Source organism: Dermochelys coriacea, chromosome 10 (genome assembly GCF_009764565.3).
Source record: "Dermochelys coriacea isolate rDerCor1 chromosome 10, rDerCor1.pri.v4, whole genome shotgun sequence".
In the NCBI taxonomy this organism is placed as follows: domain Eukaryota; kingdom Metazoa; phylum Chordata; order Testudines; family Dermochelyidae; genus Dermochelys; species Dermochelys coriacea.
Window position 1 is genome coordinate 32785890 of NC_050077.1, and position 52993 is coordinate 32838882.

At 50.7% G+C, this 52993-nt stretch overlaps 2 protein-coding genes across 2 annotated transcripts; one reads left to right on the forward strand and one right to left on the reverse strand.

Moving 5' to 3' along the window:
- Positions 1-1938: 1938 nt before the first annotated feature.
- On the forward strand, positions 1939-12569 carry ECI1 (enoyl-CoA delta isomerase 1). The gene is made up of 8 exons (XM_038419922.2): positions 1939-1956; positions 2010-2096; positions 2221-2325; positions 5178-5305; positions 5931-6077; positions 8274-8395; positions 8881-9059; positions 12011-12569. The coding sequence occupies exons 2-8, from the start codon at positions 2051-2053 to the stop codon at positions 12175-12177; spliced, it is 894 nt and encodes a 297-aa protein (XP_038275850.1). The 5' UTR covers positions 1939-1956; positions 2010-2050; the 3' UTR covers positions 12178-12569.
- Positions 12570-12660: 91 nt separating this feature from the next.
- On the reverse strand, positions 12661-30922 carry LOC119862473 (deoxyribonuclease-1-like 2). The gene is made up of 8 exons (XM_043493942.1): positions 30860-30922; positions 26020-26238; positions 24684-24879; positions 19567-19583; positions 16380-16502; positions 14882-15038; positions 14052-14169; positions 12661-13278 (listed from the first exon to the last, which is right to left on the reverse strand). The coding sequence occupies exons 2-8, from the start codon at positions 26210-26212 to the stop codon at positions 13225-13227; spliced, it is 858 nt and encodes a 285-aa protein (XP_043349877.1). The 5' UTR covers positions 26213-26238; positions 30860-30922; the 3' UTR covers positions 12661-13224.
- Between the last annotated feature and the right edge of the window lie 22071 nt (positions 30923-52993).

The window sequence follows — 52993 nt, forward strand, 5'->3', positions numbered from 1 at the left end:
CCCAGCTCCTCCCAACTCCCCTCCTCCCCCATCGCCTGCCCACCCCACCCAGAGATGCTCCTGCAGCCCCACTCACTGAGCCTGGACACCAGCGCCTGCTCTTTCGCCTACATGGCCACTCACCCTATCCCTGAGCTGCTGCCAGCTGGTAGAGGATGGAGCATGTAGGGCTGTGGACACGCTGTGTCCCGCAGCCAGCCCCAGCCACCCACCCCCTGCTGGAGAGGCCCTGCTCCACATGGCTCCGTGTGTGTGTCAGTGGACTGTGTGTCAGTGTGGGTGTCTGTGGATGTGTGTGTGAACCTATGCATGCGTGTGTGCCTATGAAGGGTGTATGTGTGTCTGTGCACGTGTGAGTGTAAATATGTGTATGTGTGTATGTGCATCGGTGAATGTGTTTCAGTGTGTGTGTGTGAGAGAGTCTGTGAACATACGAGTGCCTGTGCAGATGTGTGCGTCAATGGAGTGTCTGTATGTGACTGTGCACTTGTGTGTCAATGGAGTGAGTGTGTCAGTGTGTGTGAGACAGTGTGTATATGAGTCCGTGCATGTGTGTGTGTGTATCAACAGGGTGTGTGTGTCTGTGCACATGTGAATGTGTGTCTCTATGTGTGTCAGTGTCTGTATGTCAGTATGTTAGTATATGTGTGCTAATACTTCTGTGTGTGTGTCAGTGTCTCTGTGTATCTCTGGGTGCCAGTATCTGTAGGTGTCAGTGTCTAGGTGTCAGTCACTGTCTCTGGGTGTCAATGTTTCTGGGTGTGTCACTGTCTCTGGGTATCAGTGTCTGGGCGTGTCTCTGGGTGTCAGTCACTGTCTGGGTGTTTTGGGGTGCCTGGGTTTGTGTCAGTGTCTCTGGGTGTCAGTCACTGTCTGGGTGTTTTGGGGTGTCTGGGTTTGTGTCAGTGTCTCTGGGTGTCAGTCACTGTCTGGGTGTTTTGGGGTGCCTGGGTTTGTGTCAGTGTCTCTGGGTGTCAGTCACTGTCTGGGTGTTTTGGGGTGTCTGGGTTTGTGTCAGTGTCTCTGGGTGTCAGTCACTGTCTGGGTGTTTTGGGGTGTCTGGGTTTGTGTCAGTGTCTCTGGGTGTCAGTCACTGTCTGGGTGTTTTGGGGTGTCTGGGTTTGTGTCAGTGTCTCTGGGTGTCAGTCACTGTCTGGGTGTTTTGGGGTGCCTGGGTTTGTGTCAGTGTCTCTGGGTGTCAGTCACTGTCTGGGTGTTTTGGGGTGTCTGGGTTTGTGTCAGTGTCTCTGGGTGTCAGTCACTGTCTGGGTGTTTTGGGGTGTCTGGGTTTGTGTCAGTGTCTCTGGGTGTCAGTCACTGTCTGGGTGTTTTGGGGTGCCTGGGTTTGTGTCAGTGTCTCTGGGTGTCAGTCACTGTCTGGGTGTTTTGGGGTGTCTGGGTTTGTGTCAGTGTCTCTGGGTGTCAGTCACTGTCTGGGTGTTTTGGGGTGCCTGGGTTTGTGTCAGTGTCTCTGGGTGTCAGTCACTGTCTGGGTGTTTTGGGGTGTCTGGGTTTGTGTCAGTGTCTCTGGGTGTCAGTCACTGTCTGGGTGTTTTGGGGTGTCTGGGTTTGTGTCAGTGTCTCTGGGTGTCAGTCACTGTCTGGGTGTTTTGGGGTGCCTGGGTTTGTGTCAGTGTCTCTGGGTGTCAGTCACTGTCTGGGTGGTGTGGGGTGTCTGGGTTTGTGTCAGTGTCTCTGGGTGTCAGTCACTGTCTGGGTGTTTTGGGGTGTCTGGGTTTGTGTCAGTGTCTCTGGGTGTCAGTCACTGTCTGGGTGTTTTGGGGTGTCTGGGTTTGTGTCAGTGTCTCTGGGTGTCAGTCACTGTCTGGGTGTTTTGGGGTGCCTGGGTTTGTGTCAGTGTCTCTGGGTGTCAGTCACTGTCTGGGTGTTTTGGGGTGCCTGGGTTTGTGTCAGTGTCTCTGGGTGTCAGTCAGCGTCTCTGGGCGCGTCAGTTCGCCCAACCCCGGCTCCGCCCCGCCCCGCTCCGCTCTCCCGGCCCCGGCCCCGGCCCCGGCGCTAGGCGGCGGCGTAGCGGGCCGGCAGGCGGAAGATGGCGGCGGTGGGGGTGACCTTTGTCCGGCGACTGCTTCGCTCAGGTGCGCCCCGGCCCCGGCCCCGGCCCCGCGCGTGGGGAGCCAACTGGGGCCGTTCCCGGCGTGAGCTGGCCCCGGCCCTCCGCGCCCGGCCGGGCCCCGCCGCTGACTCGTGTGTGTCTTGCAGGGCCGCGTCCGGGGCGGGGCGGAGCCGGAGGCCGGGAGCCGGGGGCCGCCCCGCGCAGAGCGATCGGCCATGGCCGGGTGGCGGTGGAGCTGGACAGCAGCGCCGGTGAGGGGCGCCCTCTGTGTGTGTGTGTGTGTGTACAGTGTGCCGGTGGGGGTGTACGTGTACAGCCTGCCGGCGTGTGTGTGTGTGTGTGTGTGTACAGTGTGCCGGTGGGGGTGTACGTGTACAGCCTGCCGGCGTGTGTGTGTGTGTGTGTGTGTGTACAGTGTGCCGGTGGGGGTGTACGTGTACAGCCTGCCGGCGTGTGTGTGTGTGTGTGTGTGTGTGTGTGTACAGTGTGCCGGTGGGGGTGTACGTGTACAGCCTGCCGGCGTGTGTGTGTGTGTGTGTGTGTACAGTGTGCCGGTGGGGGTGTACGTGTACAGCCTGCCGGCGTGTGTGTGTGTGTGTGTGTGTACAGTGTGCCGGTGGGGGTGTACGTGTACAGCCTGCCGGCGTGTGTGTGTGTGTGTGTGTGTACAGTGTGCCGGTGGGGGTGTACGTGTACAGCCTGCCGGCGTGTGTGTGTGTGTGTGTGTGTGTGTGTGTGTACAGTGTGCCGGTGGGGGTGTACGTGTACAGCCTGCCGGCGTGTGTGTGTGTGTGTGTGTGTACAGTGTGCCGGTGGGGGTGTACGTGTACAGCCTGCCGGCGTGTGTGTGTGTGTGTGTGTGTACAGTGTGCCGGTGGGGGTGTACGTGTACAGCCTGCCGGCGTGTGTGTGTGTGTGTGTGTGTACAGTGTGCTGGTGGGGGTGTACATGTACAGCCTGCCGGCATGTGTGTGTGTGTGTACAGTGTGCCGGTGGGGGTGTACATGTACAGCCTGCCGGCGCGCGCACGTGTGTGTGTACAGTGTGCAGGTGGGGGTGTACGTGTACAGCCTGCCGGCGTGTGTGTGTGTGTGTGTGTGTGTGTGTGTACAGTGTGCCGGTGGGGGTGTACGTGTACAGCCTGCCGGCGTGTGTGTGTGTGTGTGTGTGTGTGTGTGTGTGTACAGTGTGCCGGTGGGGGTGTACATGTACAGCCTGCCGGCGCGCGCACGTGTGTGTGTACAGTGTGCAGGTGGGGGTGTACGTGTACAGCCTGCCGGCGTGCGCGCGCGTGTGTGTGTACAGTGTGCCGGTGGGGGTGTACATGTACAGCCTGCTGGTGTGTGTGTGTGTGTTTGTGTGTGTGTGTACAGTGTGCCGGTGGGGGTGTACATGTACAGCCTGCCAGCGTGTGTGTGTGTGTGTACAGTGTGCCAGTGGGGGTGTACGTGTACAGCCTGCCGGCGTGTGTGTGTGTGTACAGTGTGCCGGTGGGGGTGTACGTGTACAGCCTGCCGGCGTGTGTGTTTGCGCTGGGTGCTCTGTGTGTGTATGTGTGTACATGTACAACCTGCCGGTGTGTGTACAGTGCACTAGGCTGTGTGTCTGTACATGTATAGTGTGCTGTCTGTCTGTATGTACAGCATGCTGTACATGTATGTATGTGTACAGCCTGTTGGGGTGTGTGGGTGTTTGTACAGTGCATGGGAGGGGTATATGGCATGCCGGGGTGTGTGGGTGTATGTGTACGGCATGCTGGGGTGGGTTCTTTTACAGGTACAGTGCTCTAGGGTCTGTCTGTGTGTGTGTACAGTGCACTAGGCGCTCTCTAACCGTGCTATGCGTGATGCCTGCGGTACAAAGTGCTGACACTTGGTAATGGATCCGGAAAGCAGCTGTGATTGTTTTAACATGCCTGTGACTTGTCTCTTGCAGTGACTTAGGCCTATGAGCTTCTGCACGTACACGCATTTGGATGAAGGAATAGGCCTTCAGCCCAACAACAGCTTGCCATGCTGATCTTCACAAGCACACCTCAAATAACCTATATCTAAAGTACACAGTGCCTGTCAGTTCCCTATGTAAGCACTGCCAGTCCCATTTGGATGCCTGTCAGTGGAACGCAACCAAGGGAACAATATTTACAAGAAAAATGTAGCCTCTCCACTGCAGCTCCTGTCCAATCTGTGTTAGCCCTCTTGAATACAATCCAATCTTGGTGATTAAAGGGCCAGATCCTGCTGCCCAGACTGCACTGAAGTCCGTGGGAAGCTGCTAGTGGTACAGGTGGAATGTTGAGTAGATATTTTGGAGAAAGCCATTGCTAGCTTCACCTACTAGAAACAGTGGGACATACTGCTTACTCCTTTTGATGGTAGCTGCTAGAGCTTGAAACGCGCTATTTCTCGTTAGTGTAATTCATGTAGAGCTGCATTTCAAGGGGTTCTTCCACAAGATGTGCAGTCAGGAGGACTGGGTTCTGCCACACTGTGATTGTGGCTTTATATCTTTCTGTGTCTCCGCTTCCCCATCTGCAGGCAGAAAACAATGTTTCACAGGGTGTTGGGAAGCTAAAATGATATTAGTGGAGTGCACAGATCTTTGCATGGGAGGAGTTAGAGAGATGCCAGATACCCTAACAGGCATGATGCAGGTGGAGAAAATCCAGCAATTTAGTTATGTAAAGTGGCATGGCCAGTTACCCGTAGACTTTAAGGTCGGAAGGGATCGTTGTGATCATCTAGTCTGACCTCCTGCACATTGCAGGTCACAGAACCTCACCCAGCCTCTCCTGAATATACTCCTAACTTCCGGCTAAATTACTGCAGTCCTTAAATCATGATTTAAAGACTTTAAGTTACAGAGAATTCACCACTAGTTTAAACCTGTAAGTGACCTGTCCCCCATTGTGCAGAGGAAGGCAAAAAAAACCCAGTGTCTCTGCCAATCTGACTGGAGGAAAATTCCTACGCTAGCATCCAGGCCTGATCCAGTCTGGCCTTGGGAACGTTCAGAGATCTAGAGTGTGGTAATTAGTGGCCTGGCAGACATTGCTACGGTCATCTCCAGTGGGTTCTAATTCCTCTTATTTGCTGTGGTGCAGGGGTAGCTGTGATGAAGATGGAGAACCTTCCTGTGAACAGCCTGAGCTTGGACTTTCTAACAGAGTTTCTAATAAGCCTGGAGAAACTGGAGAATGACCGAGGCTGCAGAGGGGTCATCTTGACGTCAGTACGTGTTGCACCGAAATGAAGATACTCTTTACAGGGCCGGTTTCAGCTGGCCAATAGTGCCACGTGGTGTTATATGCAGGGTGTGAGTTCCGGACCCTGGTTTGTTCCTTTGCTTCATGGGTAGCCATATTGCTCTCTAGCAACCAGTTCAGGCGATATCAAAGCATGGCATTGGTAGGCTCTGAAGGCTGCCGCATTGAGCCATCTCTGCCTGAGGGAGGTCATTGCTACAGGGGCCTTCAAGGATGGAAGGAAATAAAGTGGGCTACAAAAGAGGCTGATTTGGGAGGGAAATACTCTGTCCTCTCTTTTTTAAATTCACCTGGCATTTTCTGGCATCAAATTAGAAATTAACCATAAGCTTTGCTAAGTAAAAATAATTATTGCAAAGAAATGAATTTCCCCTTTATTTGTATGTATCGTTGTTATTTTTCTTGCTGGTAAGATCCCTTGAGTTATCCATTAATATAACTCTAAGGAAATTTGCAAAATATTAAAGATACCTGTTTGCACAGTTTTGTACACGCGTGATCAGGTCAGGTTCTACCAGAATATGTTGCTAACAAGTTGAAAGGTCAGTCGCTATATATTATCCATTTGATGTTTTTCTTACATTATTTTAGGGTGCCCCCAAAATCTTCTCAGCTGGCCTGGATATTATGGAGATGTACGGGAAGAGCGCAGAGCACTATGCAGGGTTCTGGAAAGCCGTTCAGGAGATGTGGCTCAGGCTCTACCAATCCAACATGGTGACAATAGCTGCTATCAATGCAAGTCATCTTTATACCTGACTTCATAGGAGGCTCTCAATTGTCAGTCACTTGCCTTGCTATATTGGTACCGTGGGGGCAGGGGCAGGAAAGGAAGAAGGCTTTATGTACGAACCCTAGAATGTATAAGGGGTCTGTGTGTGCGTGCGTGTGTGTGTAAAATATACACATGTTTGTTTCACATGCACCTCCACACAGAAATATACAGGGTCCCTACTGTTGGAGGTTGGTTCTGGTCCTGATTCTCAGATACAGGGATGAATGAGAGAGATTTAGACTGTCAGTTGCTCCAAGATGGTTTTGTGTATTGCAGTGGGTGGACGGCTTCCATAATGCACTGCCAGCCATACGTTGCACCTGGGAGGTGCTGAGCACCTCCCGCTCCCTCTGGTTGCAGTGAGACTTGCTCAGCATGGCACAGGAAGCCCGAGCTCCACAGTGCCTTGCACAATTGCAGCTCTTAAAGTGACAGGTCACAACAGAATCTCCTGCAGGATGCTGGCTCTGATTGAATTCTTTGTTTCTGCTGCACAGACATAGCAAAGAGTGCGCCCAGCCCCAAGAAGCCCTGTCTTAGAGCGGCTTTATCCCAGATGCTGTGTGTGCGGGAGGGCTTGATGGCTAGCTGGGAAGGGCACGGTGGAAAAAGTGGCTACTTGTGGCGTTGTCATGATTTTCTCCCCCATCCTGAGACCCTCCTTTCTTGGAGTCTATGAGTCCAAGGACTGTAGGGATTGGAGAAGCTGGAGCACCATTCTTGCTACTTTTTGCATTATTGTCCCCAATGCAGCCCACACTTGCAAGTGGCAATCTGGTTTGGAATTCACGCTGCTTGGACTAGCATTAGCTCTGGGGAAGCCTCTCTGTGGCTACCGCTGCCCAGCCACTAGGGGACATGGTCAGAGGTGGTGTCACACATGAAGAAGCCATGTTGCCAGGCTAGGGAGAAGCTACCAGAGCAGTGCTGAGGGGCAACCCCTACAAGATGACAGCTCCTTAGATCCTGGGTTCTCCCTCCTTTCCAGCTTCCCTCCATCCCCCTCAGCTCCCCCAAAGCCCTCCCACTGGAGGAGACGGTTGCTCAGAAACTCCACCAAATGAGCTCAGATTTGTTTCCTGGCTCCTTTGGCTCCTTGCTAGTGTTTCTTTGCAGGAGGGGAGAAGCTATTCCTATGTTACAAAGGGATGGTAGGTTACCACATTAAGAATTCTTGAAATGTGCTTGTGTCTCATGCACAACTTCCTAGTTCCTACTTGATGAATTGAATAAATGATTCTAGCTAACAACTGTGCTTTATTAGTTAACGTGTTACCTTGAGAGTTTGAGGGAATGAAATCCAAGGGCAGGTGTCATGGAAGGAAGAGGTGATTGCACTCTGCTGTTAGATCCACAGCAAGGGCAGTTCAGATGTCTTCTGGCATAAGTTAATATGCAGTAATTGTTTATTGTTTCTTGGCTTACACTGGCCCATCTGGTGATTTCTGTGTATTGGTTGGTTACTCGCTTTTATTTTTCCACAAAATAACTGCTGGCATTGGCCATATCTCTGCAACTAGCAAGAGCTCTCGACTTTCTCTCTGAGGCTGAATGTATGAGGAAAAGAGGCAGCTAGGACTTCTTAAAAGGGACACCATCGGGTCACATATGGTCTCAAGTGTAGGTTTCCCAAAGCCCAAGGCCAATGGCAATGTTTCCTTGGAGTTTTTAAATATAAATTCCCCTAGGAAATATATTTTTGGTTTAAAAAAAAAACAAAAAACCCCTCAGCAAAACCCTACTCCACTGCCGAGTTTGCAACCCAAACAAGGCAGCCTCCTGCTAGAGCTGGAGAACCTGGCAGTGACACTGATGAGGAATAGAGGTGAAATTGACTAGTTCATTTCCCAGGCTGGGAAAGTTCAAACAGTTAACAGCATAAATAGCTGGGAGGGACTAAAATAGAATTTTAAAATTTAAAACAATAATATAGGGCAGGAATTGTTTTAATTCCTTTTTTTACTCTGACCATGTCCCTTCGAAGAGTTATAGGGACATGACTTTAAAGCCTATCCCCAGTGCTGTTCTGAGTGGGTCCTGCATGCGATAGATGATGCTGTTACGGTGAGAGAAGACGTATTTTAGAATCTTGAGTATTTTAGAACTAGAAGCATGTTGTGGAGATTTAACTAGACCCAGTTTCTTCCTTGCTGTGCCAGGGGTCCAGCCCGGCAGGGGGCTGTCTGATGGCCATGTGTTGTGACTACAGAATCATGGCAGAGAACCCAAATTACAGCATTGGACTGAACGAAACGCAGCTGGGTATTGTTGCACCTTTCTGGTAAGGTTACACTGTAATCAGACAAGTGTATTTATGTGTGGGAACAGGAGCAGTGCTGCTATGAAATGTTTATTCAGAGACACCAGAGTCTCTGACAGGACAGAGTTTATTTGTATGGGGGTACCTCATACAGTCCCTGCCCCATTGTGCTGGGTGCTGTACATACATGTAACAGAGAGACAGTCCCTGCCCTTTAGAGTTTACAATGAAAGTATAAGACAAGAGAATGGGTGGCTGCAGGCAGGGGGACCGCAAGGCAACACAGATGATACCAGTCAGTCTGCAAAGCAGCCAGCACACTTGCCTGACCATTGCTGAGTGGTTTGAAGGTGTCCCAGCAGAGGTGAGCTCTAAAGAGGGATTGGAAAGAGGACAGGGTGGTTACTTAACATCATCTCTTTGTTTTGCTGTCTCACTGCTTCTCTTTACACTTGCTGGTTGTTCTGTGCTTCCCCTGCCTGAGCATTTCTTCTCCTCTCTCCTAGGTTTAAGGATACAATGGTGAACACTATTGGAAACCGAGCTACAGAGCGTTCCCTCGAGCTAGGGCTCTTGTACTCCCCGCCTGAGGCCCATAAAATAGGCCTTGTAGATCAGTTAGTACCGGAGGAGAAGCTACAGAGCACAGCTGCTGCTGTGATGTCACAGTGGTTAGCTATTCCAGGTAAGAGACTTCCGGCTGCGGGATGCTGCTGCCGTTCTCTGCTCCTGTCAAAGAGCAGTGAGCTCGTGGCCAGAGTGTGCTGGTTACCTGTCATAGCACAGTGAGAGTGATGGAGGGGAATGAGATGCAATCGGACAGTGAGGCTTAACAGTCCCTAGTTCATGTGCATGTGGTAATGTCAGCAATATTTATCCTAGATTGATTAAAAAGGAGGCAGAATAGTATTGGACCAGATCCTCTAGCAAACCTCTGAGAAACCCTGGGCTGTCGAGATCCCAGAGGGAAGGTGAACGTCAGAGAGGCCCAGGCAATTGGACTATAACGGTTCAGTGCAGCCTCTGGAACCAACTAGAACAGGCCAGCATGTAAGCACCTATGGGAGAATCCAGTGCCAAACAGCCTGGCATGGTTTGGCTCTAGTGAGCTCAAGGGGCCACTTGGCTGTCTTTGGAGAAGTTATCAAGTTCATGACCAGAGACAGCTCCCACTGAAATGAGTTTTAAAGCTGCTATTGGCTCCCATGAGATCAGGAATAAAGGCAGTGCCATGAGCATATTGGGGTTGAGATGCCATGGATGGCAGGTCAGCCAGTTCCACCTGGCTACCGTGGAGTTCAGACGCGCAGCTTCACACAGCTGATGCTGTCGTAAGCCCGTGAGCCACTGCTGGGCTAGGACAGTGCATGGAGGGTGAAGAAATTCAAAGCTCGCTGTATGACTTGGCTCGTGTATGAATGGTGGCAATTTTCAGCTCAGCATGCAACGAGCCAGTGTGAGGGGCAAGTGCTGTCCTATGCCTGAAAGCCGTCGGTTGGGATTTAACACAGATCTGAGCTTTTGAAACAGAAGGTGCCCAGCCGACGGGAGATGCGCTCTGCATGTGCCTGCCACTCAGGGAATGGACTGAGAGACAAAAACCAAGTCTGGGCCTTCCCAGCCCCTCCCCCCGACACATTACACCCAGCTCTTATGTATCGTTGGATCTCACATTCCATTCTCAATTCCTTTGCCTTCTAGAACCTTTGTAATCTGGGACTGACAGGCAGGTGCCCAGGAAGCTCCCACACATCCTTGGCTTGGGAGCAGGTCCCCAAGCATCTCCTGGGCCCTGCACTCTCAGGATGGGAGGATGTCAGGATGCCCATCAGTCCCTGGCCCCTTATTCCAGAGGGGAGCAAGTCACCAGTCCCTTCTTGTCTGGCTTCCTGGAGGCTCCAGTGCAGATCTTGCAATCCCCAAACTAGGGCCCTGACCCAGTACTGGTCCTTGAAATGCATGTGTACTAGAGTATGTGCTACACAGGGGCCATGGTGGGTTATCACCCAGAGGAGCCTCCAGTATATGTGTGGGCAGCTGATCTGTTTCTTTCCCAGATTTGTTCTTGCACAAATACCTGGAAAATGAAATGCGTGTTGCACTAATGCACTCTCTTGTATTGCACCAGTAAAACGAAAGGCAGACCATGCTAGAATGACAGTCCTTGCTCTGTATAATGCTGCTGGCAGAGCTAACTTGCGTTTACTGACTTTAACTGAGCAATCAGACCCTCGTGAGAACCCTTATTTCATTACTGTCTCATAATCAATGTGCATTATAGCAATTGGACACTGGTGTGGGAAAGACAAACGTTTGGTTAGGAATATCCAACACAGCACAAGCAAGTAAATTGTGCTCTGGTGACTGCTCTGCTTTTCAGAGCCAGGTTCATTTCTGCACATCGCTTTTTACAAGAGCTCCATATAAATAGGAGTGGGTTCAGTGGAGAGGAAAGGCTGGAAGAATAATCGCTCTGAGGAAAGCTTTAAAAGCATGTGGGGTCTTAGAGGGACGGTATGAAGTGGAACAGGGGAGGGCTGGACAGCTTTGGAAACAGAGGTGGTGGGCTGCCATCCGGACCCTGCTGCAGGGTTTGGTTTATGCAACTGGTGGCAGACAAGCATTGTGTGCTCTCTAACTTTGGTTGATCTCTTCCTTTTGCTGTGTGCCTGAGCCAGAGATTCCCCACTGGAGGGCTCCTTGGCCGTGCTCCTGAGGATCTCTCCTGATGGGGATGTGGCTGGTCGTGTTGTGGAGAACGTCTGTGCTCTGGGATAGGCTTCGGGAGAGTTTCTGTGACTGAAATGACTTATGTTCATAATAGCACCTGCCAGTCAAGGCTCTCACAGTGAGTGCAGCAGTGGCTAATGCAAGACCAAGGCTGTCCTGGAAGTGAGGTGCATGGAGAGTGTCCATAGTGTGGTGAGGATGGACTTCCTTAATACATAATTACATTCTCTGGGTTTGGAACTCAGGGCTGTGTCCTCACACAGCTGATGTAAACTGGTGCAGATTCCTTGAAGTCCATGGAGCAATGCTGAGGGTCACCAGCTGGGAAGCTTTATTGTGCTGTTCTGGGAGCTGATTCAGAGGACGTGCCCCGGGGATGGGGCAGTTAACGTTTGTTCATGGTGGTATCACTTGTGTCAAACAGTGTTGACAAAGGGCATTGATTTTTAAGGCCAGAAGGGACCACTGTGATCTTCTAGTCCAATCTCCTGTACAGCACGGGCCAGAGAAGTTCACCTGGTTATCCCTGCACTGAGTCCATCACATGTGTTTGACAGAAGCGTCTTCCAGAAAGGAGTCCAGTCTGGCTTCGGGGAAACCAAGAGATGGAGAATCCACCACTTTCCTTGGGAGGTTGCTGTGGTGGTTAATCACCCTCATTGTTCAAAAATTTGTGCCTTGTTTCCAATTTGCCTTTGTCTGGCTTCAGCTTCCAGCTCTTGGTTCTTGCTCTGTCATTCCCTGTTAGAATCAAGAGTGTGTTAAGACCAAGTATTCTTTTCCTCAGGAAGGTAATTACACCCCGTGGTCCTACTACTGACAGGTGGACTTCTGGCTGTAATGTACACTGACCCTGCTCGGCCAACATGCTCGCTCTCTCTCTCTCTCTCTCTCTCTACTCCACAGACCATGCCCGTCAGATCACCAAGTCCATCATGAGGAAGCCGACTGTGGACCGTCTGCTCGCCCACCGCGAATCTGACATTCAGAACTTTGTCAGCTTCATCACGAAAGACTCCATTCAAAAGTCTCTCCAGATGTACATGGAGATGCTAAAGCAGAGGAGAGGCTGAGGAAGCTCCCTGTCCCGACATGGGGTCGCTGGCCTGGAAGACTGAAGAGTCATATGCCAACCTGTGAACACCCTGCAATAGCCTTAGATTTTTAAAATGAAATATTTTTCTGTGTAATTGATCCGATTTATGCTGGCGGTCACCTTAGCCTCCTGTTTCTAGCCCTTTCATGCTAGTGACCTGTCTTATGGTGCCTTATACTGATGCCTTCTTCCTGAAGGGCTGCAGGAAATGTTTGATTGGATGATCCAAGTAAATAAATGAGTGGTCAGCCCGTTGCTGTGAAATATCATCCGCTGGCATGGCTGGGGTCTCCTGGCGCTCAGATATTTGCCTTCTGAAAAGTGTGAATGTTAAAAATGTGACTTGTCAATAAAATGTCTTGAAAGGAGGACAATTGAGAGAGGGACGCTTTATTTTCCACGTGGGCTGTGTTTGTTCATACTGGGCACTAACTAAACATTACAGCTCCTCCATACTGGGGAGTGTGACTGTAACAGCCAGGTGGCTACAGGCAAAGGGGTCGTTTCCCTTCACCTGAGGCCACAAGTTACAGTGTTTACACATACAGTAATTTTGGATAAGGAAACCCTGGGACCAAGTGCATCCTTCCAGGCAAGTATTGCTTGGAAATCAGACTGCATTTGGAATCCAGCTCAGGTTCATAGTAGCTGAAGGTCATTGTGCTCTGATAGATGGAGGGTGCTGCCAAGGGCTGAATGGGCCTGGTAGATTGAACCCTGCTTACAATTGGGCTGCTGCAGAGCCAGGCTGTGATGGGTGGCAGACGGGCCTGCCAGCTGCTTGTACTGGCTGTCCTGTGGCTAAGGACCTCAGGAATCAGGGCTGCCACACCAGCATCTTTCGCTAACGTGGCATTGACTTAAACCCTGGCTGTACGAGGAGGGCTGGTTCAGCCAATGCTGTTGTCCTGCAGGGATGGCCAGTGCTGGTGCTGAGGGTCCTTTCGGGATGATATTTACAGTTGGTGGGGCTGGGCAGAGGGAGAGGATTCTGAGCAGGTGCTGGTGAAGGCAGCCTGGAGCTTCAGTGAGCCTTCAGTGTCACCTCCACGGGGAAATGGTCGCTGACAGCCAGGGCCTGCATGGGAACACACTGTGTCCCCACTTGCTAACAGCTCTGCCAGCTTAGATCCATCTGGCTACATGTGCAGCGGGTAACCTTCCCAGGGGCCTTTCCCTTGCCCAACCTCGAGACTGGCAACATCCCCAGCTGGGTCTCAGAAAGGGTGAAGCTCTCCCTTAGTCTTACAGAGCCAGAACTGTCCCCAAGCTGGAGTTTCCTAGGGGAAGGGCCTGACACCCCTGACTTTCAAGCTGTAGGTTTCTAGGGAGAGAAGAGCTCGTTTAGAGAAGTTTTAAATGCACGAGTTATTGTTTTCTTTATCCTTGGTGCCCTGTATAGCTATGGACTCCTGACCACTAAAGACACGTACCCAGGAAGGGACGTAAAAAATAGTTCCCACCACCTTTGCGACAACTCTTGGATGCTGATGGACTAGGATGGAGCGCACGCAGAGTGGGGCGGGGAGCTGTGGTTTACGGAGTTCTTTGGTGACCTGTTTGCTTCATCACTTGTGAGTGCTGCAGGCATCCAAAACTCCCAGTGATAAAGCCTTGAGAGCTCACCTTTTCCTGGCTGAGTTGCAGACATCCCTGTCATTGTTTCAAAATGTTTTATAAACGAGGATGCTTGGGTCTGGTCAGAGGCCCTGTCTGGTTCTTAAGGATGCCCCTAGTATGACTGTCCCACACGGTCAGGGGTCTACCCCGGAATTTAACAGGCAGGAAGAGCTTCGCTGTCTAAAGGAATTAAATGTTTGCTCTCTGGGGATCAGTTTCAGCCCACCATACCTCGGCTTCCTCCAGTTTGAAGGCGTGTTGGAAATCATAGACATCAGCAGACTTGGGCTTGATGCTTTTCTTCAGCTTGGGGCCGCACACCACAATCCCGGAACATGACAACACAAGACTCGGGGTTAAAGCCCTGCACTTTCCAGGGGCTTTCATTTCAGATTCAAACACAGCAAGGAAAAGCGCCAACTCCGTGGATCTGGGGTTAGTATCGGTGCCGGGCTAGTCTTCAGCCCTTCTTTTCCCGGACACCAAATGCCATCTGCCATTGTTTATGCCAGGCCTCCGAGAGTGGATCTCTGATGAGAAACAAGAGCTAAGATCTAGGCAAAGAAGCCCGCACCCAAGGCTTTCGCTGAAGCTCTCCTAGTTCAGCCACAAAAGGGAATGCAGGCACAGGCAGCCAGCAGAGTGCCCTGTGAGTCCTGAATCACAACTGCTCTGTGGATCCCCCAGACGGAGGATCGGAGGATCGCTGTCAGCAGCTTCATTCCCTCTCATGTCCCCTGTGCTGCGCTCATGTTGCCCACGCGATCGGCCTGCTGGCTGCAGCCGACCCTTCCCCAGCAGGCATGCACACACCCTCCCACACACAGCCATTCTCCTGACAGGCCAAAGCTACTCCGCCTGTTCTGAGACTTGTTAATAGCCCACCAGGAAATACAGAGGGAACCCTTGGAAATCTCCTGCATCTGTAGGTGGGTCTCTGCCTGTGCCGAGAGCCGGGGTCTCTCCCTGCAGGGCCCGGAGGAATGTTCAGGCCCCAGGGCTGCGCCATGCTTGCCAAGAGAGGCCTGCCCATTGTGACACTCGGAAAGGCGGCGTCTCACCGCTTGTAGGCGCAGTCTGACTTCCCAACGGTGGTGTCTGCACTGTCAAGGATGAGCCACTCGAACACCTCGCTGGTGCGCAGGCGGATGGACCCCCAGTCCCCTTCCTTGACGTTGGAGGAGTCGGCGTTGAAGTCTCCCAGGAATATGAGATATTCTGCGGAAGGAACAGTGTGAATGGGCTGTGTGTTCGGTGCTGGCAGGCACTGGGACTGGGCATGAGAGAGACACATTCAGTGCCTGAGCACCCTTTGGACTGTGCCGTGAGGACTGAATGAAAAGCAGAATTTGCATCCTGGGGAAAGGCTGAAATTTCACTGTTTGGTTTTGTCTTGAATTGGGACGAAAAGTCAAAATATCAAAGTTTTACCCGGAGTGGAAAGGTTTGATTTGGAAAGGTCTAAACCTTTTGTTTTGGGTCAGTTGTTAAAAGGCATGTGCCGAAGCTGCTGCATTGCCTCATGGGGTTGTAGTTCAGGTGCCTTATGCCCCCATTCACCCACTGAGCCATGTTACCTGACCAGACTACATCTGGAGGGCAGACTGTGGTGTATCATGAGAGATGTAGTCCATCCAGCGATCCCATCGGGGAGAATAGGTAATGAGGCACCTGAACTACCACTCCCATGAGGCCCTGCTGCAGAATTGGCAGATGCTTCACTGCCAGACCTCCTCAAAATGAAATGTTTTGATGCCATTCAACAACCCTGTGCTTCGGGTCGACATGATTCTACATCAGATAGTTCGTTTCCCTTTTCCTGCAGGAAAATCAACATTTTTCCATAAACATTTTCCCCAAAGAAAATGTTGATTTTGCAGAAACCGCATTTTCCATCAAAAAGGCATTTTGCCAGCCATCAACCTCCCAGAGACGTGCTGCTGATGCAGGACCAGGCACTAAGCACAGAGCTCTTGCACTATGCCAGCAGAGGCTGTCCCTGCAGGAGCAGCCACCTGGAACCAGGGGAGCTCCAAGTCTGTCTGTAAACTGCCCGGTCCATGCCCCACAGAGCCAGGCTTGCAGGAGGTGGTGACGGCACATGATCTGCATCAGAGAAATGTGGGCGTTTTCGTAGCATTTAGCCATCGTCCCACAGAGCCGGAGACACAGACGACTATTTACACTGGCGGTGAGTCACGCTGCTGTCAGTGGAACTATGCCAGCATCACCCTGGAGCTGTCTGGGAGCACACTCCAGACCATGGAGCATCCCAGCTCCTCTGGGAATGAGATTTCAGCTGATTGCCTGCACAGCTGGCTCCTTCCTAGCTAGTGTGGTGGCCCAGAGGCAGCAGCCAATGGACGCTGTGGGTTCCAAAGGAACTGTATAGTTAATACCAACCCAGCTCTAAGCAAGGGGGAGAGGGAGCTGTGTTCTCTGGCCTGGACGATGCAGGAGCTCAGACTGGATGGTCAGAACAGGCCCTTCTGGCCATAACAGCTGTGAATCTAAAGCCCCTTTGTACATTCACACAGGGCTGGGTTTGCATCCGGATACTTCTGCTTACGTCAGTCCCCCACTTGTCGATGACATCTAAGTAGACATCGTAAAGGACGTCAATCTCTGCCACAGCCTCGCTGGGGGGCGTATGGAGGGGCACCAGCACAAACTCCTGCACCTCTGCCAGAGACACAAGTTACAGCATCATCACACACATGCACACATGTTGGATCATATTAAAGAAGTTCTGTATTAAAGTCACATATGAGTTTGATTCCCTATCGTTTGAATTCCAGGGTATTACTGGTTAAGAGGTCTCTTGGTCTTTGGTACTGTTTCTCTCTCTCTATGTGTGAAACTTGCAAGCTGCTAATTGTGTTAGTACATTCTAAGACAGAATCTGTTCTCAAAGCAATTCTTTGTAACAACAACTACTCACACAGAGAGATATGTGGCACCTTAGAGACTAACAAATTTATTAGAGCATAAGCTTTCGTGAGCTACAGCTCACTTCATCGGATGCATTGAAGTGAGCTGTAGCTCACGAAAGCTTATGCTCTAATAAATTTGTTAGTCTCTAAGGTGCCACAAGTACTCCTTTTCTTTTTGCGAATACAGACTAACACGGCTGCTACTCTGAAACCTGTGATCACACAGAGAGAGACTCAAAGCAATACTCTGTAACAACAGAAACAGCACCCAGAGACTCCCCGCCCTTTTGTTGTATTCATCTCACTTTGTTAACAATTGTGATTAAAATAGAGATAGAGGATGTATGTGGATGGATGCTTGGTGTGGATAATAACTGAATGATCAGGGACGTGCCAGCCTAAGACTCCAGTGTCCATCGGCTGAAGAAGGCTTCAAGTGGAAATAACCAGAGGACCGCCGGAGGGCAGACTGGAATCTCCTAACAGCCTCAAGAATGGGAGAACCAAAGAACAAGATAACATCTGGCAGCACGGAGCTGTCAGGAATGTGCCATCTGCTGATTGATTCAGCAACAGCATGATGAAGCAATTCCCATAGACTGGCATAGGAAGAAATTCCTATAAAAATGGACTCTAGAAAGTGAGAACTTTGGGGTCTGATTCTGCAAACCAACTTCCAGGAGCATCAGATGAGCATCTGACAAGGCCCTGCTCCCTCCTCATGTCCTGGCCACCTGGCCAGTGGCTTGGCATGAGCAACTCTAAGGCTATGATAACAACCTTGCAGAACCTCTGTGTGTGTGTGTGTGTGTGTGTGTGTGAGAGAATCAATGTGTGAATAAATATGAAATTGAATGGAATGTTATAGCTATAACTAACCACATACTATGATTCTTTCTGTATTCACAATAAATGTGGTATTTTGCCTTTTCCCTTAAAATCCTGCTGGTTTTTATTTTATTGGATAACATACAGAGAGCCATCTCGCACACATGCAAAGCTCTCAGAGACTCACACAGTCATCACACACATAGCCATCTCATGCTCACGCACACAGAGAGCCATCTTGCACACACAGAGAACTTTCACACAGTCATCACACTTGCACACACCTAGCCAGTCATCTCTCACACACACACTCACCCAGCCATCACGCACGCACACACACACAGCCATCTCGCACACATGCAGAGCTTTCACACACAGACTCCCAGCCATCATACACACACTGAGCTAACACACGTGCGCACACACTCAGAGCCATCATATACATGCGTGCACACACAGCACACCATCATACACATGCATGTGCACACACACACAGAGCCACCACACACACGTGCATGAACACACACAGTCCTGAACCATAAGGTTTGTCCGTCAGCTTCAGTAACACCCCCAGCAGCGCTGCCCTGGGGCGTCCTGACCTAGTGGGGACAAGAGTGCCCCCGCCCAGGGGACATGTTCAGCTCTCTCCCTTAGTCTACATCAGGGATGGGAAAACTTTTGACCCAAGGGCCACATCTGGGTGGGGAAATGGTATGCAGGGCCATGAATGTAGGGCGGGGGCAGGGGGTTGGGGTGCGGGGTGTGGGAGGGGGTGTGGTATGCAGGAAGGGGCTCAGGGCAAGGGGTTGGTGTTCAGGAGGGAAAGCAGAGTGCAGGAGGGGGCTCAGGGCAGGAAGTTGGGGGCTCAGGGCAGGAAGTTGGGGGCTGTGGAGTGCAGGAGGGGGCTCAGGGCAGGGGGCTCAAGGCAGGGGGTTAGGGGGCTCAGGGCAGGGGGTTGGGGTGCGGAGTGCAGGAGGGGTGTGGGCTCTGGCTTGGCACCGCTTACCTTGAGCGGCTCTGGGGTGGCAGTGGTGTGCAGTAGGGCTAAGGCAGGCTCCCTGCCTGCCCTGGCCTTGTGCCGCTCTCAGAAGTGGCCAGCATGTCCAAAAATGGCTCCTGGGAGTGGGTTGGGACAGGCGGCTCCGCAACGCACTGCCCTCGCCTGCGGGTACCACCTCCGAAGTTCCCATTGACCACAGTTCCCCATTCCTGGGCAATGGGAGCTGCAGGGGGTGGTGCCTGCAGGTAAGGGCAGCACACAGAGCCCTCTGCCCCCACCCCCGGGGCCACAGAGACGTGGTGCCAGCCGCTTCCAGGAGCAGTGCGGGGACAGGGCAGGCAGGGAGCCTGCTTAGCCCCACTGCGCCATGGGGCTGGAAATCCCCGTGGGCCGTAGTTTGCCCTCCCCTGGTCTACATCCATGAGTGTCCTGTCCCCTATTAGCCAACATAGCCAGAGCCCCATGCCCCACTGGGTGGGTGAGAACGGGGAATCCGGGGCGGAGATCTGAGCATCTCGCGACACCCCCCCTGAGCAGCTCTCACAATGCACGTACACTGGGTTGTAGCTGAATGTGACTGCGTACTGTATGAGCCGGTACCCTCGGACCCCCATAGCCACACTCCTCAGACCTAGCAGAGTCTCCCTGCCCTCCAGCAGCAGGGCTAAGCCCAGAGCAGGAGGGCCGGGTCCCTCCCTGCTGGAAGCAGTGACAGCGCACCCGTCCTGGGGCCATGAGTCTGTCACCCCCGCAGCACACTGCACAAGCCAGCAGGTGGCTCCTGCATCACTCAGAGCTACCCCTGCCGAGACATTCACCCTACTCGAGGATGTGGCTCGCCAGCCTGCTCCAGCTCAGTGGGGCTCATGGCTGCTCTGAGTCTCTGGTTGGTGACTTGAGCTTCAGGATGATGCAAACTGGGGACAGGGCCCTGCGTGGGGCTGGGTGGGGGTTGGGGTCACTCCTGCCAGTGGGCTCTTCTTACTCGAGTTGGGGGATGACCTCACAGGCTGGCCTCAGGTCTGAGCTTCCCACTCCAACAGTGTCAGTGGGGTGCCCCCTATGTACCCAGCAGGAGTGCCAAGGGAGCCAGGCCCTGTGCGCAGACCTGCCAGAAAAACACTTCCAGTCCCCCCCGAGCCATTCCACGCTTTACTCTCCCTCTGCTCCCCTTTGCCCTGCTCCTTGTATGGGGCAGAGGAGGGTCCTGGCACTAGTCACTTACTTGGCACTCAGATCTTCTCCCTACAGACACCAGCTAATTAGGCAGCCCACGATGCTCCTTTGCCCTGTGCTTGCACCTTTCACCTGCTGATCTCCAGCCTGCACTCTCATGTGGGACCTCTGTGCGCCCACTGGCCACGGGAGCTGAAGGAGACTCTCTCGCTGTCAGGCCAAGAATACATGGTTACGTGCCATCAGCTGCTGCACAGGGCATGAGTCCCTTCCTGACACTGACACAGCCCTATGCACAGATACGTGGTCCCGTCCAGCTGAGGACCTCGTGCTGACAAGGCTGGATTCGGCCTCCCAGACCCTGGAGCCTGGAGCCAGCCCCTTTGCCTGGTGGCTGCTCTGTGGTCTCATTTATCACTGTGACATTGTCTAATTAAAATATGACCATGCAAATAATTGTTGCTACCACTGTTATATAATTGCAACAAATCTTATACAAAGTGTGATGTATGGCCAGAAAGGGTAAGGATCCTTCAGGATAAATGACACAGAGTCAACTATTAGAGACGTGTGAATGGTAATTAGGGCCACTCCATACTAGATAGGCTAGAACTTTGAAATGCAAATCTGTATTGTTAGAGAATTGGAGGTGATAGTAATTGTATGTGTGTACTTATATCTTGTAAATGTTAGCCATGTAAACAGACAGTTCCTGTCTGTCACTATAGCTGTTGATTCAGAGATCCAAAGGGAATATTAACATTTAATTGAACTGTAAACATAGGAAAAAGAAAAGGAGTACTTGTGGCACCTTAAAGACTAACAAATTTATTAGAGCATAAGCTTTCGTGAGCTACAGCTCACTTCATCGGATGCATTTGGTGGAAAAAACAGAGGAGAGATTTATATACACACACACAGAGAACATGAAACAATGGGTTTATCATACACACTGTAAGGAGAGTGATCACTTAAGATAAGCCATCACCAACAGCAGGGGGGGGAAGGAGGAAAACCTTTCATGGTGACAAGCAGGTAGGCTAATTCCAGCAGTTAACAAGAATATCAGAGGAACAGTGGGGGGTGGGGTGGGAGGGAGAAATACCATGGGGAAATAGTTTTACTTTGTGTAATGACTCATCCATTCCCAGTCTCTATTCAAGCCTAAGTTAATTGTATCCAGTTTGCAAATTAATTCCAATTCAGCAGTCTCTCGTTGGAGTCTGTTTTTGAAGCTTTTTTGTTGAAGTATAGCCACTCTTAGGTCTGTGATCGAGTGACCAGAGAGATTGAAGTGTTCTAGGTGGACTCCTCCTGAAGGTCGAAACAGCAGCCTGGATTTCTACATAGACTGCTTCCGCCGACGTGCACGAGCTGAAATTGTGGAAAAGCAGCATCGCTTACCCCATAACCTCAGCCATGCAGAACACAGTGCCATCCACAGCCTCAGAAACAACTCTGACATCATAATCAAAAAGGCTGACAAAGGAGGTGCTGTCGTCATCATGAATAGGTCAGAGTATGAACAAGAGGCTACTAGGCAGCTCTCCAACACCACTTTCTACAAGCCATTACCCTCTGATCCCACTGAGAGTTACCAAAAGAAACTACAACATTTGCTCAAGAAACTCCCTGAAAAAGCACAAGAACAAATCCGCACAGACACACCCCTGGAGCCAGGACCTGGGGTATTCTATCTGCTACCCAAGATCCATAAACCTGGAAATCCTGGACGCCCCATCATCTCAGGCATTGGCACCCTGACAGCAGGATTGTCTGGCTATGTAGACTCCCTCCTCAGGCCCTTCGTTACCAGCACTCCCAGCTATCTTCGAGACACCACCGATTTCCTGAGGAAACTACAGTCCATTGGTGATCTTCCTAAAAACACCATCCTAGCCACTATGGATGTAGAAGCCCTCTACACCAACATTCCACACAAAGATGGACTACAAGCCGTCAGGAACAGTATCCCCGATACTGTCACGGCTAACCTGGTGGCAGAACTTTGTGACTTTGTCCTGACCCATAACTATTTCACATTTGGTGACAATGTATACCTTCAAATCAGCGGCACTGCGATGGGTACCCGCATGGCCCCACAGTATGCCAACATTTTTATGGCTGACTTAGAACAACGCTTCCTCAGCTCTCGTTCCCTAATGCCCCTACTCTACTTGCGCTACATTGATGACATCTTCATCATCTGGACCCATGGAAAAGAAGCTCTTGAGGAATTCCACCATGATTTCAACAATTTCCATCCCACCATCAACCTCAGCCTGGACCAGTCCACACAAGAGATCCACTTCCTGGACACTACGGTGCTAATAAGCGATGGTCACATTAACACCACCCTATATCGGAAACCTACTGACCGCTATTCCTACCTACATGCCTCTAGCTTTCATCCAGATCATACCACTCGATCCATTGTCTACAGCCAAGCGCTACGATATAACCGCATTTGCTCCAACCCCTCAGACAGAGACAAACACCTACAAGATCTCTATCATGCATTCCTACAACTACAGTACCCACCTGCTGAAGTGAAGAAACAGATTGACAGAGCCAGAAGAGTACCCAGAAGTCACCTACTACAGGACAGGCCCAACAAAGAAAACAACAGAACGCCACTAGCCATCACCTTCAGCCCCCAACTAAAACCCCTCCAACGCATCATCAAGGATCTACAACCTATCCTGAAGGACGAGCCATCGCTCTCTCAGATCTTGGGAGACAGACCAGTCCTTGCTTACAGACAGCCCCCCAATCTGAAGCAAATACTCACCAGCAACCACACACCACACAACAGAACCACTAACCCAGGAACCTATCCTTGCAACAAAGCCCGTTGCCAACTCTGTCCACATATCTATTCAGGGGATACCATCATAGGGCCTAATCACATCAGCCACACTATCAAAGGCTCGTTCACCTGCGCATCTACCAATGTGATATATGCCATCATGTGCCAGCAATGCCCCTCTGCCATGTACATTGGCCAAACTGGACAGTCTCTACGTAAAAGAATGAATGGACACAAATCAGACGTCAAGAATTATAACATTCAAAAACCAGTTGGAGAACACTTCAATCTCTCTGGTCACTCGATCACAGACCTAAGAGTGGCTATACTTCAACAAAAAAGCTTCAAAAACAGACTCCAACGAGAGACTGCTGAATTGGAATTAATTTGCAAACTGGATACAATTAACTTAGGCTTGAATAGAGACTGGGAATGGATGAGTCATTACACAAAGTAAAACTATTTCCCCATGGTATTTCTCCCTCCCACCCCACCCCCCACTGTTCCTCTGATATTCTTGTTAACTGCTGGAATTAGCCTACCTGCTTGTCACCATGAAAGGTTTTCCTCCTTCCCCCCCCTGCTGTTGGTGATGGCTTATCTTAAGTGATCACTCTCCTTACAGTGTGTATGATAAACCCATTGTTTCATGTTCTCTGTGTGTGTGTATATAAATCTCTCCTCTGTTTTTTCCACCAAATGCATCCGATGAAGTGAGCTGTAGCTCACGAAAGCTTATGCTCTAATAAATTTGTTAGTCTTTAAGGTGCCACAAGTACTCCTTTTCTTTTTGCGAATACAGACTAACATGGCTGCTACTCTGAAACCTGTAAACATAGGAGTACTTGTGGCACCTTAGAGACTCTTTTTGCTGATACAGACTAACATGGCTACCACTCTGAAACCTGTAAACATAGGTTATCACTGTGTTCATCTCTCTTTGAAATTTATAGCAAATCACCTGAGAATGATGGAAAACGGGCAATTGCCTTATGTTAATCTGTGTAGATAATTACCAGCGATGCTTAGGAAATGGATCCACTTCAAAGTCCACATGAGTGCCTACTGTTCACCTAAGACTCTGAGCTATCACAAGAAGGCCTGAAACTGTATAAAGATGCCTTGGGTCCCAATCCTTTTTATCTCTGACGTGCTTGATGCTTCATCAAGCTTAAATCGTAAGGCTGAGATCCCAGTCCTAAGCTGGAACACCCTGAATATAAACATTGAACTATAACCTATGAACTAATTCTGAAAGAACTCTTTGCAACTACAAATAGCACAGCCACAGCATCCCCTCGGAGCTAAGAGACAAGGAGGGGGCACCGTGCAGCAAAAGCCAGGTCCTGCTCCAGGTCCTGGCCTGGGTCACAGCGGATCCTGTCTCTGCCTGGGCCGGCTCCACACACTAGAGCCCAGCCGCCGTGTAGGAGCATAGAGCACTGCAGCCAAGAGTCCAGGCCCAGATTTGGGCTGGGTTGGGCCCATCTCTCTGGCTTCCCCCAAAGGTGAGCACAGGAATGGTGGTGCCTCTCCTCTGGCTCGAAAGCTGCTCCCTTTCCAGAGAGGAGGCAGCTGAGCCTGCCTGTCAAGCTACAGGACTGCAAACAGCCCTAGGCAGGGTGCAATTGCCGTGCACCCAGCCAGCCCACAGCCCGGGCACCTCCTGGCTCAGTGCTATTTGGATTCCCTGGTCTTCAGAGCCAGGGATGGTGGGTGGGTTGGTGGTTGGTGGGTCTCTTTGCTCCAGCAGTGAGGGGGGCAGGGAGGCAGAGGGGCCGTGTCTGCAGGCCCTGGGCTGGGTTCGGCACCAGAGAAATGGCCAGGCCAGCTGACCCTGCAGCCGCTGAGCTGGCTTGGGCTCTGAGCAAGGGCACTAGGAAAGGCCCATCCCGCTGCCAGGCTGGGTTGGCCCTGGCAACCTCCAGCCGTTTCCTAGGGTGACTAGCTGAGTAGCATCTGTCCCAGGGTGAGGGAGGAATGGGGGAGGGGTGCTCTGGGCTCAGGGAGGTGCCGATGTACCTGGCTGCTGAGCCCCGGCCTCCCCGGCCTCTTTTCTTCCCTGCCACTCAGGGGTGAAAGGGAGCCGGTAGGGTAAGAACCACACCGGCCCATACCCAGCCCACATCAAAGCGCTGCCGCGGCAGCGGTTTAACGTGCCTGCCCCTTTTGCCTCCCCCATCGGGGGCCCGGCTTGTAGGGTCCAGACCGGCCGGGCCGCCGACGGGGAAGAGGCAGCAACGTTAAAGCGCTGCCGCGGCAAAGGACCTTGCGGCGCTTTAATGTTCCTGCCCCTTTTGGCCCCCCTGGCCACTGACGGACGGGGGGGGCAAAGGGAGCAGCTGTCCTGGGGCCGGCGATTTAAAAGGGCCCGGGGCTCCGGACACCACTGTCGCTACAGAGCCCCAGGCCCTTTAAATCAACAGGGGAGGCCTGGTCGGCATGGGCCAGCTGGACTGGAAGGGCTGGCTGGGGGATGCTGACCCCCCCAGCCCCGCCCCTTCTACCCAAGGCCCCGCCCCTTACCGGCAAGCGTTGCTGCCACTGTTCCCTCCTGAAGGAGACTATAGAGGGGCTGCCCGTATGGGGCCTGGCTCTCCCTGGGGTAACCCCACCACCTGCAGTGGGGTTACACCAGGGATGGATTCGGCCCAGCCTTTTACAGTTGTTTTCTGCCCACAGCCCCTTTAAAGGGCTGGAACCAAGCACGGCCCTGGGATACCAGCTCCCTGCCTGCCTCCAGCAGGAGATCCAGGATCCCAGCAGCCGCTCTGCCTCATCTGCCCTGAACGTCCCCCCAGCAGGGCAAGTGTCGCCAGCGGAGCCTGCCCGGAGTAACTGGGAGGTCCCCACTGCCCTGCTGCGGCAGCGAGTGCCCCCCGTTACCAAGCATCATTCACACCTGGTGTGAATGACAACACACAGGGCAGGGGCAGGAACTGTAGGGGCCGCCCATCCCAGCCACTAGCCTGACTAAGGTGTCCTCCTCTGCCAGCGGGGAGCTGGTGAGGGCCGCCAACCCCCCGCACCCCCCAGCGGAGACCATGCCCTGGGTGAGTGGGGCGTAGGGTGACCAGGCAGCGAGTGTGAAAAATGGGGCTGGGGGTGGGGGTAATAGGCACCTATATAAGAAAGCTGCAAATATCAGGACTGTTCCTATAAAATTGGGGACATTTGGTCATCCAAGGGTGGGGGGAGCTGAGTCCCAAGGCAGCAGAGTTGGGGAGTGAGTGTGATCAGCCTGAATCCACACCCATTCCCCAGCAGAGAGTGACCCCCTGAATGAACCCCCAATCCTCTGGACAGTGGGTACCGATCCCCTTTCTGCCCCTGGGACGTGCCTGCTGTCATCCCCGAGATGGGGGCCTTTTAAAACTTTGAGAACACAAACCATCCATGGTTGCAGCTGAGTTCCTGAGCTGGCCCCAGAGCCAGCACCACCAGTGCCTCAGCCCTTACCCCTGCCAAGCCGCAACCCCAGGCAGCCTGGAGCACTCACTTTCATGATGATGCCCGTGGTCGTCTTGTCGGACAGCTTGCTTTCTCCAAAGTTCTTGATGTTGAAAGCACAGATTCTCAGGGTGGCGGCTGTGCACAGCAGGTAGGCCAGGGACAGCAAGGCCAGTGCCAACCTCGTGGCCCCCATCCTGCAGGCAGGAAGGGACACAGCATCTGTAGGGATCAGCTGAGAGGTTAGTGTATTGGCAAGGAGCAGGAAGCCGCCTGTGGGTGCTGGCTGGGCTGGAATGATGGGGGGGGGGGGCTTGTGATGTGCACAGCCTACTGGCAGAGGAGGCATGTGCCAATCCTCACTAAACTAAACTGCACCTGTAACAACCCTCCAGGAAATTGGTCAATGTCATTATCCCTAATTTGCACATAAGGAAATTAAGGCAAAGAGGGGAAGAGACTTGTCCAACGTCACCCAGTGAACCAGCAACAGAGCTGGGAAAAGAGCCCAGGAGTCCTGACTCCCAGTCACCTGTTTTAGCCCCTAGACAACAGTCTCTAAAGCTACAGGTATGGGTCAGCCTTTCTGTATGCTCCCATCATTAATGCTGCGTGCCTGTATATCTGAAAATAGCCCAGAGCAAGTGATTGCATTCAACTGAAGCTGGAGCATTAATGTGAACTTGGACACAGAAGGGTGAGAGAAGCTGGGACAGGGAACAAGCTGCTAGTCAGCTCTGTTGGTGCTCATGTTGGCTACAGATCCACTAATCCTCAAAGCTGGGAACCCTCTCACTTCTTCCCCACTCATGCGCATGTCCCCCTTTACTTCCCCAAAAGGGGAAGGGACAGTTGCAATTTCTTCAACATTGTAGCAGGCATGGCTGGTTCAGGAATTGGAGGATCCCGTACCACTAAGATGACAGATTTGTATGCTGTCTGCATGTCACAGATTGTTGGAGTGTCTGCTAAAGGAGTGGCTAAGGTTATTCGGCCCTGCATTTGTAGGGTTAATTGCTAAAACAGGGGGGTTGACTGCAAAGACAGGGGTGCTCACTCTATTAGTGAAAAAATTTACTGCTTTCTTCCCCGACCACTTTGTTTTAGCTTTTTAGAGTTAATTGGTCTGTTATATCTATTAAACTTTTTCAAATATTTATACACAGCATACATTCTAATATCCAATACATTTTTAAACATAGTATAAAGGAAAATAATATAACAATTAAATAAAATATAACCCCTTTGAGTTTATATAAACCCCCTGAGGATAATAAATTTTTACTGACTGCTTATCCTTGGGAGATACAGGTAGAAACCTTTTGAATATTTGTTTTTTTTCAGCTTTAACATTTTACAATGTTGTTTAGGGTTTAACTTAATTCAATGAGGTTTGCCCAGGATAGAGACACAGGGTCGATGGACACCCAGCCGTAGTAAGGAATTCATGCTTTCAGCTGCGTATGATTTGGGTATGGATGCTATTGGGTTAAGACCTGGAACAGTAACCATGACAGGTATTATTTCACAGTCATGTTTATTCTGAGCAAGGCTGGGGCTCTTGCTTCAACCCCAGGTTCCACAATATCCCGAAAAGGGTGAGTTTTATAAAGGCCTGACAGATCGTAACCAGGCAGCCTTTTGAACTGCTGCAGTGATATGGCAATCAGTTACTGTTACATACAGGATCATTTCCTGCCAAAGACCAACCAGTTGCTATACACAAAGATGGTTAGTTAACTCAACAATGCAGCCCTGGTGAACCATACAGTCAGACCCCAGGATATTCCATGGTTCCGATAAACAAGTTAGAACAAAGCAGTGGAGCCAAATCACCATGATCTCGGGCAGCCGTTCAGAAAGAATAGAGGAAACAGTTTTACTTACAAAAGTTTCAGAAGTGAAATGTTTTCCAGAGGAGATGGGGAGAAATTAGGGTTGTCTTCACAGAGGATAAAAATAACAACTTCTGTATCTATTACCTTATTAAACCAACAACATTTAACTAATAGCCTGCATGACCAATAAGCAAGCAACAAAGCATTCTATACATATGCTTAATACTTCAATTTACCTCCTTTTACTTTTTCTCCTACCCTCTGCACCCCTTGCACTTTTTTGCAGGTTAGAAGGGTGGTGAATAGGGTTTTGTTTCCCCCTGTTTGCATTTACTAATTTCGTTTTAACATTTACATCAGGCATCTCCTTGGTTAAAGGGGCATCTATTTCAAAGGCATGGTGTCATTGCTACAACAAAGCCAGTTGATATTAGTTACTTGTGTTCTGTTTCAGAATCCAAGCTCCATTGTTTAAATATAAAACATAGGCTTGAGGACTTCAAAAATGAATTGCTTTCTTTGACATTTGTCATGTTTTAGGAGCACCGTCCATGGGCAACAATTCTTAATGCCCATTAAACTAAATCCTTGGTTAAAAGCAGTTCTGCTTGTCTAGTTATTTTTTCACAGGCAAAACCATTTAACAGTGCCTGCCAGGAAAGGCAATTCCTTTTTATCTTTGTACAGCAACATGTTGGCTGCTGGCCCCAGAGTCCAAGTGATGTTGTTGCCTTTTGCTTTTCAGGGTCCCCTATCAGTTTTTCAAATTGGAACCAAAAATCATAACTTAAAGGCACAGCAACAATTGAGGACTTAATACCTTTAACTTTAAATTATCCCAGGAATTACTTGACATACTTTTACTTTAACAAGGCTAACTTGTCTCACCTTTACCATTACATGTTCAAAATCAAAAATTTTAGCTCTTTAATTATTGAAGCAAATGGATTTTTAGTGGAATCCTTTGAAAGCCAATTTATTTGACACATACATTTCACATACACCTTCCTTTTTAAATAGGGTTCTATTGACAGGGAGTGTTCATTTAGATCCTTTAAACCTTTCACAATCACACAACTTTATCGCATCTCTTGTTAAGCACCTTTTGCTTAAAATTTGAATTAATGAATGGAGCCATTTTTTCCACTCCCTTAATTCAGGCTCATGTGATTCCATGGACACGCACACCCATGGCCCCAGGAAGTGGGGTGAGGGGCATCAATCACACCAACATGCCAATTTTCAAAAGCATTTTATGGCACATTCAAATTTCCAAATCATGCAGTTGCGTAGTAGCAATTTTTACCTGCTTTGTAGCCAATAGCCAACTATATCTTTTGGGTCAGTCTAAAATTTGCTACAGTCATAGTGCTTTCCTTTTTAAACTAGCAATTTTGGTTGCTTTATGGTTAACATTACAATTTCCTTTTAGGGGTGTCATCTGGATCTACCATCAGGCTGATTTGATCTTTATTCCAAGCTGGTAGTTTCCCCAGATAATCTCTCTCATTTAGGTTCTTCTCAGTTTTTCCTTCAGGACAACCACCCACAATTACCTTGTAGATCACTGGTGTTTCATGGACCTGTGTAGCTGCAATCTTTCTTTCATCTAATGAGCACCTGAGTCTGTTTGAGTCTGTGGTTAATTCTTGCATCTTTTCCTTCCCTTGCTCATTTAATTTTCTTAGCATTCTACACTCCTCAGCTCTCTCACTCAATGCTGCAATTTGTCCCCTTCAATCATGAACCTGCTCTCTCAAGTCCTCCTGTTCCTTCCAGCACTTAACACGAATCCCTGGGACACTCTGCTTTGCCACAATGAATTACTCCTGTGCCACCTGGGAGGCACTTCTCAACTCCTTAGGTTCTTTGTGCCAACTTAACTTCCTTACTCTCATCTCACCACAATCAATCTGACATTTCCTGAGCTTTCCTTGTGGCCATTCTGAGCCAGAATTTACACTATTCATATTCTGAAGCAGCATTTTTAGTTCCCCACTTTGCTCCCTCTCTTAACTCCTTAACCTTGGGTGTCTTCTCAGCTTTTGACGCAAGCCATGAACACACATGACCCCACTGATTGGTCTTAGATTGGATTAGGTGCACTGTGGTGTGCTAGACAAGGGATGGGCAAACTTTTTGGCCTGAGGGCCACATCTGGGTATGGTAATTGTATGTGGCGGGCCATGAATGCTCACAGATTGGGGATCGGGGGCAGGGTGAGGGCTCCAGCTGAGAGTGCAGGCTTTGGGGTGGGGCTGGGAATGAGGGTTTGGGGATGCAGGAGGATGCTCTGGGCTGGGATCGAGGGGTTCAGAAGGCAGGAGGGGAATCATGGTTGGGGCAGGGGGTTGGGGTGTAGGGCAGGGTGAGGGGTGCAGGCTCCAGGTGGCGATTACCTCAAGCACCTCCTGGAAGCAACGGCATGTCCCCTCTTTGGCTTCTACGTGGAGGCGTAGCCAGGCAGCTCTGCATGCTGCCCCTCCGCAGGTGCTACCCCTGCAGCTCCCATTGGCCATGGTTCCTGGTCAATGGGAGCTGTGGGGGCAGGGCTTGTGGCAGGGCCAGTGTGCAGAGCCCCCAGGCTGCCCCTATGCATAGGGGCTGGAGGGGGGACATGCTGCTGCTTGTGGGAGCCGCACGGAGCAGGGCAAGCCCCAGATCCCGCTCCCCGGCTGGAGCTCAAGGGCCCAATTAAAATGTCTGAAAGGCCGAATGCGGCCCCCAGGCCATAGTTTGCCTACCCCTGTGCTAAATTGCTGGACTTGTGATAGTCACAGCTTAGCTCTCCACTGTTACTATACTAGGCTGAGCATTCCTGTCATGTCAGACCAAACACTACTGCCTGTCAAGGTGCCCGTCTGGGCCACCAATTCGTTACCAACAATGGTTTTAGTAAGGTTCAAATTTATTCAGTGATTAAAGAGACTTCCGCATTAGTCAGCTTGATTGGGTTTATTAATAATTAGTTAACTAGACAGCAGAAAGACTAAGAATATAGTCACCACAGTCTGTGAGTCCGATTCTACAGCTGGTGACAGGTACCTCGCTCTGTCTGGTTCTGCAATTTGCTTGTACCTGGTTGGTACTTATAGACAGGTTGTTTAGAAACCCATTAGTTCCTCTTTCCACAGGCTGGAGGAAAACACATCTTGTTTCTGGTACATTTCCTTAAGTTACATGTCCCTGATTTGGACATCTGCCCCTTCCTCTCAGTCTATGGTATTTATGCTATAGAGGGTACTGCTGATTGTGGTGAAAACTTGCTTGTGAAATCAGAATGACAGAGAGCTGTGTTAAGGGTTACGGCATCTTTCTCCTTTTTTCAGCCGTTTGGTCTTTTTTCCCTTTGTAGAGTGACTCTCGAGGTGGCAGGGGGAGGGCGGCCTCATAGCCCAGCAATCGGCCTGGACGAGCCTGGTTCACAGGTCAGCGGGTAGGAGGGTTGGCGTGAACTTGCCCCCAGGATGATGAGAGAAGCTGGGAAAGGGAGCAAAGCTTCCCAGTGTCAGGCAGGCTCCATGCAGGCCCCTGGAACAAACGCTCCATAGCTGAGCTTTGCAACCTGAACTCATCTCTGCTGACTGCCCTGGACCAGCCAGTCACCTCTGTTGGGGCTCATGATGCCTACAGGTCTCCTTGGTCTACCCTCCCACTTCCTCCCCTCTCCCATACATTTTTCCCCTTTGGCCTCCCTACAGTCACCTCCCAAAGTTCTGCACCAGGTGGGGAAGGCTAGGCCTGGTGCCCTCCCTCCTGGAGCACTGTGCAGAGCGTGGCTAGCACAGTAATGCCAGGCATACCTGGGGCTGAGCATGCTGCGTCCACACAGCTCTCCTTCCCTCCAGCAGGCAGCCAGGCAGCGCCCCACAGGCTCTCTCTCTGATACGCTCTAAAGCTAAGTGCTGCTCCGGACAGTTCCCCTGAAAAGATCAGGGTCTGCACTGCTTAGCTTGAGCCTCTGGGACCATTTGCAAAAGTCCTTGTGGCCCATAAGAACTCAATCAGCTCCAGGGTAGCACAGCCAAGGGCAATGTCCTGGCTTCTCCTAAGGTGTTAGATAGCCCACGTGTTAGTGATCTGCAGTAGGGTCTAGAGGCTGACCCATTGTCAAGATTCCTTCCCCACTCTGAACTCTAAGGTACAGATGTGGGGACCTGCATGAAAGACCCCCTAAGCTTATTTTTACCAGCTTAGGTTAAAAACTTCCCCAAGGTACAAACTTTGCCTTGTCCTTGAACCATATGCTGCCACCACCAAGCGTGTTAAACAAAGAACAGAGAAAGAGACCACTTGGAGATGTCTTCCCCCAAAATATCCCCCCGAGCTCTACACCCCCTTTCCTGGAGAAAGCTTGATAAAAATTCTCACCAATTTGTACAGGTGAACACAGACCCAAACCCTTGGATCTTAAGAACAATGAAAAATCAATCCGGTTCTTAAAAGAAGAATTTTAATTAAAGAAAAGGTAAAAGAATCACCTCTGTAAAATCAGGGTGGTAAATACCTTGCAGGGTAATCAGATTCAAAACATAGAGAATCCCTCTAGGCAAAACCTTAAGTTACAAAAAGACACAAAAATAGGAATATACATTCCATCCAGCACAGCTTATTTTACCAGCCATTAAACAGAAGGAAAATCTAATGCATGTTCTAGCTAGATTATTTACTAACTAACAGAAGTTCTGAGACTGCATTCTTGATCTGTTCCCAGCAAAAGCATCACACAGACCGACGAACCCTTTGTTCCCCCCTCCCAATTTAAAAGTATCTTGTCTCCTCATTGGTCATTTTGGTCAGGTGCCAGCGAGGTTATCTTAGCTTTTTAACCCTTTACAGGTGAAAGGGGTTTGCCTCTGGCCAGGAGGGATTTTATAGCACTGTATACAGAAAGGTGATTACCCTTCCCTTTATTTTTATGACACCCACCATCTCTGCTGTAATGCCAGTCTCCACCAGGCCCTCCTACAGACTAACAGGCAGCACTAAAGGATGGCTCTGCTTGAAGATGGGCAGTCATCACTCTCTGGGAGTATCTCTGGGGAGTGTCCCTGGCATGTGGTCTCAGCTTAAAGCAGAACTGAGAGACCTCTGCCCCTTGGCTCTCACCTACAGTTGAGGGTGTGAATCTAATCACCAAATTCCTCCTCGTGTTTCGTGCTTGGAGTCTCCTGATGGGTTACAGGACAGTCCACAAAATGCCACTGATTCATCTGCCCACAGAGCAGTGGTGCTCAACCTTTCCAGACTACTGTGCCCCTTTCAGGAGGCTGATTTGTCTTGCATACTCCAAGTTTCACCTCACTTAAAAATGACTTGCTTACACAATCAGACATAGCAATACAGAACTGTCCCAGCACACTATTACTGACAAATTGCCGACTTTCTCATTTTTACCATGTAATTATAAAATAAATCAATTGGAATATAAATATTGTACTTACATTTCAGTGTATAGTATATAGAGCAGTACAAATAAGTCATAGTCTGAATGAAATTTTGGTTTGTGCTGACTTTGCTAGTGCTTTTTATGTAGCCTGTTGTAAAACTAGGCAAGTATCTAGATGAGTTGATGTATCCCTGAAAGACCTCTGCATACCCCCAAAAGTATGTGTCCTTCTGGTTGAGAAGCACTGTCATAGAGCACCTCCTGAAAAACACTCCTGGAACCCATAGGAAGGGTTCTTGCAATAACAACTGCCAGCTCCCAGAATTTGTCCAGTGTGATATGATTCTGTGCTGCTGATGCCATTAGTCTGTAAGCTCTCAAAGGAAGGAATACCTTCCTTCCACACATGGTATCTACTCAAAGGCACCATGCAGAACTACGCTACTCTGGGCATAATACCAATGATGCAGCCATGAGCTTTCTCTGCACCCAGCAAGATCCAAGGCAAGCTCTCTCTTTGCTCTCAGGTTTTACTCTCAGACAGTCTGTCCATAGTAGGGACACTGGATGGGGATCTCTAGGCAGCCTCCATCTTCTCTCTTGCAAATGTCTCCAGCTGAATGTGCATTATCCCCCAATGCCTTCTCCACATTTTTAATTTCTAATCCCACCTCCCTATTGTGGGTTGGGTTTGGGGGTTTTTGAGTGTCTATCGCAAATCCCAGTGCTCAGGTCTCGGCCTTGATCCACAGTAATTTTGCCTTGCTTGTGTCTCCCACAAAACTTTCATCCCATCTGACTCCAAATCTTCCGGGACTTTCATGGCTGATCCCACCCAGTCACGCTGATCTCTGCTAATAACAATACACCTCACCTTCAAAAGTGCAGACAAATCTCTGCCTTTGTTAACAGCCCAGCCCAAAGCTACAAAGATAATTTTGCCTGTGAAAAATAAAAAGAAGAGGCATGCTTTAAAAAGAGAGGCTACCTCTTACTCTATAAACAGCTCCCAGGCATGGGTCTGGAGGGAGAATTTGCAGGAAGCTGCTCTGCTCTCCTGATTGATAACGCGCGGCCCACAATTTTCCTGCTCTGACTTCCCCAGCAGGAGCACAGACAGGAGTCTTGGTGGAACGAGATGGACCCTTCGGTGCACGTTTTGGCTCTGGACTGATGCTTCTCTGTAGACAGGGAAGTAAACACTCATCCCTGGGAAGGGTGGGGCTGCTTTAATGAGTTCTCTTTTACAATAGAATTAAATAAAGAAGTGCTCAAGGGGAAAACCAATACATTGCCTAATCAGGAGCAGCTAATTTAGTTCGGGGGCAGCAGAGAACCATGAAAACAATGCAAGACAAGAGCAGCAGGATGATCCCTAGCCAGGCAGAGTGGAGAGACCTGCTTGCTCATGGTGTTTGTCATAGTATTGTGGGAACACAAGCTCCGTGCATGGCCATCCTTCCCAGATCAAAGGGAAGGAGCATCAGCCTGCTGGCTCCCAGCTGGCCAATGGTCCCTGGTGGGCTGCAAAACAGACAAGCAAGGAGGAGAAGGGAAACTGTGGCTTAAATCTACGAGCGTGGGGGAAAATCTTAAAGGTCGTACTCGGCTTTTACTCAGCCCTTCACCTTGGCATCATAAAGCTGCAGTAACGCTTGGGCAGAGGCCTCGGGCATTGACTTTTGTGGCAAACAAACTTCCCCAGCAAAGCAGGAGACGGATTGTTTTGAGACACCAGGTGGAGGAGGATTGATGTATTGACGCACCCAAGCACTGTGGCCAGGGACTGGGGACATGGAGGGGGACCTGAAAGAGACAATGTGATCTGGGGAGTCCAGTGAAAGCTGGTGATGAGTCTCATCACTAGGGCATCCATGGGGTCTGGTCACTATAGGAGAGAGGGAGAGTGTAACAGGATGGCTTACTGGGGGATGGCACTGGTCTGGCCGTGTCAGAGAGCTGTGGCATAGCATGGCAATGAAAAGTGTGGCAGAGGTGTCGAGTTTGTGATTTTCCCAAGAGTGCTCGACCTCCTCCCCAGGCCCCACCCGCACTCCACCCCTTCCCCCAGGGCACTGCCCCCACTCCACCCTGCCTCTTCCCATCCCATTCCACTCTGTCTCCTCCTCCACACTTCCTGCATGCTGCTGAACAGCTGATCACTGGTGGGCGGAAGGCGCTGGGAGGGAGGGGAAGGAATTGATTGGTGGGGCTTCCGGTGGGTGCTGAGCACCCACTCTTTTGGGGGGGGTGTTCCAGCCCCAGACCACCCATGGAGTCAGCACCTATGGAGTGTGGTGAAATTCTCTGAATGAAGATAAAGTGGAAAACAAAGGGGACCACAAGCCCAGAGCAGAGGAAAGTGAGAAGGAAACACTCCTGTGGCCAATCTGGGGGTGGCCCAAACCACAAGAACCTACTGTTGGGGTATCAGCTACCCCACAATCTGCTGGGAACAAGTCCTTAAGCACGGGTCACCATGGCAGTCCTGAGGCTGCAGAGACGATAATGAGCCACCCCTTGACACAGCAGTTCCATAGCTCTTCTCTCAGTAAGGAGATGTGGTCATTTCGGCTCGCTGCAGCACTCGACTGGGTTGTGTTGACCCCTCAGAGTGGCTTTCCAAAAGCCACCTCCAATGTGTGTTTCTCTCTCCTTCGTCCTTTTGCAAGGGTCAGGCTGGAAATCATTATGACTTGGTTTGTTTTTGACAGTTTCAAAGCCAGGAAAACAATTCCCCAGCTTTGCAAGGGCCACTCAGCCAATGGCAAAGAATGTCTAGCATCAAAGGGCAGTGAGCTTGTTAGAGGTGATTTAGCCCTGAAAGGTCTCTTTCAAAGCCCAACGAGATGAGTAAGGAAGTGAAGTTATAAGGGGCGTGTCTCCTTCCTCAGGATTTAGTCAAGCTGAGTGTCTGTGTTGTTGGTACCCCCTCTCAGAAATAACTCATCATAATCCAACTAACAAGCCCCCAAACACCTGCTGTGCTCACAGCCTGCCTGCATCAGCTCTGCCTGGCAGGCAAGTCTCACCCACCCCGAGCCATGCTCCCCAGGACAATGCTTACACCAAAATTCAGCTCCTAGTTTGAGATCTCTGTAATGTTCTGGTAAGTCCATGTTCTTTAAAGGAGATATGCCAAGGCCTCAGGGCTCCATCAGTGTTTGAACGGGATTGTGAGTCTCGTATTTTTTGATGGGTTTCTTGAAGTCCCAGCTCCTGGAATCAGGAAATTACATGAGAATCTCAGCTTGCAGTAAAAACAAAACAAAGTCTGTTTCTATCCCTCACGGGTGCAGAGAGAAACTTGAATATGTGACTCAAGTGTGACATAAAGGCTATGAAATCAGAATGCAAAAAAAATAAACCTCAAAATTTTTTTAAAAGAAAATCTCATGATTTTGGGGGCTAGTTTAAGATTTTTGAATGCTTTGGGTTGGCACCATTGCTTCATCCCAGCCACAAAGAACTGTGAGAAGGGAATATCTATCCTTCTCAGACAAAGTCCTAGATGCTGAATCCTACTACATTGCACTGGAGCGACAGAGAGGAAAATGCTTTTTCTTCTTTTGAAGGCTTATATGCATTGTTATTTTGCTTAGTGTTCAGTACCATGGTAGGTGCTATATAAAATCATAAACTGGACACCCAGATGGCTGGATAGATAAATGGATAGACCAAGATGATGGGAGGATGCATGGATTAATAGGGGAGATGAGACTTGGAGGTAATGCTGGCAGATCCGCTGTGTTTGGTGTCACATCTAAGGTGCAATTGATCAGCCCTGTCAGACTGGGAGTAACCTGAATAATGCTGTGAATCTGTGTAAGGGACCATCTATTACAAATCTAGGTTTACCTGTGAGGTGAGATATATCAAAGGACCTAACTGGACTGTCTGTGACTCCAGGTTAAGGCTGTTATAGTGCCTGAGGGGTTTATACTTGATAATTGGTTGGTGAAATCTAAGCATGGAACTCACAACCAACTGGGGGTTGTGCTCCGCTTCTTCCCAGTCTACCCTGAGGTTGGTCCTCACGCTCGTGAGCCACTGCAGGGCAGCTTCACATAGACCCCGCCCTAGATCTGTGCCACCCTGAGCTGCAGCTGCTGTCCTGTGTATCCGACTCACCCCCCAGAGCAAGGCCTCCTCATGTCCCACTTTATGCATCCTAAAGTGCTCTAGCAATGACACATCATCAGCATGGCAACAGGGTTTTTAAAGCACAAACATTTCCACCAAATGCATCCGATGAAGTGAGCTGTAGCTCACGAAAGCTTATGCTCTAATAAATTTGTTAGTCTCTAAGGTGCCACAAGTACTCCTTTTCTTTTTGCGAATACAGACTAACACGGCTGCTACTCTGAAACATTTCCCTGGCAGCTTTCCCTCCCCATCTGCCCCAGGGCTTTCCCGAGTCCCAGGAGATGCCAGCAGAGATGTCATAACCCAGCCCAGAACTCTACGGAGAGACACACTGTGACCTCCGGAACAGCTCATGCCCCAACAGGAGCGGTGGGCAGGGTCCTATAGATGCTAGTGAATAGCTCAAGGATCAGGGAATGGAGGGGAGAACACGCTTTCAGTTTTAGACAGTGCCCCATTGGCTAAGAATGGGAGAGCGAGTGAGCGCACAGGAATGGATGGGGCCAGGCGCTGCCCACTGCTGCTCAGAGCATCGCAGCCTTGCCTGCTTTCCTGTGCTGTCTCCTGGCTGTGGGGTGAAGGAGCCTTTTGTACTGGCTCAGGGTAGCAGACCCCTGCAGAGGAGGCCGCAGCAGGTAGGAGTCCAGAAGGAACAGGAAATTAACCACAGACTTCAGGATGCTGCAGCTCACCAAGATGTCAGACATACCTGTGAGAGATGCGGAGAGCAATAGGGAAGGGCTGATAGCAGCGTGCACCAGCCCAGGATGACAGCGGAGGGGCTACTGTGTCTGAGAGGGGAGGAGGGAGCCAGAAAAAGCCCATTTAATCTTATTCCTTTTTGCAAATCTCTTCCTTTCCTGGGCGAGGACTCAGGGAAACTGGGGTTCCACACGGGGGCAGGCCCCCTAGCCCAGTGCTCTGGCGTAGCTGTGACCAGTTCCAGAGGAACACAGGCATTGCCAGACTGGATCGGACCCAAGGTCCATCTTGTCTAGTAGCCTGTCTCTGACAGTGGTCAGCACCAGATGCTGCAGATGAAGGTGTAAGAATCCTAGACATGGCAGATGTGGAATAATCTGCCCTCATACTAGGTCTCATCCTGGTCTGTAACAGTTATAGATTATTTTAATATCCTTTCCAGCATCTGCTGTCATTAATGATGCTCACTCTAGATATTCCCATTGTCCACAGGAATGTCCAATCCCTCTTTGAATGTTGCTACATTCTTGGGCCTCAACTACTTCCTGTAGCAGGGAGTTCCACGGTCTAATTATACAACTTTGTGTGAAAAAGCATTTCCTTTCCCAGTTTGAAAGGATTTGAAAGCATTTCCTTTCCCAGTTTGAATTTCCCACCTTGAAATATCACCAAATGTCCCCTTGTTCTCGTGCTAGGAGATAGGAAAATCAGAAGCTCCCCATCTCCTGGCTCTAGACCAGTCAGTATTTTATAGACATTTATTGTGTCCTCTCTTATCTCCCTCCTCTCTAAGGTGTCAAATCTCTGCTATACATTCCTTCCTGACCCAGCCCCCAGTTGGTGATCATCTCATTCCTGGAAGCCTAAGGACATTAAGCTTGTTGTTAGACACTGTTTGCACCTGAGAGGAGACAATCTCACTCTGCAACCTCTCGAAAGCTTATGCTCTAATAAATTTGTTAGTCTCTAAGGTGCCACAAGTACTCCTTTTCTTTTTGCGAATACAGACTAACACGGCTGCTACTCTGAAATCTGCAACCTCTGGCTCACAAACCCAGAACCCTGGCCCTGCAACTGTCAGAGTCCTGTGCAAAGAGGACATAAAACATCTCCTGCAGTGGGCACTCCCTCTTGGCCTGATTCTCATCCCATTGACCCAGGTGGAAATCAGGAACTTCTCTACTGGAGTCAGTGATGCAAAAGAGGTAGAAGGGAGAGCAGAATCAGGCCATGAGACTCTCTTCTACTGTCAGGAAACAGCTCCAGACCCTTCCCGTTTTGGATCCAGTTTTGAAGTGAAATGATGTGTCTTGGTCATTCTTTTATACTCTGGTAGTGTATCCCATCATGCTTTGCTTTTTTAAAGGCCCATCATGGTCTTTCTCTTAGCCATACAAATCACAGTGCAGATAGTTCAGTGAGAATAATAGCACCATGGAACAGGGACAGATTTTGCACTGTGTGTTTTAGCCTCACAAAGTAGAGGAACCAGGGATTTTGCTAATCTCCTCTAATGAGCCAATCTGCCACACTTAGGCCTGCTCTACCCTAGAAAATTAGATCGGTTTAACTACATCTGTCAGGGGGATGAAAAATCTCTTGGGGAGGTGGATTATCTACACTGTAGGGAGAACCCCTTTCGTCTGTATAGGGACTGTCTACAGCAGTGGTTCTCAAAGCCGGTCCGCTGCTTGTGTAGGGAAAGCCCCCGGCAGGTCGGACCAGTTTGTTTACCTGCCGTGTCCGCAGGTTCAGCTGATCGCGACTCCCACTGGTTCACTGCTCCAGGCCACTGGGGGCTGCAGGAAGCGGCGCAGGCCAAGGGACATGCTGGCCGCCCTTCCCGCAGCCCGGTAAACAAACCGGTCCAGCCCACCAGGAGCTTTCCCTGAACAAGCGGCGGACTGGCTTTGAGAACCACTGGTCTACAGAGAAGCTGTAGCCTTTTAAGTGAAGACACACCCATAGATGTTTCCCTATAGGTAGGTGCCACTCCCTGGAGGAACTACATCATTTCTCTATTTATTGTCACAGCTTCATGCAAAGGAGTGTGTTCAAAAAAATCACATCCCGGTAACATTTGAGCAACAGATTAATTTTATTGACACAGCAAATTTCCAACTCTCCTGAGCAGGCAGGTTTCTTCTGTGTCTGAAGCACTGGCATACTCCTCCAATGAGGTGGAGGGACAGAAACAAAACCATGTGCCTGAGCTGGCCAGGGACAAATAACCAACACTGTTGTACCAGTTGGTATTGCAAAGGGAGCCCTGATCAGGAACCCGGAGCTTCCCTTGCAGGGAACAATTCTAATGCAAACATGATGGTGTTAGGCCCAGGGGCCCCGGCCAGTTGGGGGCCCCCAGAAAAATGGGTGCCCTGCGCCCTGACCTCACTCCGCTTGCCCGCCACTCCTGCCAGGGAATGGGGTCAGGGCACAGGGGCGTGCCCTGCTCTGCCCACTGCTCCTGCTGTGGAGTGGGGTTGGGGCACGAGGGCTTGCCTTGCTTCGCCCGCCATCCTGCCGGGGAGCAGGGTCAGGACATGGGGGCTTGCCCTGCTCCACCCACTGCTCCTGATGGAGAGCAAGATAAGCCCTTGTGCCCCAACCCTACTGCCTGGCAGGAGTGTGGGGAAGAAGGCCAGGGGGACTGCAGGTGGAAGGGATGGGGAGGGGCCCCCACTTGCTCTGGCCCTGGGCCCCACAAACCCTAGCAACAGGCTAAGTCCAAGGAGCTCAGCCTCTGTCTGTGGCTGTTCTGCGGGCCGAACAGAAGGCTAAATCCACTGGGACAATTACTCTCTGCTAATTAGCCACCCAGATCTGACACTATTGAAATATCTGAATCTCCCTGATTGCTCCAAAGGGGTGGTAAGCAGAGAAGAGTGCCGCTGGCTTAGAGGGCCCAGCACCATCAGCACTAGATGCGAGCGGGGAACAAACCCCTGGGAGAACACCGCACTCTGACACTCTCACGCCCAGTGCCCCACGCTCCTCGGGTGAGCCCACCAGCTTCCATTCAGCAAGGGGCACAGACACCTGAGTGGTGCTCTTCTCCACCCACTATACACGGAGAGCTCTGAGTCGCTCACTTCCTGGGGAATTCGCTGCCTTGTTCTACCCAGCAGAGACCAACACTCACTTCCCGCATCCAGCATAATAGTAACACCTAGCTCTTCTGTAGCGCTTTTACAAAGGAGGAATCATTAGCTCCTTGCTACAGGTGGGGAAACTGAGGCAAACAGCAGCTACAGCGACTTGTCAAATGTCTCCCAGTGGCAGAGGAGTGGCAGGCCAGTGCTCTATCCACTCGGCCATACTACCTCTTACAGGAGACAGAACGCAGGTACCTCCCAGTAGCTTGTATGGTTCCAACCAGCACACACTCATTTTCCTTCCCTGGCTCTGCCAGGCACCTCCCGGCATGTCACCCCGCTCCCTACTGTGGTTGGGTCCTGCTGGGTTCCCTGCTCTCCACTAGATTTGACTGCGCCATCAGCAGGTCCCATCAGCTCACCAGTCACTGCTCTGGCAGGCTGCTTGCGAGTGTCCTGACTCCTGGCACATCCCTCTTAGCCTCTCACCATGCTCAGAATCGGCCGTTGGTCCCTATCAATTGCTTTACCTGCCTCCCACTACAATCTCCATCCCTCCTTTCTGCGCTCTCTCTTCCCAAGGGCTCCGAGAGATGCCACGTGCTGGGGAGAAAGCAGGGCTGGCTCCGCACCATCACATCAGGCTCGCAGTGGAGGTTCAGGGCTCCTTTTTGAATGGTTTTCCCGCAGCCTGCGGCTAATGCCAGTTCAGGACAAATTGCTTCAAGCAGAGCAGTTACAGCCCAAGGCTGGGGTTTTTCCACCTCTAAGGCAAACCAAACCAGCCAAACAGAGCAGACTGGTCTCACCCCACTGGCTAACCACAAGTCACACAAGCAATTCCCTTAGACACTCCAGTTTCCCAGTATCACCACCAGCGCCACTTGTTATGGGGACAAATGGTGAGGAAAACCAATACCCCAGTAAAAGAAAAAAAGGTTCTCTGAATCCCAAAGGACTAAGCCCCAAACCCAGGTCAATATACAAATCAGATCTTACCCTCAAATCACGCTGTTGCCAATCCTTTAGAATCTAAAATCTAAAGGTTTATTCATAAAAGGAAAAAAATACAGATGAGAGCTAGAATTGCTTGAATGGAATCAATTACATACAGTAATGGCAAAGTTCTTGGTTCAGGCTTGCAGTAGTGATGGAATAAACTGCAGGTTCAAATCAAGTCTCTGGAGGACATCCACAACTGGGATGGGTCTTTCAGTCCTTGGTTCAAAGCTTCAGTGTAGCAAAGTCCCTCCAGAGGTGTGAAGCAGGACTGAAGACCAGATAGAGGAGCTGCAGCAGCTTTTTATATTCTCTTGCCATATGGTCTTTCTTTCTTTGTTCCAAAGACAAGCTGTCCATCACATGGCCTGGAAAAACCTCAGAGTTCTGTCCATAGGCATGTCCCTGCATACCTTGCTGAGTCACCAGGCATGTCTGGCTTCTCTCAATGGGTCAATTGTATGGCTCACTCCTTCTCTATCTGATGTGGGGGACCAGCAATTTTTTTCCCAGTGTGCGCGCAGACCAGCAGCCGATGGCTCGCGGACTGGCACCGGCCCGCAGACCACCACTTTGAGTAGCACTGGTATAGCTGATGGTCCTTAATGGGCCATCAAGCAAGCTAGGCAGAGCTGACACCAATTTATCTGGGGTGTCACCCAGTGGCATAGCTAGTGGGGGAGTGGTGGAGAGGCCGCTCCCCTACTGAGCACAAGTGGCGTCTTTTGAATGTCTTGGCGCCTTTTAAATTTTCACTTGCTCCAGGTCTCCAGTGGCACGTCGGCGGCAGGACCTTCACTCGCTCCGGGTCTTCGTTGGCACGGTGGCAGCGGGAACTTCAGTACCGAAGACACCTGGAGCGAGTGAGGGCCTGCTGCCAGAGTGCCGCTGGGTGAGTAAAAGCGCCGCAGCGGGTGGCACCATTTTTTTGGATCGCTCCCCCTGTTCCCTCCACTTGGCTACGCGGCTGGTGTCACTGAGAAGCATAGCACAAGTTTGAAATACAGACAGTATAGAGCCAATATTCATAACTTTAACTACAAAAATGATACACCTATAGACAGCATAATCATACCCAGTAAACCATAACCTTGTCTTAGACACCCTTTTATACAAGATTTGGTGCCACTACAGGGCCTTGGTTGCAACAATGTTCTATACGGTCCCAGTTCAAGTCAATAACATGACAGGCTCTCTGCCCCATGTTCCTCTGGCTAGCATTTGACAAGGGCTGTGGAATCAGTCTGGCTCCAGACCTCTGCTGTAGACACAGTTTTTGATGTGGTTTGCAAAGCTTCCGGACAGCGTCAGTGCCTCTGATGACATATGGCCCCATCCTGCTTCTGCGGAAGCCAAAGGGAACTCCAAGGGGAGCAGTGTCAGGCCAACGCTAAGTGAGTATGACAATCCTGCCTGTAAACCACATGCCCTTATGATGTGTGTGACGACTGTTGCCACCTTGGCTGCCCGCTGGGACCACCAGAACTAACCCCCACAGTCCTGGCAGCTTGCTCTGTAGCTGGGGCTGGAGCAGATTTGCTCCCGCTGCAGATCGGGCACCCACTGTCCCTGAGTGCACTAACTGCTTTCCTTTGACCTATGGAGTCATGGACACCCCTACAGCTTTCCTAGAGTGGAAGGACGTCCCTGTGGAGAGAGCACAATACTTGCCCTGTGTCTGGTCTCTGCAGGTGGGCAACTTAAAATGACCCACATCTGCCCACCCACCGCTGTCCTCCCTGCTCATCCTGAAGGTGGCTCCTTTAGCTGCTGGTCCATGTGCACTCTCCTTTGGTGAGGCAGGAACTGTAGGTTGCATGTGCCTGTGACTGTTGCACCAAGCACCAGCACCACCTCACCTGGGGCCTGGTCTGCTCCCATCAGAACGTGCCCGGCTCCTCGCTGCATTTCGTCCTGCTTGTGCGTCACCATGTTACAGTAAAGCCCACGACACAGAGGAGGGGAATCTGTTCTAAACCAGTGAATCCCCCAGGACCAGCCCGGCCTGGCCAGGCACTCTGGGAGCCAGGGAGGGGTTTCAATGCCTAGTTTCAGAGAACTTGGAGCATTCCCCCAGGGCTGAGTCGCTAAGGTTTGTAACATGCTCACAGCTCAGATCCTTAGTCCTGCTTTCAGAGTAGCAGCCGTGTTAGTCTGTATTCGCAAAAAGAAAAGGAGTACTTGTGGCACCTTAGAGACTAACAAATTTATTAGAGCATAAGCTTTCGTGAGCTACAGCTCACTTCATCGGATGCATTTGGTGGAAAAAACAGAGGAGAGATTTATATACACACACACAGAGAACATGAAACAATGGGTTTATCATACACACTGTAAGGAGAGTGATCACTTAAGATAAGCCATCACCAACAGCAGGGGGGGGAAGGAGGAAAACCTTTCATGGTGACAAGCAGGTAGGCTAATTCCAGCAGTTAACAAGAATATCAGAGGAACAGTGGGGGGTGGGGTGGGAGGGAGAAATACCATGGGGAAATAGTTTTACTTTGTGTAATGACTCATCCATTCCCAGTCTCTATTCAAGCCTAAGTTAATTGTATCCAGTTTGCAAATTAATTCCAATTCAGCAGTCTCTCCTTGGAGTCTGTTTTTGAAGCTTTTTTGTTGAAGTATAGCCACTCTTAGGTCTGCGATCAAGTGACCAGAGAGATTGAAGTGTTCTCCAACTGGTTTTTGAATGTTATAATTCTTGACGTCTGATTTGTGTCCATTCATTCTTTTACGTAGAGACTGTCCAGTTTGGCCAATGTACATGGCAGAGGGGCATTGGTGGCACATGATGGCATATATCACATTGGTAGATGCACAGGTGAACGAGCCTCTGATGGTGTGGCTGATGTGATTAGGCCCTATGATGGTATCCCCTGAATAGATATGTGGACAGAGTTGGCAACGGGCTTTGTTGCAAGGATAGGTTCCTGGGTTAGTGGTTCTGTTGTGTGGTGTGTGGTTGCTGGTGAGTATTTGCTTCAGATTGGGGGGCTGTCTGTAAGCAAGGACTGGTCTGTCTCCCAAGATCTGAGAGAGCGATGGCTCGTCCTTCAGGATAGGTTGTAGATCCTTGATGATGCGTTGGAGGGGTTTTAGTTGGGGGCTGAAGGTGATGGCTAGTGGCGTTCTGTTGTTTTCTTTGTTGGGCCTGTCCTGTAGTAGGTGACTTCTGGGTACTCTTCTGGCTCTGTCAATCTGTTTCTTCACTTCAGCAGGTGGGTACTGTAGTTGTAGGAATGCATGATAGAGATCTTGTAGGTGTTTGTCTCTGTCTGAGGGGTTGGAGCAAATGCGGTTATATCGTAGCGCTTGGCTGTAGACAATGGATCGAGTGGTATGATCTGGATGAAAGCTAGAGGCATGTAGGTAGGAATAGCGGTCAGTAGGTTTCCGATATAGGGTGGTGTTTATGTGACCATCGCTTATTAGCACCGTAGTGTCCAGGAAGTGGATCTCTTGTGTGGACTGGTCCAGGCTGAGGTTGATGGTGGGATGGAAATTGTTGAAATCATGGTGGAATTCCTCAAGAGCTTCTTTTCCATGGGTCCAGATGATGAAGATGTCATCAATGTAGCGCAAGTAGAGTAGGGGCATTAGGGAACGAGAGCTGAGGAAGCGTTGTTCTAAGTCAGCCATAAAAATGTTGGCATACTGTGGGGCCATGCGGGTACCCATCGCAGTGCCGCTGATTTGAAGGTATACATTGTCACCAAATGTGAAATAGTTATGGGTCAGGACAAAGTCACAAAGTTCTGCCACCAGGTTAGCCGTGACAGTATCGGGGATACTGTTCCTGACGGCTTGTAGTCCATCTTTGTGTGGAATGTTGGTGTAGAGGGCTTCTACATCCATAGTGGCTAGGATGGTGTTTTTAGGAAGATCACCAATGGACTGTAGTTTCCTCAGGAAATCGGTGGTGTCTCGAAGATAGCTGGGAGTGCTGGTAACGAAGGGCCTGAGGAGGGAGTCTACATAGCCAGACAATCCTGCTGTCAGGGTGCCAATGCCTGAGATGATGGGGCGTCCAGGATTTCCAGGTTTATGGATCTTGGGTAGCAGATAGAATACCCCAGGTCCTGGCTCCAGGGGTGTGTGCTACATTGATGACATCTTCATCATCTGGACCCATGGAAAAGAAGCTCTTGAGGAATTCCACCATGATTTCAACAATTTCCATCCCACCATCAACCTCAGCCTGGACCAGTCCACACAAGAGATCCACTTCCTGGACACTACGGTGCTAATAAGCGATGGTCACATAAACACCACCCTATATCGGAAACCTACTGACCGCTATTCCTACCTACATGCCTCTAGCTTTCATCCAGATCATACCACTCGATCCATTGTCTACAGCCAAGCGCTACGATATAACCGCATTTGCTCCAACCCCTCAGACAGAGACAAACACCTACAAGATCTCTATCATGCATTCCTACAACTACAGTACCCACCTGCTGAAGTGAAGAAACAGATTGACAGAGCCAGAAGAGTACCCAGAAGTCACCTACTACAGGACAGGCCCAACAAAGAAAACAACAGAACGCCACTAGCCATCACCTTCAGCCCCCAACTAAAACCCCTCCAACGCATCATCAAGGATCTACAACCTATCCTGAAGGACGAGCCATCGCTCTCTCAGATCTTGGGAGACAGACCAGTCCTTGCTTACAGACAGCCCCCCAATCTGAAGCAAATACTCACCAGCAACCACACACCACACAACAGAACCACTAACCCAGGAACCTATCCTTGCAACAAAGCCCGTTGCCAACTCTGTCCACATATCTATTCAGGGGATACCATCATAGGGCCTAATCACATCAGCCACACCATCAGAGGCTCGTTCACCTGTGCATCTACCAATGTGATATATGCCATCATGTGCCACCAATGCCCCTCTGCCATGTACATTGGCCAAACTGGACAGTCTCTACGTAAAAGAATGAATGGACACAAATCAGATGTCAAGAATTATAACATTCAAAAACCAGTTGGAGAACACTTCAATCTCTCTGGTCACTTGATCGCAGACCTAAGAGTGGCTATACTTCAACAAAAAAGCTTCAAAAACAGACTCCAAGGAGAGACTGCTGAATTGGAATTAATTTGCAAACTGGATACAATTAACTTAGGCTTGAATAGAGACTGGGAATGGATGAGTCATTACACAAAGTAAAACTATTTCCCCATGGTATTTCTCCCTCCCACCCCACCCCCCACTGTTCCTCTGATATTCTTGTTAACTGCTGGAATTAGCCTACCTGCTTGTCACCATGAAAGGTTTTCCTCCTTCCCCCCCCTGCTGTTGGTGATGGCTTATCTTAAGTGATCACTCTCCTTACAGTGTGTATGATAAACCCATTGTTTCATGTTCTCTGTGTGTGTGTATATAAATCTCTCCTCTGTTTTTTCCACCAAATGCATCCGATGAAGTGAGCTGTAGCTCACGAAAGCTTATGCTCTAATAAATTTGTTAGTCTCTAAGGTGCCACAAGTACTCCTTTTCTTTTAGTCCTGCTTGGGATGGGACAGCCTCTGAAATGGCCATTGGCGCCGGCTCCAAATCTGGTGAGTCTGCCACAGCCATACTGGCTCTGACTGCTAGGACAAGTACAAACACCAAGGCGGGGAATGGCTGCTGTCTTGGGGGCTTCCATTGGAACGGGGACCAGGGTCCTGCCCCTGGGCTGCACCACACCCAGAGACCCCCATGGCCAGCCAGCCTGCTTCCCGATGCCTGTGGTGACTGCCTGCCCCCTCCTCACCGTCTGCCCCTGCCACCTTCACTGGCTGTCCCAAACAGGGGGCGGGGGAGGGGGGAATCACATGGCATTTTCTATCCAAAAAGACACCATGGCAGTTACAGTGAATAATTATCTCAAGCCCTAATCTACCATTTCAAAGCCATCTCTGTGCTGTGCATACCCCAGTCGGATCGCCTCGTGTGCCTCCCACTTCACCCCCATCTCCATCCCCACATGAGAGCCTCTCAATAGAAGGAACCAGGCCCTTCCTTTGTGGAATTTTCCCTGAGCTCTGCTAGGGCACCCTGGGGTGGGGAGGGGTCATCTCAGGATCTCTGGAGACAGCGCAGAGCAGCTGCTGTGAGTGCGTGGCATCTTCTCTGGGCATCGGTTCCCGGGCTGACCCTGCTCTTGCTGGACTCTCTGGGAGAGACAAGGGCACTCGCTACCCCACTGAACAGGACCTATTAGCCCCAGCCCAGCCCCACAAGCACTCGTTCTGCGGTGGGAGCTGTGGGTGCACTGCACCTCTCCAGATCAGGTCCAGAAAGAGCCCAGTCCTGCTGCCAGCAAAGCTAGCGGGAGTGCGTTAAACTGGGCTGTCTGCAGTGACCATGCTCTGCCTCTCCCCCACCCCACTGGAGAGTAACTGGGCGTGTTAATGTGCCCCATGCAAGGGAGGGGGCAGCTGTTCCCACTGCGCACAGGGAGGAGCTGAGGTCGCCTACCTGGTTAAAATGGCCTCTAATTTGGGACATTGATTTTTATGTTCAGGTGCCTAGATTCCTAGTGAACGAGCTCCCACTCCTTTCAGCTGGAGCAGTGAGTGCTGCGTCCCGCCAACTCTCAGGCCCGAGGCACCAAAAGCTGGACACCCAAAGTGAGAGACCACCTGTGACAATTTGGACCCAAAAAACAATGAGTCCAATGGCACCTTGAAGACTAACAGATTTATTTGGGCATAAATTTTCATGGGTAAAAAAACACTTCTTCAGATGCATGGAGTGAAAATTACGGATGCAGGCATTATATAATGACACATGAAGAGAAGGGAGTTACCTCACAAGTGGAGAACCAGTGTTGACAGGGCCAATTCGATCACGGTGGATGTAGTCCATGACCAATAATAGATGAGGAGATGTCAATTCCAGGAGAGGCAAAGCTGCTTTTATAATGAGCCAGCCACTCCCAGTCCCTATTCAAGACCAAATTAATGGTGTTAAATTTGCAAATGAATTTTAGTTCTGCTGTTTCTCTTTGAAGTCTGTTTCTGAAGTTTTTTTGTTCAAGTATAGCTACTTTTAAATCTGTTATAGAATGTCCAGGAAGATTGAAGAGTTTCCCCAATGTGTTCTAACCACTAGCCACTCTGGCCACCATTGGTTGTACACTGTGAGCAAATTAAGGGCAAAACCCTCCTTTCCAGTGCCTCCTGGGGCTCTGATCCAGCCCTGGACACGGCTCCAGGCACAGCCTGGCTTCTGCATCGAAACGTTGTCTTTCATGGCACTTTAAATGGGAGGGAAATTCTTCTAGCCAGCGGCGTGTCGTCTTCCGTCCCAAGAGATGGATTGTCACTCCGCATTGTTGCTGATTATTATTAAATCTGATGATGGCTGTATTTGTATGATGGTGGTGCCAAGAGAGCCCAGCCGAGGTCAGGGACCCATTGTGCCAAGTGCTGCACCCTTGTAGAGCGAGTCCCTGCCCTAAGGAGCTGAACAGATACAAGAGCCAGGGGATGGCAGGATAGAACATACCGCATATCCACTGAGCAGGTCCTTTCTTACTCATCAGCTAATGGAGCAGCCCAGCAGGTATTGTAACGCCTGTAGGTGTGGGTGTAGGTGTGGGTGCTTTCCCAGGCAACACTCGCACAGCAGCATTCAATTATCATTGACAAATACAGCAGACAAGACGCTGGCAAGTCCCTGGGAAGGGAGGGGCGGCAGAAGGCTGTCAGTCTGGCACTGCGTAGTGCTGGCTGGCCATCTAGTACAGGCCTAGACGACATCTGAGACCAAGGTTCCCGGCGGGGGTTCCTGACCGGTGCCTGCCATTGTTGCTTGCAAAGTGTAGGGCAGCCTATGCACATACAACACCCCAAAGGAAGGATGGGCTGGTGCTTATGGGATGAGGCTGTGAGTCAGATCTCGCCGCCCAGCTTAGCTACAGACCTTGGGCAAGTCAATTACTCTCTGTGCGTGGTGACCCCCCATCTGTAACTGGGACATATAATAATACCCACCCGCCTGAGCGATGGTCCTGGCTGGGCACAGCCAGAGCCCTGGGCTGTCGTCAGGGCCGTGTGTCAAGGACATGGATGGCTGAGGCATGGTCAGTGCTTGGGGAGATGGGGTGTGCTTTCTGTGTCCGCCTTGATCTCCAGCTACTGATGTCAGCCAGGCACAGTAATGGATGCCGTAGGAATAACGGAGAGGGGAAGGTTAGATTTGATTACAGTGAGTCTAGGAGCCATGGTGAGTAAAGCCGTGGGATACGTTGACTTTGGCCATGCACCCTCCACAACTGCTTGAGGGATTATGGTATCACCAGGTGTCAGCGTCCCCTGCCAATCAACCTCTCTGCTACCTCCCCCAGGAGGCATAGGCCCCGACTCCGTGGGTGCTCCGGGGCTGGAGCACCCATGAGGAAAAATTAGTGGGTGCTCTGCAGCCACCGGCAGCCAAGCTCCCCTCCCCTCCCCTCCCCACCTCACCTCTGCCTCCTCCCCTGAGTGTGCCGCATCCCTGCTCCTCCGCCTACCTTCCAGCGCTTGCTGCCACCACTTTAGCTTTGAACGCAGGGGTGATTAAATGCTATTATCCTGATTGTATGGGTAAGAGGCAGCAGAACTGTATTTATCATGCCTTGACTGAGGCATCCGATGAAGTGAGCTGTAGCTCATGAAAGCTTATGCTCTAATAAATTTGTTAGTCTCTAAGGTGCCACAAGTACTCCTTTTCTTTTTGCGAATACAGACAAACACGGCTGCTACTCTGAAACCTGACTGAGGCTGTCACTCTAAATTAAGCAGGGGGTTGTGATGTTAAATGCAAGTGAAAGGCAGAGGGTGATGGGAACAGATGGTCTTAGGTGGTGGTGGGGATTTTGTGGAGGTAGTTTAGGTCACATTTGACCTCTCTCGCTCTTGAGTGTTTAATGATAGAGTTGATCTGAATTAATTGAGTCTTTGTTTCTGCTGAGTGAACACTAGGGCTGAAATCACTGATGGGTAGGTCCAGGGGGCTGAACCTTAGACCTGTTGTGAAAGGCAGCATAGAGGCTGCAACAGCCGTCAGGTTCCCTATTGCCTGGTGAAATCACTAAGAACTGGGCTAAGTGGTGGAAACTCAGAATGTGGCACGGCAGCTAGACACAGGGCCAGCAGCGAGTGGCAGGTAGCAGCAGAGGCATTGCTTGACCCCTGCCCCCATCAGGGGTGGGTGGTGAACCCATGCGAATGCTCCCCTAAATTCTGGGACTATGCTGATCTGGGACAGCCAGCTGTGAATGGGGTACAGCAGAGGGAAAGCGGAGTGCTGTGTTAAAGGGATATTCATCTGTCAGACTTCCACACAGCAAGGTAGAAAACAGAGGCAAAGGGTACGGCAGGGTGGGGGCGTTACTTATTGTTTGCACGCTTTTGACATGTTGATGCCGGGTTTCCCCAAATTCATGCAGAGTTCCCTCTCCCTATTAATGAACGTTTGCTTTGCCTCTTTACTTGCCCAGGAGTGTGTGTATGTGTGTGTGGGGGTTAGTTTTCTCATATTTCTAGGTAGGGGCTTGAGCCAGATCTGTTTTTGTAATGTTAAGAGGAACCCCTAGATATTGAAACCAGCCCTTGTATAGATGACGGCAGACCTACCGGTGCGGCGCCTCCTGCTGGTTGCCTCAGGAATTAGCTCAATTTGAGCTCTCAGAGCGCTCTCTGCTAGCCCATGTCTTGCCCCCGTCAAAATCCCCACCCCTGGGAGTAGACGGGCCTCTTGGCTTGGACTCCCCAAAGCAGCCCCTCCAGGGCCACCCGCCCCATCTCCGAAGCCTCCCAGCCTCGGGCCATCTCCCGGGTGTGTGCCTCCACCTTCTGGTGGGCCTGCTCTGCGGCCTCCAGCCACGCTCACAGGTCAGCATACCCCTGACCCTTCACTTTTAGGGTCTGGGTCCATTTTGTGGCCTGCTCCTTGACCACCTGGGCCCCGGCCTCTTGCTGGGCCCACTCTATCTCGGTTTCTTTATTTGAGACCTGCCCAGCAACGGTCTGGATCTCGATCTCCTGCTGGGTCCCCTTCATCCCAGTTGCTGCCTCGGCCACCTCCGGTTGGCATCCCCTCAGCCAGTCAGCCATTATCACTGCGGCCTTGATCCTGTCCCCTTTTGACCCTTCCGGGCCCCCAGGCACCTTCTGCAGCCCCTCCGTTCCCTTGAGGGGGCAGTGCCTCCTAATGTGGCCGATGCATGGCAGCTCCAGCAGGCTCCCCGCCTCCGTGGGTCTCTCGTGGTCCTTCTGGGGTCCCACCCTCTCACCGGGGCTGACTTAGACCCTCCGCCTTGGGCCTGGGCACGCCCACTGTACGTGTCCACGTCGTCCGCAGACCCAGAATGTCCTCGGCCCCCTGAGTTCCCTCCCCAGGCAGGTTGTCTTAAGGACTTGCCCCTGTCCCGGCTCGGGGTGAGGCGCCCTGCCCCCATCCAGTTGGGACAATCCCTTTTTAAATACCTATGCCTTGTACGCCTGTACATAACAAACCCTACATTCCATGCCCGGCCTCCGGGCCCCGGCACTGGGCTTCTCCCACCGCTCCCTGCGGCGGCTCTTCCTGAACTTGGCAATAGTCCCAGTCCTGTCCCTGCCCCTTGTATTGGGGTGACCATCTACGCCTACATTCTCCACCACATGTAGCAGACTGCAGACTCACTGGTGCGGCGCCTCCTGCTGGTTGCCTTAGGAATTAGCTCAATTCCAGCTCTCAGAGCACCCTCTGCTGGCCAGTGTCTTACCGTGTCCCTCCCGTACCCTGATGCCCTTTACCTCGGGGTTCTGCCCCC

Excerpts from the sequence above, each read along its gene's own strand:
- ECI1 (XM_038419922.2), top strand. The coding sequence starts at position 2,051 with ATGGCGGCGGTGGGGGTGACCTTTGTCCGGCGACTGCTTCGCTCAG. Across the intron at positions 5,306-5,930 it reads GAGGGGTCATCTTGACGTCA|GGTGCCCCCAAAATCTTCTC; the intron begins GTACGTGTTGCA and ends ACATTATTTTAG. Across the intron at positions 8,396-8,880 it reads GGTATTGTTGCACCTTTCTG|GTTTAAGGATACAATGGTGA; the intron begins GTAAGGTTACAC and ends CCTCTCTCCTAG.
- LOC119862473 (XM_043493942.1), bottom strand. The coding sequence starts at position 26,212 with ATGGGGGCCACGAGGTTGGCACTGGCCTTGCTGTCCCTGGCCTACCTG. Across the intron at positions 14,170-14,881 it reads TCAGACTGCGCCTACAAGCG|TCTTGTGTTGTCATGTTCCG; the intron begins GTGAGACGCCGC and ends TTTAACCCCGAG. Across the intron at positions 13,279-14,051 it reads TCAAACTGGAGGAAGCCGAG|GCCCTGGCTGTCAGCGACCA; the intron begins GTATGGTGGGCT and ends GTTCCCATGCAG.